This window comes from Cyanistes caeruleus, chromosome 4, assembly GCF_971803275.1.
Source record: "Cyanistes caeruleus chromosome 4, bCyaCae1.hap1.1, whole genome shotgun sequence".
Classification (NCBI taxonomy): Eukaryota; Metazoa; Chordata; class Aves; order Passeriformes; family Paridae; genus Cyanistes; species Cyanistes caeruleus.
In genome coordinates, this window is record NC_141704.1 from 56,209,757 (window position 1) to 56,281,845 (window position 72,089).

Genomic DNA, 72,089 nt, shown 5'->3' on the forward strand with positions numbered 1-72,089 from the left:
CCTTTCTGGTGTAGTACTATGAATACCATGCAGACAATGGAGATTTGTGCTCTAATAATGATTTCTGAAAACAGACTTCTTGGCTTTGTCCTATTATTTATCTGGCAGTAGAAGAAAGTGTTTTGGCGTCTCAGATCCTTATTTCAGCTTCAATAGAAATAAAATGCACATGGGAGGGTTTGAAGAACCCAAGCCGCTTCCTAAGAATACACTGATTTATGAGGAAGAAAATACTTTAGTAGCTGTGATTTATTTCCCATTTTAGTTATTGTATGTCTGGTGTAGAAAGCAGAAGTACTCATTAAACACTTTTATTTTGTAGGAGCAGCAGTCTAGGGCTGTGTGCCCGTAGCCATGGATCCAGTGACTGCTTTAGATATCCTTGTTTCTCTCTGCTGACTGTAAGGGACCTCAGTAAAAATAGAGACATAAATCTTGCAGATGGCTGAGTTGGACAAGGTGAAGCCTACACTGGCTGGTGATTTCCTAGCAGGGCACTGCCAGCACCCAGACACCCTGAAGAGCCAAACTCGAAATCACAGACGGCCCAGGCTGCTTGGTGTGTCAAAATATTCAGCTTCTTCAAGAGTAGGATTGTAGCTGCTTAGAAAACAGTAACAGAAATAAAATAACTGAGGCATCTCTGCCAGGTAAGAGGAGGACCTGCTACACCAGGAGAGCTCCTGGTGTGCTTAATTCTGAAGAGATGAGTAATTACTTTCCTCTTCAGCAAGGTACTGAAGCACACATTTAGCAGCAACATCAGCATTGGCCAATGCACTTTCAAACAATTTGCATGACGCTGGGTAAGTGGCTTAAGTACTTCGCTAAATCATGGCCACAGGGCAACAGACAATTCCCACTTTACATACCGTGCTGCTAATAGCTTTTCTGATCTCTGTAATGGAGTTCTGAGGGCACAAAACACAATTAAATTAGAAAAAAATAATAACAAAGCCCTTAGTGCTGCAGGTGGTATCTTTACATGATGGAATTCCTGTAAAAGGGCAGCTAATCAGTTTATTTAATTCCAGGAAAAAAAAGATTTTTTCCTGACAAAAGCAAAACTCAGCCCCATAAAACACTCAGGTACAATTTTATCTGGTCACTGTGTGGGAGTACACAAACAGCTGACAGCTGGATCAAATAAGGCACTGCCGCCCTCACTTTGTAAATGGTACTATGGTTATAGAAGAGATTTTATCAAAGGGCAAGGAAAGCATGAGGAGCTAGTTCAATAGATGAGACTTTGTCCCTTGTCCCTTTATCCCAGGTTAACCATTCATCATCAGATGAAGAAGATACACTGACCTTGCTGGAGCCCATGAGCACATTGCCATTGATTGCAGCACTACCATGGCATAAAGTTGGATCTCATCAATGTTTCTGAGCAAAAAATGACATGAGGATTATTGACAGACTATCATAGGCAAAGCAGATCTCTATCTTACTATCGCTATATGACTCAAATTCTAATCTCTGTAATGTAGATGTTTGTTAGGAAAGAAGGAGAATAGATTTTAACAAACTGGAAAAGCACATCACTATGTAAATTTTGCTAAATTTGAACTAGTTACAAAGGTACATTACTATGTTGGTTTTGTTATGAAGTTATTTTTGGCCCTCTTAATATTGTCATTGGTATTAACACTGAAGATACTACAGACAGGAGTTTGTAAGTAAGGTCATAAAAGGTGTGCCTGAGCTACACTAAATATCCTCTCAGTCAGAAAAGACTGAACACCATTACAACCAGGTGAAGACAATGCAAATTGAGCAAAGCCCCTGCTCTATTCGGGATACACCCCAACAAGGGTGTGAAAAATCATTTAAAGTAAGCCTGACGACATTCACTGAAGTATAAAGCTGTGTGTGTTCTTCCTGGCGCTTGCCTTCAATACTCAGTTTTAAGTTATTTTCAGTACTGGATCAGTTTTTCTTTGTAAATCTGTGAAGCTGGGCAGCAGCTCATCCTCCCAGGCAGCCGGGTCAGCTGTTGGTCAGAGGAGCTTTTCTTATCTTCCCCTTCCCTGCCGTCCCCTGGGCTGGGCCTGCTGCAGGTTCTGAGCAAAATGTTGCTGTGATGCCACTGCTGGGGAAAGGAAAACACACATGGTAAACTGCTGGGAGCTTAAATCACTGCCAAAGCAAAATCCAGATCCAGGCGTTTATTTTTCAAGGCTTTTCATTAGGGTTTATTTTTGTGTTAACCATCCAGAAAATAAATCTTTGGAGTAACCAATCAATCATTTCCCTGTTGTATTTAGCCCAGATGGGAGAGGACATGTCTTTATTCTTCATTTCTGTTTGATCCAACTTGCTCTTTCCTTGAAAAGCCCACCTTAAAAAGTCAAGAAGTAATGAGTGGTTGGGCCTGTTATGACTGTGCCTCCCATCTGTCACCGTGGTTAATTTTGTGTGACAGTCTAGTTATTTGACCAGCCTCTGCATGGGTAACAATATCAGTGAGAAACTTAAAATTGGGGTTCTCAGACGGTGCAAGTGTTATTGCATCATGTGTTTATTGCCTAACATGTTTTCAGGGGTTTTTTGACAGTACTACCGATAATTTTCACGGCAAAGGGATCTTAGTTGTTGGTCTCCCCATTAGAGCTGCACAGACACCACTGAGAGTAAAACAGAGGCTTTTGAGGGGTTTGGGAACTCCCCAGGGGAGCTGTTATTTCTGTAATCACTTAATGCCATGTCTGAAAATATTCAAACTAAAACCTCCAGTGCTCTGTGTCTCAATGCCAAGCTGGCTCACCCCTTTCTACAGCAGTTTAAAGATTTTTCAGCCTTATAGAGCCTTGTTTGGGTACAGAAAACCTACGTGATACTCAGTCCCATGCCTTGAATCAGTATTTGTTTTGGAAAGTTTATCTGGAGATTAGATGCTGTTTTGAAGTAGTTTTTAAGAGCTGCTCAGGGCCTGCAGTGCTCAGAATAATCTGGAGGGAGTGGGATTAATGGGCTGAGCACAGGAGAAGCATTCAGTCACAAAGTAACACAAATCATCATCTGAGCAGTGGTTGTGCATAGAGTAATATGTCTGCACAGGTGATCTGGCTTTCAAGCCTTGTAGATTTAATCTTCAATTCTAGCTTATATTTAAAATGTCAGCTGAATTTTATTGGTGTGCGGGAAACATTTAATCTTACTCTTTTATCACTGAGAACACATTGCTGGTGATTTAGGGCTTAGTTACCTTGTAAGAATTGCTTTATGTTGCTGAAGATTATTGGCCATATTCAGTCAGCCTGAATTCCACCTTACCCTCTAAATCTAGTGTTTCTGACAGGCTGGATCTTGAAAGCTCCTAATTCAATCCCTCTCACTGTGAATTACTTTGTCCATAGAAGTAGGTAAAATATAGGCTTTCAAAATATTCTCATTTCTTCTTTAAAACCAGAAAAAGATAGAGAGAGAAGGACAGTATAAATATGTTTCATGTAATCTGTGCGTCCACCATGAAAAATTGTGTCCATGTAGTGGTGCAAAGAAATCACTTGTGGATCTCCAAAATAAGCTTTTTTTAAGAGGAGTGGGAGGGTTATGACAGATGAAAGCACAAGTTTCTGTTCCAGACCTCTAGAGATTACCAAGAAAATATGACAACAATTAGTTTCTTGCAGTATGGGGAAAAATGAGTTTCTGCTCATCCAGCTCTTCTAAAGAAAGGTTTCTGGGAGTTGTGGTCCATCAGAGCTGATCAGTAATGCAGGGTTGGTTTGAAAGTCACTGTGCAGAGGAATTTGTATGCATGGAGCAGACAGAGGCAGCATCAGCCACACTGAGTGGCTCTTACTCTGATGTGGCTCTCAGAGACACTGTCCATTTCTGGAAACAGAAGCAGAACTTTACAGTGGTACCAAGACACCTGAAAACAAAAAGACTTTGTTGCTACTAGAAAGCATGGTATAGACAGGATTTAAGTTTCCTACATCACTTGCATATCGCTATATAAATTCAGTTGCAACCAAATTTCTTTGCAGTACTGAAAAATCACACATGAAACCCACTAATCCTAATTTTCTAGTATGCTTTAGATGAGCTTGTGTTAGTAATGGAGACCTTTAGTTTGTTGGATGTTTTTAAAGAAAATTTTGTATTGCATAGATAAGTCTGGAAAAAACACAAGAAGACAGGCTGCTAGATGTCAAATGAGGAGAAGCAGTAGGTGTCTGAGTCATCTTCCAGAGTTCGTCCTCATGTAACCTCAGAAATGCTTCTAGTTTTCTAAGAAAAAGGCTGAGAAGATGTCACTGCTCAGTTTGAGGAAGATATTTTTAAATCCCAAACAAAATACTTTGTTACTTCCACGAAAAGTCCTGAAAAATGCAAAAAAAAATTTTCATTTAAAACGATGTATGATCCAGTTTTAAAATTAGATACACACTGGAAAAACTTCACTGAAGGGAAAAGCATCACAAGATTCATTACAGGGACATAGTGGGACATGGACTTGGACCTTCTCTGAGTGCTTGGCCATCCTTCCACCTCCCTCCCCATGGCTTGTTTCAATCGCTAAGGGCAATCGGGTGGAATTGGAACTACATAACTTATTTAAGCTTCTTTCTTTCCCAAACACGTGGGCTAGGCTGTAGGAAGAATGGCAGCAAATGATTTTCCTCTTCCTGGCAAACAGTGCAGGAGAGCTTTTGCTTGAAGTGTCACTTCTGGCTTATCTCTTGTGGACCTTGGAGGCTGATAGAAAAGACAGAATTTTGTCTCAAGAACATACCAGTCCACAGAGAAAACATACTTCAGCAGGTACTTGAGGAGAAATAAGGATTTTCTGGTGAATGTATCTTGCTTCTGCCTCTTTTTAGTGGCCAGATTACAGAGCATCATTTTCTGTTAGCTACGATTGCTTTAGGTGCCTAACTGAAAACCTGGCGCTGTAGCAAACCTGAGGAATTGAGAAGACTGCACGTTTCTTCCTTTTACATCTAGGGAAGGAAGAAACAAAAAGGCAAGGTCATGAATGTAAGAAATGCGGGGGAGCATAAGACAAGTTTTAAATAAAGGTAGATTCTTATTCTCAAATCCGTGAAAAGGAAACAATTGGATTCAACAGGTACCTTGGTGTGCAGCATGGTTTAACCCAAAATGAATTAGTCCAGAACTGAAGGCTTCCAGAGACAAATACCACTTTTGCAGAGATTAAAACCTGTCCACTTAGCAGAAATAATGATGGGTTTAGAGCCTGGGAGCCATGTCCTTTGCCAAAGCACTGTGAATAGGACTTGTTATGTAAAAGATATTTTTCATCATCACTCTTCCTACTGGCAGTGAACTCTCCCTACTTTGATTTCCTGTTTGACATTGATCAGACAAATAAGTTGGAGCTCAACAGGTACAGCACAGAAGGATATATTTAATGAGGAGATAGCAAAAGATACTACCAGGGCTGTATCAGCTTAAAGAGGTAAATTTTAGTGTACACTTAATGCTGAGATGTGTACCAAATGATTTTTAATACTTCCTTCTCCCCAGGCGTGAGTAATTTCAACCACAGTTTATCAGGAGCCCACTTCCTTTGCTGTGAATTTCACAGTGCAAAAGATAACAGGTTATTCCCTCCTGCTGCCTTCTGGCAATTACCTTTACTTATTTGGGATCACTGAAATAAGTTTCATGTGAGTCACAGTTGTTTAATTGGTATACTGCAGTGGGATAAACCAGCTCAAATGGATACCTTTTTTTTTCTGGGCAGGCAAGGAAAGCAAAGACTTAAAATCCACTGAAGTTGGAGGGATGCTGCCCATTGATTCCAGTGCCTGCTGAAGTAAAAAAACCTATGGAACTTACACAGCCAATATGGGGGTTTCTGCAGACCTCACTAGGTACCTGCCTGCATCTGTAAGTGTCAGATACTGTTATATATGTGTTTGTCAGTGAACTGCCCAAAATAACATGGGAAAAGCACAGGGTACCAAATCTCAGTTCCTTAAAAATATCTTAAAAAATATCTTCTTTAATACCTGCAGATGTCAATACATGTGTACTGATACAGCCAGGCATTAAAGATATTTAAAAAAAAATAAAAAACATCTTGATTTAAGCAGTAGTTGGACATGAGGTACCATGAAGTTTTTTGGTGATTGAAGATTCACAATATCATGCAATTTTTCAGGCACAGAAGCTTTGCATTGCCTTAGAAACAGGTAGCTCTCAATTGCTTCCAGCCAATTAAATGACTTCTTAATTTGCAGTTGGTTTCCGTTGTTGGGTTGATGGAATGATTTGAAATCAGCTTTGTGACTACACAGCTGAATGTGAAAGCAGTTGATATCACTCTATGGATATGTCTGATTAAAGAATTTGAGATGAGTTCTCCTTTGGCTGTAATCAGAACAATATGAAATCTGTTGCTGAGTGGTGAGAAGGAAAGAGCTGCTCCTGTAGAAATGCTTGATGTGTTTATGCCTGGATGCAAGTTTGTTTGGGAACACATTAGGAGGGAGCCTGCTCAGGTTTTTTTTTTTTTTAAATTATATCAGTTAAACAAAATGCTTTGCCTTCTAGATGTGCATAACTGAGAAAGAAGGTACAGCCAAAACAAGCTGTGTGCTCAGCTCTGTGGGTTAGTGAACATATGTATGTACCTGTATGCTCCATGTACATGCTGTAAATTGATTTTGGGTAGCTGGTTTAGTTCAGTTAGCTCCCTACTGCCATGCTCTTGCCAGCAGAGTGCTGTAAGAGAGTCCCAGCCTGTCCTTTTCTACCCAAACCCATCCACTGCGAGGAAATGTGTGCAGCCCTCACAGTAAGGTGTAGTGGGTAACCCAACAAGGGTAGGAAAGCAGCAGGAATACAAACCATGCCTGGGAGAGCAGGGCTCTGCACTGCCTCTTCTGGCTCCAAGGTACACAAAAGCAGCATTCTGGGAAAAACATCATTAGCACCATTCAGTTAAAAGTTTTCCACAAAATTCAGGGGAAAAAAATAAGGATGAAACAATGGCATTCTGTACAGCAGAGATGGAAAATCACAAACTTAATTCATATTTACAACAAAAATAAATGTCTAATATCTTAGAGTCCTGTCCCAAAGTTGGAATGCAGATCTATCCCACTTGCCAACAAAATACCTGAATGATTAATTAGTGATAAAAGGTAAAACAGAAGCAAGTCCTAGCTCTAAGAGAGTGGTTTCTGTTTGACTAAACTAAAATAAGTTTCACACTATAGCTGTCGTGTTTTGTACAGCTTTAGAAATTACACATATTCTAAATATTTTCCTGGCATTCAAAGACCTTTTTCATACTTGTTTTAAAACTAATTCCAGTTGTTCTGGAATTTAGGGAGAAGTTAAATTTTATTAGATTTATCTCAAATTAAATTGTCACAGCTTCTTGTGAAGCTAATTACTTAGGTACTATATGTTGTAAATTAATTAAATTAGCAGCATATGAAAGAATTTATTAGTTTTTTCCTGAGGTGTGGGTTTGGATATATTGTAGCTATTTTACTGTGTTGAGAACAATAAAATATGCATTGTTTGGGTTTTAAAAAATGTTTTGTGAGCTCAATTACTTGAAAAAATACAAAGCATTTATTGTAGTAAAGCTTCTACCTCTGTTCACATGAAATCATATTTCCAAGCACAGACACTTATCTTATATCACCAATATGCCTTCAATACTGGCCTTAGAAAGCTCTGCACCTCTTTTTAATATAAATTAATTGCCTAATATCCAGGGATGACTTTGAGAGATACTCAGGTATTAGTTTTGCATTCACATCCCAGATTTACTTTCCTAACTTTCTGTGTATTGTTTAAAAATATTGATAGACACTTCTTTTTGCCCTCAAAAATATAGGTATTTATAAGTATATCAGGAAGTTTAAATACTTTTTCTACTGTGTATATTCACAGTTTCACTTTAGTTTTTGAATTTAGTATACTATTGACTTTTAAAAACCAATAAATAAAAAAAGGAATATTTTGGATAGCAAGTGTCCTAAAATAGGAGAGTACAATTTATTACCTAAATAAGCTTAAAATAGACAAATACATAAAATGGCATTCACATTTTTTTGTTTTTTAATTTATATACTTTTGCTCATACCTCAGAAATCCAATTGGACAAAGCCCTTAAGTTCATGTTTAACCTTCAGGGATGCTCTTTAAGTGTATGTATTAGTAATTGACTGCACATTCTATAGGAGCTTCAACCACTTACAGCCACCCTGCAATTTGTTTCATCTAGTTTGTCCATGTGTCTTTATGGAAAGCAAAGTCTGACTGAATGGACAAGACCTGCTGGGAAGGATTAAACCTCTAGGACGTGCCTTGCCAGGACTGATGCCCTGTCACCAGCAAGAGCATGAGTGCAGCAGCTCAGAAGTGGTCCTTTGCTTTTCACAGATGAATTGGGAAACAATTCCAGACTCTCAGTCCTTGCACACTGATCTGGTTAGCATTAATTTACATTGGCATTGTAGACCTTTTGCTAGTCTGAGCTTGGTGTCTAGAGGGATTAATTTTGTATAGGAAACAAACATTTGGTGGAGTCACATATAGCGTGCGGCTCTGCACTTTTACAAAGAGCAGACCTGGAATTTTTCTTCCTGTTCTGTTCAGAGAAAACCAAGACTGTTTCCAGTGCTTACAGTTTCACGGCCTCGCCAAAAGCTTGGTTCAAAAGTCTTTTTTCTTGCTGTGAGTGCAGCCCATCTTTTCTTGTTGACCCTCTGCTTTCTCTGTTCTCACTTTGACTGATGCATACAAGGAAATCTCTTTACTCAGAAAAACCCTTCATGGATCTCTGTTTTGGATTTTGGGCATGGTTGTGTCAGCTAATTACAGTAGGTTCAGCCTTGTGTGAAAATTTTTATAATAGAAACAAAATAGATTTCAAAATGAGGAAAGTGAGGAGGAGGGTTAGGGGAAGGCAGGGTCTGGTCTGACACCCACAAACATCCTACACTGATGCTTGTTTGTCCTGCTTTAAACTGCCTCTGGAGATACTTGGTTCTAGAGGAGAAATCCATTTTTCTTTTAATGGTCAGAACTAAGACTGCCTGTTACACTTACCACTTTCAGTGCTGTTTATTTCAATCTCTTAAGCTACCTCATATTCTATAAACACATTTCTTCATCATTGTTTTTTCTTGTGCACTCATCTCTGTTAATCAACTGCTCCTTATGTAACATAGACTGTAATGAAAATACATGACACAAAGTGCTCCAAGCCACAGATCATGAACCTCTCGTCTTGCACTTTCCAGTCAAGAAGCATTTTGTTTAAATTATGTGCATTGTGTTCATTGTCCCTTCAATTAGAGTAACCAGGTAAGGTAATTGGGCACCTAGCAAATGTGGCAGCTGCAGGCAAATAATCATAGCTCCAGCACCTGCTTCCATGGCAACTGATGTGTTTACACTCACAAAAGTACACATTTTCTTCCTTCTACACAGTAGAGGGGAAAAAGGGATTTAGAGCTACAAGGAAAGAGCTTACAAGGATAAATGTTTAAGCAAGTGTTTGGAAGAAACAGTGCTTGTTGTTTGGTGAGTGAAAATGTAGGGAGTGAAAATAACAATAAGAAGCTGTTATCAGACAACAATTAAACAACATCTTCACCTCCTGAACTCAGCGTGAAGAGGCAACTCTCAGAGGCAGATCTCACTCCCTTTAAAACAAATTCCTCAAGAGAAAGGGGACATAGGAAGGATTCCAGAAGTTAGTGCTTCAGCACTGCTGCTGCAGATGTGACTCCAGTGCTGCTGCAGGTGCACTGTGTTTAGAGAATACTTTGCAATGACTACTTTTTTAGAACTTAAGAAACTGTTCCTTCAAAGACACCATGTGAAAACATATCATTGCTACCAGCTTTGGCTGCCAGTTGGTACCTTTGCTGCATCTACTTGTGTGTTGCCAAGCGGCAGAAAGAGATGTGGGAGGAAGTTTAGGGCCTGAGCCATGTTCATACAGGGAAATTAAGACCTTTTACCTTTCCCTGCCTTCCCAACAACACAGCATCCTCTGCTTCTCCTGCAAGTAGATCCAAAGTAGCCAATACATAAGCACTATTTTCACTTTCCTGCTGACACATATTCTAAATTTAAATAGAAGAGAGGCCTGACCATGCTGGGAATTTATAGAAAAGGTGTGTTTGATCATGTGGGTGGTTTAGGAAAAACAACTATGAAGCAAGCACAGAATGTGCAAGCACAGAATATGTCAGTTACATAGAGATGACACCAAATGAAAATGTTAGATGTGGTACCCCATGTGAAACTAATAAAAGATATTAATATATATCTACCAAAAGAAATTGTTGGAAAACTGGTCAGGGGTAGCAGAGTTGATCTTGCTTAAATTCTCATGTGGAAAACATGGGCATAAGAGAGTCCTAAGCTCTAGAAATATATCTGTCATATTCTTCCAAAAGATGGTGCTCTGAATGAGGGTCTCATAAATAAACAGTAAGAAATGCCAGTCCTATATTCCTTAGACTTCTCTTTTCATTCTGGGAGCTTCTCATTTTAATGAACATTTATTCCTCTGCACTGTGGATTTTGCTTGACTCAGAGCAGATTCCAGTCAGTAGAGTAACATACCTGGAACAAATATTTATAAGCACTTCCTCAAGCATGGGAGTCTGGACTGAAGAAATAAGCAGTTAAGATACTTCTGGCATTCTGTAATGAGCTGTGAATCTTGAAAGGAGAAATTTTAGCAGTGCAGCTGAATTTGAATACATCTGCTCTTCATTACCATGAACTGGTCAAACTTGGAGAATAATGTACATGAGGGTTGGGCCAAATTTGGTGGTTCTGAACCAGGACAGGTGACACATTTCTCTTGACTCATTGTCTGTTTATAGCTGCAGCTTACCCCAAAGTTTTAAAAGAGGCACACCTGTTAGGATTGCAAAGCTCTGCATCTTTACCTGATAAAGCAGGAAGAAATTATATGTCCTCTCCATTTAGCTATCATTTAGCAGGATTATGAGGGAAGGTGTTAATAAGTCTCAGTTTAAGACTGTGATTTACAATTTAAGCATTGAGATTGCGATGAGATCCTCTTCACTTGTATGCAAATTCTCTTTTGCCAGTGGGTCTCTGCTGGGGCATTGGTCTCTCTCTGCAGAGAATTCATTGCCAGATTGTGTTTTAAATGTTCTGATTTATTTTTCAGATAGAAAGTTCTGTTGTGGCTAAAAGGACTACATCAGTAGGATTAAGCACATCAGGATTTAGCTCTGCAGAAATTACCTCTGGCTCTGCCATAGGTAATAGGTCTAGGTGATGTGGTGCATGGTTTTTCTTTCTCTGCCTCTTTTTCAGATTTTCCATATATGAAATGTTACCCATCTACTTAATATTGTTTAGGAATACTACATGCACTGCAAAAGCTTTTAATTTTTTTTTGGTCCAAATTACCTGCAATTTTGAGATTATAATGATATTACCCAAACTGACTTTAAGATTTAATTTCTGTTATCAAAGATGTTTGGCTGCAACCCTTTAGAAGAGCTGTGACAGACTTGCCTCAGTGACTGCTCATAAAATGTCAGTTACATAGAGATGACACCAAATGAAAATGTTAGATGTGGTACCCCATGTGAAGCTAATAAAAGATATTAATATATATCTACCAAAAGACTTCATTGATGTTTTAATCACTTTCTAAATTATTCTTCTGGTACAGATTTAAAAAAAAAAAAATCACTTTGAGCATATTTAGTCATTTCTGCTTACTTCAAATACAGTATTTCAGTGCAGTCTCAGTGTTCCCACTGAGTGCCACTGCACAAAGATGTACAAAAGAATTTTATGATATTAGGAGGACTGAATCCATTACTTTATTTAGGGAAAAACTTATGATGGGCTAATAAAAATCTCATTGTTCCCTAATACAGGAAGGACACCAGAATAATATGAAAAAAGGCCCTAGAAATTATAGACTAATTAGCTCCATCTATTATGTAAATATTTTGCAAATGATATGACTGGGCCAATTTCATTTTGGAATAGAGAAATTGTGGCAAATTTAAAAAGTCTTCCTCCAAAGCTTTCTTGATAAAATCTGTATGTAATTTCTGTGTGAGTTTTATTTTAAAGAAAAGTATTCTAAAGCAAAGTCAAAACAAGCCAACAATGAAAAACGTTGTTGGCAATGTATTTTCTTGTTTTAATTTCATGTTTCAAGTTTCATATCTAAATCATTAGTATGTCACTTTTTGAGGAGTTTTACCTCTGGCCAAATGACTTGTTCTTCAATCTGTTAGCCACTTAAGGTAGCACAAAACAGGCTACAGAAATAAAGGATAGAACATCCATTTGATTTTTGATATCCATTTGGAGACATTTTTTGTGTAAACTAGTAAAACCTGAAGTAAGATTTTTTAAGGAATCAGTCCTTATAAGTGGTATGAGGATCATTGTGTGCCTGTATTTGGGGATTGCAGTTCCCTGCCAGAACATAGATGCAAGCTACTGCTGAAGCATTCTAAACATATACTGAAGCTTCCACAATGTCAAATGAAACATGAAGCAATCAGTGAAGAAAAAATTACAGTGTGGCTTTTTGATCTGAACATAATTTATTGAAATACACAGTGGATTTTGATGAATTTTAAGAATGCCCTTTTTCATGACATGTATCATTTGTGAATCTGTGTTGACACTGAGTGCCAGTGTGGGAGATGAACCCCAGAAGAAAAACCAAAAGCATAAACCCACTAAGGTTTGCACTAATGTCTTCTCAGCTGTAGGATCCAGCCTCCTCTCTGCCAGCCCCAGTTCAGTTACTCTAAGCATATTGGATCAAACAGGACATTTGTGTCATTCCAGACTCAGATTAGCAATACAGACAGCCCAACAAGTGATGCATACCTAATTATGTTGTAATTGAATCATACATCAATATCTTGAGCCATCAGTGCTCTGTGTAATCCCAGTAAACATTATTCTAATCATTTAAATGACAACGGTGAAGATACTATGAAAGCAATAGAATTTCACTTTATGGCTCTGCTCAATGTCCTCACAAACAAATTTTCATTGTAAATGGATCAAGGAAGGGACAGGAGCTCTGCCCTTGCTCAGCACTTGGGTAAGGGTGTGCAAATCCCCTTCTGGCACCAAACTGCTCAGGAAGGCGAGAGGATGTGTACATTTGAGGTAAAGTTAAAGCAAAAAACAACAAACCACTCCATTTTTCTTTCCCCATCCTCCTGAAGCTGCAGTCCAAGCATTTATTTCTGCATTTGTTAGATTCAAAGGTCTTATCAATAGTTTACAAGTATTACTGTAGGTAGGCTGATGGGATCCAAGTTTAATTAAGGACTGTATTTAATTTAGTTTGTTTATCATGACTAAAAAACCAAAAAATGCCTAACAACCAAGAAACTTAAGGCAGCCATTCATCAAACACGTTCCTATTAAAAGTGGCATTTGCCCTACATCTGGAAAAGGCAAAGGACTTTGCAGTACTGAACTGTGGCTTTCTGAGTCGCTGCTGGAAATGACCTTTCCAAAGCCTTGTATCTCTGTTGCATCCTGAAGTTTTCTTCCTTCTCTTACCTTTGAAAGGCTGTTCCCCCTCAGGATAAGTCAGGGTACATCTTCTCTATGGTCAAAAATGTGTGGGCCTATTTCATAGCTCCCCTTTTGACCTTTTCCTGAGAGGTTCCACTGGAACTTTGTATTGTTAGACCTCCATAAGGCTCAGGAGACCAGAAATCAGTGGAAAATGGTTTGTAGAGGAACAGGGAGAGATGGCCAGAGCATTGCAGCTGCATTTGGTTGTCTCCATCCCTGGTGAAGGGAACAGGCAGTCCCAGAATATAGCAGGCTTGCTTTGTCAGAGCCTTCACAGATATTCCCTGAGGATCTCCAGCAGCAGCAGCCCCTCAGGGCACTGGTAGTGAAGTCTTTTTGTCTGTCATTCTGCTGAGAAACCCTAATCAGGGTTCCATATACCACATTTCTAGGGTCATGGATATCCTGTGCTGCTCAGCTAATATTTGGAATCTGCTTTCTGAGAGAAAGTCTCCAGGCTGGCAACAGTGCCACTGCCATTTCCTGATGCACAGGGACCAGCAGGTGCAACTGAGGTTAATTGGCCACCCAGGCACTGTGGTCTTCACACCACATGAAAGAAAGACTAAAAATAGGCACAAGTGGTGTCTAGAGCACAGAAAGGAAAAAAAAAATCAGTTCTACAGAGGAGCTTAAAATATTCTTGGGAATACTTTGAAACTTTTATACTTTGAAGCATCAGAAGGCTCAAGAAAAGCTGTTTCTATCTGAGCTTTTTTCTTTTTTTTTTTTCTTTTTTTTTCTGTCTCACTGGAATGTATCAGCTCAGCTGAGGATAAATTTTAGAAAATGGAGCAATTTCATTTGCTGTCAAAGTGTCCTACATGAAAGATTATATATTTTTTTCACTTTTTTGTAGAAGCAAATATATTTTCCATATTTTGACAGTTGTTAACAAAAAGAAAAAACTCTTAAGATTGTTGTTGTAGAAGTAATGTTAACATTTTTTTATGAGATATTCTGTTTTCAACCTAACATTTGAAAATCCAGCAGGATTGCAAAACTTTCTCTTCACACAACATAGTGTTATATTGATAAAAACATGATAAAAGTATTGGTAACTTTGATGCTCTGGCCAAAATCACTCTCTCATTTGCTCCAGAAGGTAATGATGCTTTGATTCTTAGTAAAAGTGTGTTGACTCTCTGAGTGAGTATTGCCATGGCGGTTACTTGAATATCATCATCCATACTAGCATAAAACAGAAATGATACAGCTGGATCTGCCTGAGGGAATAACAAGAACTGCCCAAAATTTTCCGTGGAGTTCTCTGGTTTATAAAGATGAGACCTCTGAGGTCTCTCTCATTATGATGGTGGTTCAAAATTCTGCAAATCCCCGAATTTGAAGCTGCTTGACTGCTGCAAACCAGTTCACTGTCCCATGTGACTGTTTGGGGGTTCTCAGACCCCTCAGGGAATAAACAAATTACGCTGTTGCCACAGGCACACCCCTGATAGCCAGTGACTCCACAATCAAATCTCATAACTGCAGCTCCCTTCCAGCCCTTGCCACAGAGTCACTGCTGCACTCCTACCTTGGAGGGGAAATTATCCAGAGCCTGTAATAGTCTTCAAGTGTGCAGTAACTCTTGCTGGCATTGGTGGGAGGTAGTAGAGAACACAGCCACCTAAGATGACTTTACTCAAGTCATAGGGATAATTTACGCTGTCAAGAAAAGGACTGTACCCTGCCTGAGGTCAGGTTGACAGGGCAAGAGATCTCCAGCAGCTTAGCTGCTCTTTCAGTCAAGTGTTGCCCACTTGCTTAGTGCCAGCGTTTCAGAGACAGTTCCAGACAAATGCAGATGTCCTGCAGGCAGGTGTTTATTTGAATTTTCATCTCTTCATCTATATAAGATGCTTTGAGTATCTCTGCGGGCTATTAATAGGCGTGGAGATGTCACTTAAACTACAATAAACCAAAACTGTGTGGCTTAAGGAAATGATTGTTTGTGCAGGAAAGGCAAGGACTGATTGGCTTTTGATGCTGGCACCTTCCTTGTGGCTAAAAACTATCCCTAAAAGGAGTAACACATAGATATGAGAAATATAAGAGCCTATTTTTTCTTTGCTTCTACTGTAACTACTGAAAATGTGAGGAAAAATTTTGACCAGCCATCCTGAATTTTCTTCTTGTTAGAGAGACAAAACCATTTAAAAGTATTATTGTTAAAAATGATGTTGCTGTTGTGATGAATAAGAGGAGACACAAAAGGGGTCATTTGGCACCAAATGAGTGTGGAAGCCCTCTCAGACTTGCTTTTCTCAGCTCAGAAAGACCCTCGTGGCTCCAAATCGCTCATAATAAGCGCAGCTACTTTCCTGCTGGTCCCTTGGCTTTTATTATCTGTTACTTCAGCTCTAACAGTTCTTGCCTGCCTTTTATTTTGACAGACTGCTTTGCTTGTACACTAATATTGTATTTCTTTTTGAATTTAATCTGCCAAAATGGAACAAAGCTGTTTTCTTTCTCAAGCCAAGGACATTCGGCCTTTACAAGAAGCTGTATAAGTTACAAACATTTTAGAGATTGTAACTTTGTTATGGGGAAGGGACATAAACCAGTCAGGTTTGAAATATTTGCAGCTGAAGGGAGTGCAGAATGGGTAATCAGCTTTCCACCAGAATTGGATGTAAGATCAAATTATAGAGATGTTAATGGGACCCTTTATGGTGCTAGAAAATTTCCTGCCACTTCCTCAGCCCAGACTTTGCTTTCCTCCATGGCAGACTTCTTCCATCTCTGTGTTCTTTCACATTTCCAAAGTGTGAATGACTTACAGATGGCCCAACAAATTCTAAGCTAAACTACGTCCAGTGCTGCATCGATACATGTTACTCAATGCTTTCCATCCATCACCTTTGAATTTATTGCAGTTTTATCCATCCATTTGGGGCCTGAAGCTTTCTGTCCTTGGCATGTTTCGTAGAGGTTTTCTGGAGAGGTTGATCAAAAACCAATTAGTTCACTTTTATGAATGAAGTATAAAAATGGATTGTTTTTTTTCCAATTATTTTGAATGGCAGTGGTTCTTCAAAAACTAAGATTAGAAATGTGAAATTCAACAAGGTCAAGCTAGAGCAGTTTCTTTCATCTTCACTATGGAAATACATTTGAAATTGTTGATATTCACCTGTTGGTAATCACTTGTTGACAATCTTTGCAAATGCAGAGAGATAACACAATTGTATTACAACTTCATATAATTTTAATTTCTTCATCTTGCTTATTTTATTGATTCATCTTTAAATCTTGCATCTGAGCAATGGCAAAATGAATTTTCCTTTTATAGATACTCCTTTTCCTTGTCATAATAATCTTTACCATAAGAAAAGACCATTGCCTGGAAAGCAAGGAAAAAATGTAACATTCTCAAATATGAATGTAGCATTTCTAAGTGTGATATTTAAATTAAGTCAAAATTTTTCAGAATAAGTGTACTTATCCTTACACTTACAGTTGAAGTTCAGGTTGAAATATATTACTTGCTGAAACTATTTTGGAAACTAAATATACAGATGAGGCAGACTGCACTGACCAAGATCTTGAAAATATAGATATCAGTTCTCCATGATAAGAAAATCATAATAATCATTATTAAAAAATAATAATCATTATTATTGTTGCTAATGAAACACCAAGATTTCATCAAGTCTTCAAAAATTAATTTTGATAACAAAGTCATTTATTATAATATTGTTTAGCATTTCATTATTTCAAAACTATTCAGAACTTCTTAGGAAGATGGAAAACATTGTTTTCCTCTGTTTTGTTTTGATTTTTTTAATTAATAAATGAATCAAGTTGAATTCAACATGGGCAAAAAAATGACCTTGACCAGCAAAATGCATTTAATATCTTTGTCCCTTCTATGTGTTCCACCTCTGGCATTGATTTATAAGGGGAGCTTGCAGAGAGCTGTTGCTAGGGGACAGAGCTTTTGTAGGTCCCCATTAAAGCAATATTCCTGAAGAAGAAAAGTAATTTACATGTTTCAAGGTCTGCCTACCAAAAAAATAAATTAATCAAGCCTAAATAAGTAATAAAAGGGAACAAGTGTAATCTATACAAGTAAAAAACCCTTGTGCCAGGGACAAATAAAGGAGCACAGGACACACACTGATCTGGATGTTACTCCTTTGCAGCCTGGAAGACAGCCTTGGTGATTTTTTATTTTATTAAATTCCTTCCAATTTATACCTCATAACCAAGGTCAGAATATTTAGAATGACTTTTACCTTACACACACACATATATATATATATATATATGTATACATTCACTACTTCCATTTAGCAGAATAACTTTGATGTTAACCAAACCTCCAGTCTCCAGGGTAAAAGCCACAGGAGGAAAGAAAACTGTGGAAACCACATCTTCTTGTTCCACAAGTAGTAAAATGCTTTCAGAATTACTGCCCTGGAGGGGAGTCTGCCCTACTGAGAAGAAGCATCCCTGTGATGGGACTGTGTTTTTATTGCTGTTTATGTCCAGTTCTTTAGTTCCATTTTTTTTTTCCTTTTTTTTTTTTTTAACTGCTCCATGTATAGAAATGCATCTGAAACTTTCTTTTATATTGCATATATATACATTAGAAATCAGACAGAAAAGGAGAAAGATACTGAAAAAAGTGGTCTACAGAGAAAAAGAATAATTTTCTTTCATCAGGAGAAATAGAAATTAATTATTTGCTTTAATCTTTGTGGAAAAGGCAGATTGTGCTGGATACCTTAACATATTAATTTTAACAAGTTGCTCAGAATTCAGGCTGGAGTAGAGAGGAGAAGAGTTCAGGGAATATTTATGTAAAATTGTTACAGTGTTACATTAAAATTCTCAGGATTTGATGAAATTCATCCCAATAAATGAGCCAAAGGAATCTCTGAGTGATTAGTGATACCTCCTGGAAGGTGCAGACAGGAAAGATCCTAGAAAACTAAGAAAAAATGAAACCTTTCATAACTTTTTCTAAAAGGAGCCAAGGAATTATAAATCAAGCAGTCTGGTTTCAGTTCCTGGAAACAATATGAAACAAATTATTCAGGTAAATTTAAGTACCTACAAAATATAAATGTTGTAATATCAGGCAACAAGGAGCAGCCAAGAAAGGATCGAATCAAATTTTTCTGATTACTTTCTTTAAGAATGGTGGCAGTCTATGTAGAAAGGAGAAAGCAGTAAAGATGAAAGAAAGATATAGATGTAAATTAACTGTGATAGTGTTTTTAAAAGTTTTTCCACCATCAGAATCATACAAATTTAGGAAATATGGCATGCATGGATTTGCCTTTGGGTAGCTATAAAAGTAGTTGAAAACTTCATAATCAGTGAAACCACATCAAACATGGAGGACATGCTGAGTAAATCCCCTTAAGCATTTGGTCAAATTCTACTTGATATATTCATGAAAAATGTGAGTAGTGGAATGGAGATTTTGCCTTTTAATGTATGGCTAGTGTAAAGATGAAAAGAGTTTTAAGTATTTTTGGGAAAATGCTAAAAATGCTTGTGGCAGTTTGGAGAGTTGCTCATAAACCTGAAAGGTTGCAGCCAAGTATATATATATAAACCAAAGTTGCACTACTGAGAAAAAAGAAAGCAAATTGAAATTTGAAACAGAATATTTTTTCTTTTAAGTAAAGAGTACAGTGGAAAAAGATATAGTAGGAAAGTACTATTAATTTTAGATTCATGGAGCAGAAGTTTGTACAGAAGACATCTAGTTACACTCCTCACTTAACTCCAGAGAAGCCTTGAAATGTATATTATCTGTTTGGGAAATGCATTTTTAAGGCAAAGATGAAGTAAAGAGGATCCAGCAGTGTGAATGATGGGTTTAGAAAGCACAACCCAGGAGGGACCTGGCTCACTGAGAGGTGGTAGAGGGTGACTTGGTCATATGCAGTTGCAATATCAATGATCACTAAATGCTTTCCAAGGACTGAAGAAATCAATTTGTCTTTCATCATAGACGATGGTGATTTTGGATGAAAAAGCTCAGGAAACTTGGGAAGATGGTGGAGCATAAGGCTGGATAACCTGAAGACACAGAGAATTTGCTGTTGTGAGGAATGGTTATTATGAGGGTACGGGACAAATTACGAGGGGTGGTCAAGGCCTGTGTGATCATGGTTTTGGTGGAGACATTTCTTTAAATGATCCCTGGGGCACTATTTGAGTCTAGAAACTACAAAACAATATCTGAAAAGAAGAGAAGATTCATTGCTATTTATCTGGAAGAACCAATGGAGAAGGAGAGAAAAAATGTCAGTCTAGGGATAAGAATATGAGCTTTTGAGGTGTGGACTCACACTGATTTATGAAGGCACACAATAATCTCTTTTTTATGTTAAACTTGTCAACTTTCAGAACCTATTGGTTCTTGCCACTTCCTGTCATGTAATTATTTTTCAATCTCTAAAAACTGTTGCACAACTAGAGGATATTACGTTTTTATCTTGATTTTTTAAAAGCAAGAATATTTTGAGTTTAAAAAGCTCTGAAGACAATAATTTTGTTACTTTCTTTACAATTTTCCACATTAAATTCTCATGTGGTAGTTTTCTGACATTTAGAATAACTGAATTAATTGGTAGGAGTGAGATCAGGTTCAGAGTGATGGGGTGATGGAGAGGAAAGGGGTAAGACAATTTCCCCTGTATTTGAATACCAGCTCACAAGCTACTGTTTTGTCTGGTCACAAACAAAAACCAGTAATGAGCTGAATGTATTAATTCAATTTATATGATGGAATAATCTCTGGCTGTCAAGTTATGTGTTTTGCAAAAGCCTGAATGTGGATTGTCAAATTGTCCATCCAGGAAGAAAAAAGCTTTTTGCTTACAATGGGCTAATGATTGACAATTTAATTAAACAGCAGGAGAGTTCTGAAGGGGAAATGGGGTATGGAGGCAAGTCTGCACTTCCACACTGAAGTTTACTGCTTTGATTGGAATCTGAAGACACAGCATATTTCATACAGAAGAGGTTTCTCACTCCACACATTCTAAACAGCTCATTGGATGGGTACAGAAAGGGGGGACTCCTCAAATTTGGTCTGAAGCTAAACTGATTAGAGCTTTGCTTCTATACCTGACACTTGACTCCATAAATCTTCGCACCTGTCTTGTCAGTTATAGTTTCTTTTAAAAGCCAATGGTTTTTATTTGCTGTAACTTCATTCATGCTTTGTCTATATAAATTTTCAATGAGTTGGTTGACATCCCACATTTCATCTGTATGGTGTTTCATTTTAAAACCAGGGTCCTGGCCCAGACTTCCTGTGGCCAAAACACAGCGTGTTTCTCTAGGGCATCCAAAGAGTGAGATGCATCTTCCAGATCCTCAGGATAGCTCAGGAGATGGCAATACAAGAGATAAGAAAGAACTCTGGTGACCAGCATGACTAGGAAAGCGTGGCCTTAAACAGGAGTTTTGAGGAAATGAAAATATCTGGAAAATTATTTATCAAATTAATCACTTTGAAGTGTCTCCAGCTTTTTTGCTTCTTTGATAGATTTGTGAAGTGCCAATTTTAAAGGAAGCTTTTTTACCATAGGAAATATCACAAATTCTGTGTCTCTGAGTTCAGGTCAACTCAGTTCACAAAGGTTGTGAAACAATTATCAGACGCTAAATTCTCCTTTACACTGACTTGAAGTGTTTTTAAACCAGTGACCTAGAGAGGACAGTCGTGCTAAGGTGCTGTTGGTTTCTCTTTCAGTGATTTTCCTTCTTGACAAAGAGCAAGGAGCAGAAAAAGTTTGAAATCACTTAATCCAAATATCCTTAGACACAAAGACATTTCATTGTCTTTAAAATGGGCATAATCTTCCTTTTCTTTACAGTTTGAGCTGGGAACATAGAAACACAGTGAACATTAAGCCTTTTTCCAAAACAGCACTTTTTGATCATAAAGGACAATGCAGAGAGTGAAGTTGGTTTCTGTTAAAAACAGGCACATCTCCACATGTCTTGTTAGCACTGATAACTTCCAAATGGCACTGCTGACACTCACAGTCTGGCTGGTTCTCTCTGGTACAGCTGAGAAAGGTGCTGAGAACATCAGGGAGAAGGATCAGTTCTGCACTGGATTCCTTTACTCGAGATTTCTGTTTTAGTATAGAGTTTTAGATCATATTCAGGTACTCTAATGTGTTGTCAAAACATGAAAGCCCTTTTAAGACTAATTTGGATACCATGCATAATAATAATGTAATAAAAATGGAAAAATTCTAAGTGCTGCTGGTGTGATCTGAAAAGCCAGGTTCTTTGTTTTAACTTTTTAATTAGACTGCTTCTTCAAATAAAATAACCCTGAGGAAGAGGGTTATTTTTACTGACTGAAAAGTCAAATTTTCTAGACAATGTCATCAGAGGATTCCATGCAGTGTATTCTCTCTGGACTTTTTAATGAGATACATTAGATTAATGTTTTTATTGCCTTTGTCATCATACAGTCCTTACTGACTACACCCATACTGTAGATATTATTAACATTAGGAAAAAGACACAGTCTACCTTTAGGAACAGAAAGAGAATTTTGCTCCATAGAATTTATGAAAGTTATTTTTATTTTTTTCGCTGTGTACCAGCATTCTCCATTCTTTGTGCATGTTTTTCTCCAGATGTGCTTTCTAAAGCGTGTGACAGGACTGCCCTTCTTTGGATGACTTTTTGCTTGTACTGTCCCTCAGAAACAGTTCCCCAGCATTCATACATTCACAGAAGGGTTAAGGTTGAAGAGGCTTCTAGAGGTCCATCTTCCCCAAATCCCTGCTCAAGCAGAACCACCTAAAGCAGATTGTACAGGACCATATCTTTGAGTATCTCCAAGTGTGGAAACTCTGCAACTTCTCTGAGCAACCTCTGCCAGTGCTCAGCCAGCTTTAGAGTAAAAAAAGCGTTTCCTGATGTTGGGTGGGAACCTGTGTGTTTCAGTTTGTGCCCATTGCTTCTGGTCCTGTCACTGGGCTCCACTGAATTCTGCCTTCTTTGCACCCTCCTCTCCTTTCTGCTATTGGCAAATTTGCTGAGGGTGTGCTCTGTCCTATCATCCAGATCATTAATGAAGATGTTAAATGGGTTGTATTAATTAATAAAGCCTGGGCAACCAAAATGTATAGATTTTCCTGTTAGAAGGGTGCTGCTGTAAGTCTGCTAGGAAAAACTAGCTAGTGATAATTTTGTGTATTTCTTCTTAGGATTCATGAGATGCAATGATGGAGCAGAGGAGACAATTTGCTTTTAATTGAACCCTCCTTTCTCCCAAACCAATTTTGGAGTCTTGTTTGAATTCACTCAGAAATTTGTTGCTCTACACATAAAAAGGAATCTTGGGAATAAAAACTGTTCCAAAATAAAGCTAATTATGCAACACTTTTTAATGAGTTCTTTTTGATGAATAATTGGTGCCTCTTGGGCTAGCTTGTAGGCATTTTGTATTGAGCTAGACCTTGTTCATCGGTCTCATGAATAGTATTGTCTTTTTTTCTTTCCCCCATGAAAATTCCTAGATCCAGCCTTTGTATAATCAGGAAAGAACAAATTGGGACAACAATTGATAGTTAGAAAGTTCTTCCTCTCCTTTCTATAGATCTTTCTTATAAATAGTAGTCTAGATAATTACAGTCTAGACTAAAATATAATCCTATAGTCTAGGACTCATAGATATTGGATTATCCATGGCTAAATATCATGGATTTTTTGCTCTTAACTGGTATAATTGAGAACACCATTGGCTGTACTTAGGTCTTTCTTACCTTCTCTCATTAAAAAAAAATCCTTTATAATATTAGGTTTGGTGATTTTAGAATGGTTTTGTTTTCTTCCCATAAAAAAGTGTGAAATTTGAGTACACTGTATTGAAACAAATAGACAGAAAATAGACACAAAGTTTAAGGAACACATATATTTTTTTAATTTTCTCTTTTAACTGTCATCTCCAAGCTGAGAATCCAAGTTTTCTTCCTAAAGTAAAACTTTGAAGTTAGTCAGTTAAATTTTTTTTCAACAGGACAAGAAGGGACTCTGTGCAACATGCACGTTTGTGTTCAGATAACTGCATAAGTGTGCTTATATCCCTTCTCATGGGTTAGACAATGTGATTGAAGTGCTCCTCCTGTCATTCAATGTTTCACTTTATGACATGAAAAACATTTAAAGGAAAACTCAGAAAAAAAGAAAACCCACTGTAAAGGCAAAGTGTATTTTTTTCCTGTGAGTTTAGTTCCCCAAGATCAAACCTTCTACATTGCATCAGAATTCTGTTTCAAAATATTTGTAAAGTTATTTGTTTGGCAGTTTCTAATTAAAAACCAGTTTGTGGGTTTGTTTCTTTTGGTCAACTTCTTGAAAAAAACCAGTTTCTAAATTATATTTATTTGCTTGGGTTTTTTCTTCCTCCCCCCTTTTCCTTCCCCCACTAAACAGAATGAAATCAGTAAAAATAGTGATTCCTTCTAAAGTAATGTGATTTCTTTTTGGTTCCTGAGCACTCTGATCACACAAAGATTGTCTGGTAAACTTGGAACATTTGTGGTACAGCATTTTGTGACATCAGCTAGGCCAAGAATTTTGAATTTAGAATGTTAAATCAAATTGTTTGAATATGTCAACATAAATTATTGAACCTGGACTGTAATTTAAAAGCAATAATGCAGAATAAGCAAGTCATGATATTTTGTCAAAATAATGGATAGGTTGTTGAAATGGTAAAAATTAGTATTTTGCAACCTTGATTAAAGGATTTTCCCTTGATTTAACTGATTCATCTTCTCATCAATTTTCTTCCAGTTGTTATTCTGACTTGATTAATGAAATTATTTATGTCTGAAGTCCCAACTGTAAACAACCCAAACTCATATTAGGATGGGAAAACTATTTTTTACCAGAAAGGTTTAGATATTACCATCATTTAAATTGCTTAGGGATTTTTTAAGTGAACTTCACCTATTAGCCCTCTGTATTATGAAGTAATTTAACACATGTATGTGGCTCAAGGGGAAGATTTGGTAGGAGCAACATTAAGTCAGTTATTAAAGAAGGTAGTGGGAAATATAATCAGCAAGGTGAAACTGACATAGTAAAACTCTTTTCTAAAATACAAACATCATTTCAAGATTGAATATAATGTGGACAGCTTCTCTTTGGAAGCACAAGTGTCCTCTTCCTTAGCCCAGTGCAAGCAGAACAAGAAAATGATCAAGAGAACTTCAGTCAAAAGAGAAGTATGGACACAATGAAAAGAGTGTGTGATTTTGCAGAGCAAAGGCTAGAAATACATAGCTGACAAGGAAATGTAGTTTGATAGTCAATTATTTGCTTTTATAAAAACAAGAGGTTAACAAGACTATATCTACAATTCAGAAATTAAACTTATGAATTGTAGTTTGATTAGACCAAACTAGCTGAGTGATTTAACGAGGTGAAATAAAGGTATTCCTGGAATTATTGGTTCTTCCTTCTGTGATTTGGGGAAAAAAGAAAGATATTCTTCATAAAAGTCTTTCTCAAAAAATTCCTACAGTACCCTCATTATTTCCAGACGTGATCTTAAGCTCTCATGTCCTTTGCTGCCCTCCCTCTTGTACTTCAGCAAGAGCGATTCTGGTGTAGCTGTGCTCCTTGAATGATAAGAGACATCCACTAAGTCAAAATCAGTGAGCTTCACAGCTTAATCAATATCATATGATTTGAAATTGTAAAGTTCATGACATTTTAAAATATTTTCTGCAGCATTTTGTCATAGCATTAAATAAAATGCATTTAAAAGTGTTTGCTAAAATATGTCTACCTGATAAAACGTTCAGCGGTTTGCTGAAAAGTAAGCTTTTATTTTTTGGACATAATAGAGGGCAGCATGAATTTGTAAATGTCCACCAAGAGACTTAATTACCAAAGGAAATAGAAGATAAATCTGGAATTGCAGATTCAGGAAATAGAAAGGATCTCTGAAGTCTGCAGTAATGGCCATGGAAACAAGCTTTCTCTTCCTATTAAATAAGACTGTCATGAAACTCAACAAATCTGCTCCCTTATAAGCAGCCCCATTTTGGACTACAAGTCACTGAGAACTAAGAGCTTTGGTAGAAACAACAATGGATAAGGCTGTGCCATCCACAGTTCTTTTGGTAATGCTGGAACACTAATGGAAGCAAAACTATGTCAACAAACCTTGGACTAAACAGCACCAAGTACAACTTAGTAGTCAGCCTTTACAGCATCCTTGGATTGCTCACAGCACAGCTGGGTACTATTACCAGTAGCAGCTCCATGTGATAAACGCTTGCTTGTAAATCGATTAACAAAAATTACCTTAAAAGGAAATTAAATAAGTTATTAATTAAAATAGCCCTTGAATAGTACACTGCCACTACAGCTGAGCTGTGTGCAGGTATCCATACAGAATAGTCTTTTCTATTCAAAAGTGTGCTGCCATAGTTGGCCATCCCATGTCCGGGGTGTGTTGTGTCTGCTCGCACCAATTCGGTGTGACAGGGATCTGTAACACAAGAGATGCAGCACTCTTGGATCAGATCACAGAGCAACTGGTTGGGGTCTTCACACTCTGCTGCTTTGCTCAGCTCTTCTTCCTGCTCTGCCTGGCACCAGAACTGATGTTAACACTGCCAAAACTGCTGCTCTGTGCCTTCACAGCTGACGGACAGAACAGAAGCCCTCTGGACTAAGGGGGTTCTCCACAAGCCTGTGCTAACAACTGGCACAGAGCAGGTCAGGACTGGTGCTCTGGATGGGAGTGATGTGTATGTGTCAAAAGGAGAAGGCTCATGGGGTTGGAAGAGGCACTCAAAGGGAATTTGTGAATTCAACTCCAGAACCTGAGGGTTCTGTCATGGGTTGATGATGCCCAACACATCAAACCCCACAGGAAAGTGCACAGTCCAGCAGGATCCACTGGACTATCAAGTTGAGCAGTGTTATCTTCCAAAATGCTTAATGTAGGGAGAAAGTTTCTTTTTTGTTAAAATAATAACAGTTTGCAGTAGGATACAGCCAGTCTATACATACAAAGGATCATCAATTCTTAAATCTGTAATGAATAGCTCATCCAAACACAGTGAAAAGGAAATCTCTGTAAGCAAGACCCCTCAACCTCTCTTTACCTATCTGACAAAATAAAAGTTGAGTACATTGAAGGTCTTCTAACCTTTACCACAAAAATGTATCTGTTAGCATGCATTTGGAAAACTCTTAGTATGTGACATGTTATGATTTTTATCTGTGCATTTTGTTTTGTAAGTCACAAAGGTTTTGAAACACATAGCTGATCTGTCAACTCCAAATGGCTGCTGGCTACTAGGGATGTACAATTCTGCTTGTGTATTAAAATTTTTATTTCCTACTCAAAAGTTTGCTCCATCATTTATGCTACTGAAGTGGCTATTTAGCATCTGGCTCTTGTGTGAGTTAATGATACAAAAAATAGCAGTTGACATTTAAGTAGACATAATATGCACTTATTACCAAGCAAAGAGGCAGAAATGTTTATGTTTGTTAATTATATGGAGCTTCCTTGTCATGTCTTAAAAGATTAATCTCCCTTTAGAAAGGTCCTAAAATATTTCTTATTTTATACCCTATTTGTGAACACTGTAGCTGAGTTGTGATATTTAGTGTCTCAGAGTATAAAGAGTACCATCACATTTGCGTAAACTTTTATTAAAAATGTTTAGAAGTTTTGGCAAATTATCTCAACCTACCATCTACCAAGACTTCAATGATTATCTCCATCTCTCCAGGGCTGGATCTTTTACAGATTTATTAAATAAGCCTGATAAGCCCCATGTTCATAGCTGTTGAATTGCTAGATTAACCTTCATAGTGTCTGCTGTGTCATTGTCACAGTAAGATGAGATTGTGAGAAGATGTGTCCATCCTTGTGCTTTTTACACATTCCCCAGCAACAGAAAATTCAAGCAAGACCACTTAAATGAACATAGTTATTTGAATAAAAAATTAACAATTTTCCTCTAAAATGATTGTTACTCAGCTAACTAAAAATCGACAGACCCAAAGAGTGTGAGCCTCTGGTTCATTTTGAAAAGGATACCAAAGCTCAGAACACTTGTCAGGCTTGAAGGAAAGCAGTGCTGTGATTTTTTCAGGTGCAGTCTGCCCTCATCTTAGAACGCAAACTAAGCATTTGCATACCCAAATATTAATTTTGCAGATGTATTCTTTCTAGGAGTGATAAAGCAAGAAGTGATGAGACACACTTTAAAATGATAATGCATTCCAACAGACATCTTGACACTGGACTGAGTGCAGAAGCACTTGCTTTTCTTGGGGCCTCAAATCTTCATTTATATTTTATTTAATCAGATACACTCAAACTCTGAAGAGGAGATTGACTTGTAATATTATCATCCTCAAAAATACAACATTTCATTACATTAGAGACTACTGTCAGGGAATATGAAAATTTTTCTCCTCTACTAATCCTAGCAGTCCTCCTTCTTCCTCCTTATCTTTCTTGTTCATTTTGAAAGTGACAGGTAACCAAATTATTGCATACTCTTGAAATAAATTCCTCTACATCACTGCATAAACTTCTGTGCTCCATGCATCAATCTTCTACTTGCCTTCCTCTCCTCCTCTGATGCCAGAACTTTTGTGTGTTTAATATTTTCAGTCTCTCATTGAGTTCCTCTCATTCTCTTCTGGGGCACTCATTTTCCCTGTGGCAGATTGGTCTCTGAATTCAATATAGCTTTTAGAAAAGTGGTTCAATCAGGAGTTTTCCTGTGCAACACTCTTGTTCTACCTATCCAGACCTGCTTTTGTGTCTTCACTCTCCCAATCCTATCCTAAAGTATTCCTTTTCCATTCTCTATAGTTAATGGAAATTATTTGAGATTTCTCTAGCTTAAATTGTAATAGGAAATGAAGACTGAGCAGTCACAGGAGTTTTGTTTTACCCCAGGGGCTCATGAACAATGGTGCACCTCTTATTTGGTCAGAAATTAGAGAGGAAGGTGAACCTAACTATTTTTTCATTGCTTTTTTTCCCCTATTTATTTCTTTTAATGTTTGCATCTGCCACAAAAAATCTTGCACTGTGATGCCATGAAAACACCATGAAATTTCAGAACGGATTAGCTGCAGCATCCAGCATTTATCATGGTACAAAGAAATGCCAGACAGTTGAATGTGAAACATTACCTCAGTCAGCCAAAAGGATGGACATTGCTTTGTCCTCTGGAAGCCTTCCATTAAGGTCGTTTGTCTTTGGCTAGCCTGATTCTAGGGGAATATTAAAAACATACTTTGTGTCTGCAGAGACTGATTGCTATGTATGTGGATGACATATGTATTGCTGAAAAATCTAGAGTCACCTTTCCCATAACATTTATGGTGCTGCTAAATTAATATAAGTTAATTTCAAGAGATATGATGAATGATAAACTGCAAGTCATGTGTTGATAAAGGTTGCATCCAGTCTGACTTATGTTTGCTAAAACTGTAATCCAAATTAATGCTACAAATTTGCTTTACCTATTTATAAAATAAATTAGAGGCTAGATGATTAGTGCAAGGTAAATAAGACATAAAGACACAACAGATTTATCAATTCTGTGTCATAGCCAGGGGAGTTTCTGTAGGTTATTAAAGTGACATCTACATATTTAATTAAATACATGTCATTAATTAAATATCTGCCATTAATGAGTGCTTCAGTTAGTTTTGTGTGTGTGCTGTATTCATAAAGAGGACCTTTTTTTCCTTGGGAAATCCATGAATTACAAGAAAAAACCCTTGTTGTTTCCCCTCCCCTGAAAGTTATAACACAACCCTCTGAGTAAAAAATTATTTTTCTGTTTCTCTCTCAATGATGTGTTACTGATCATAAAAATATGTGGTCAAGGGATGTTAGAACATATCATTTCATTGTAGTAACTGTGAAAAATGAATGCAGTATTAATAAGATAGACACAACTTCATGCAGATTTTGTTTGCAACAGATGAAAAAATGTCTTCATATTTCAAAGAACAGCAAGCCACACACCCTGTTAGTTGAACTATTAAGAATTATGGGTTCAACAAACACTTTTTTTTTTTGTCTTGCATGCAGGTCTTCTTGTCATGTGCATTTTTCTCAACTTGGCTTGGATCCTCCATAATAAAACCGTCTACAAAAAGAAATTCCTGTATACACTTTCTCTAGAACTGTAGCAGCTACTTCCCCATGCCTTGTCACACTTCTGCCAAAAGATTTTTAAGCTTATTCAGGTTTTCCACAAGTTGGCTAAATTTGTGCATTTGATTAAACATTTGGTCCAGAAAAGTTAAAAAGTGCCAACAGCTGAACAATACTAAGCAGCATTAACATATAAACAGTCTTCATTGGGTTATATTAAGTTTTAGTGATGTGTTTGGCTAGAATATTTGCTTCATAATAGGATTTTTAGTCTTTATAAGGGTGCTTCCAAAATTTATCACTTGTTCTGGCAATCAAACCATAAGTAGATTATTGTGGTTTAATTACAGCTAGTCACTATGTCATGATTAACCCTTTCTAGGGGTTTCTGTTCAATGTTAGTATGTGTTGCCTTTAAGTTATCCTTAATAACTCAAACACTTTTACTTATTGGAATTACATTGGAGCAGGATACTTAACACAGAGGATGAATTATTCAGTATCAGTATTCTAAAATTTTTCAAGAATTTCTACAAATTCTAATAAAACTTCTCAGCTGATAGTCAGCTGACACATCACAACCTAGCAAATGATTCTTGGCAAGTTTTGAGACAGAAAAGAGAAAGCTGGATTATCAGTGGTCTCATTTCCAGCTGTTTCCAAAATAGTAATATTTCAGTACTCTATTTTAAGCAGAATTTAATGCACTGAAAACACAGTCATCTGGTTGGTAACTTTTTTAAAAGGGCACCAGTGGGTTTAATCATATGTGAGCTGTAGAGGACAAGGAATCCATAGCATCATCTTGAGTTACCAGACACTGATGGGGTATCAAATATTTGGTAAAGTTGTTGTGTGGGGTACACAAGATGTTCTTCAGGTGGGTGGTGCAGCTGCATTGAGGCTTCTTTTGAGACACAGTCTGTCAAAAGAGAGCTGTTGCCTGAGACAGCTGAGGATCATCCAGTATTTGAAACCTGTCTGATATGTAGGATTTTTCTCCATCAATTTTATAACCTTGACTACTTAAACAATAGCAAAATTTCACTTGAATCAATACAGCACTATGTCCAGAGCACTTTATCCATGTATTTGATTTAACTTCAAAATAAGTGTCTTTCTAGCAGCTGAACATCTGTGGGCATGCAGTCTTGTTACATGTCCCTCACAGGTTGGAAGTTGATGGCCAGATGCAAAGCTTTTTCTATTGCCTTTCCCCATCTCAGAAGATCAGGCTGACAGTACCAAGGGGTGAGAAATTGATTCACCTGCTCCATTTCCAGTGCATTTATCACTAAGAATAACCACTAAAATATAGCTTGTGTCTCAGTATTTTGAAGAACTGAGCATTATATAAGGAGCAATTTCTACCAAGAGTCTCTTCTCGCTATGTACAAAGCAAGCTCTAGGATGGAATCACAAATTTTATATCCTTTTGCTAACAGCTATTAATAATTACAAAGCTTCCCTTTCACAATTTTTACTAGTGAAGTCCCCATTTGAATCTGGATTTTGAAGCCCATTTATTTTGTTTTCTTCATCATTCAGGCTGATCCGGTGGCAGAGAAATATGCTACAATTTTCTTAGTTCGTGGTTGTTTATACAGTACCTGGAAAAGGAGAGAACAAAAATAACTTTGTTTGCTAGTACTGTTTTCATTTATTCCAACTTCTTGATTTGGTTTGTATGTGTGTCTTTGCCATTGACAATTTAAGACCCAATTTGCTTTGAGCAATCTGGTCTAGTAAAAGTTGTTCCTGCCTGGGGAGTCAGACCAGATGACCTTTAAAGGTCCCTTCCCACACAAAACATTCTTATGATTCTGCATTAACAACACTCAGTTTGGGGGTTTCAACTACTTTGTTAGTTAAAAAGAAGCTAAGTTTCTGGAATTGCAAACTGACTACCAGAAGTTAGGCAGGGAAGTTGAAGGGGAAAATAACAACTTGGAAGCATTAAATTTTAAAGGCAATGTATTGGAAGGAGATATAAAAATCACTCAGAGGATGAGGTGTTTGATCAAGAATTCACAATGGAGATAACAATATAATCTGAGAGAGACAGTGCTCCTAGTCTGTGATCTGTTATTTATAATGAGAAAATGTGGTCAGTGTGCAGTCCTCAGTTTCCTAGTAGAAACTACAGTTTCTTTGTTGCACAATAAGGACTAAATTGGGTGTTTTCTCCAAGCTGTGAACAGGGAGCAGCATGTGGCTTGTCTGTTCCAAGAATAAACCCAGAAACTAGACTGTGTTTTGAGATTCTTACTTTTTTTCTGATTTTTTTTTCTTTTTTAAAAAAAGGAGAGACTACAGAGACCACCTTAGCTTCTCATCTTGTAGAAAAAACAGTGTGTTTATTTCTGTGGTATAGTGAATGAGGCTGAAAACAGATGTGCTATTGTCTCTATAATTCTAAAGCCTCCAAAGTGTATGTAATCCTGCCCTGAAGGTGTATCTGGGCATCCAGCTTCTTCAGGTTGGACAGAAGTACAAAGGATAAACAGCTTTTCTCAGAAGGCTTTTGGAGAGAGACAAATCATTATAATTGGGAGAAATATATTTTTATACAGAAGGCAATTTTTCTCCCAAAAATATTTTTTATTGTATTAGTAAGAAACATTGTGACATCTTAAAGACTACTTAGAAGAGTATTTAAAACTTATATTAAGTGCTCTTTTACCTCTCCCTATCAGAAACTGCAGAAGCTGGCCAGTGCAGATATCTTTGCCAGGTATAACTCCTGTCCAGATTTGTTTTCTTCTTTATTTTAAAGATACACAAAACAAACTTTAACAAAGACTTCAATGACTGTTTTCAGATTGGCTTTCATTGAGCATCAAGGCAACAATACTGGAATAATTTTATAGGGAGTTTGGTATGGTACATGCTTCTGGGGTACAAAATTATATATCATAAAATAGAAGCTAATGTTGAAACAAAAATCAGATAATATTAGTGCAAGTTAAAAAGTTAGTGCAAGTTAAGAAGCAGACAAATTGAAATTTAAATGGAAACACTTCCCTCTTCAACAAATACAAAGGAAAAGCTCATGAAGAAATTTTAGATGCCTTACCAGAGAATGTCTCACTTTCCAGAAGTTTATCCTTTCAGTTTCAATGTATTGTGACCTATATGAAGAAAACATTAAGAACAAATAATTTTGTCACTTTTGACATCTAGTTATTACAAGAAAAAGCAGGAAAGGTCTATCTCTGTTTCAGTGTAGCTGCAGTAAAGAACCATGACAAAAAAAGCTTGCATTAGGCTGGGATTTGAAAGCATTAAAGAAGCTGATATGAGTTAAACAGTTATGATGTATTTAAACTAAAAAATGTTAAATCTTTCCCTTTAATTTGTGTTATAGTTGGAGCTATTTACATCCAGCAGTTTCTGTTCCCACCATTTTCTAGAGAAACAGAATACTAAAAAATATGTACATACTTTAATGTTAGATTGAAGATGAAGAAGGAAAGGATGGCAGATGTGATGTTAAAATACTTTCTCTTAGAATGACCCCGATGGATGCATTAGATCTTGTGGTAGATGTAACCCTCCACTTTACATTAAATTAAGTTTTTGCTGTGTACATAATTTCTTTGCTTACCACCACGCTAAATTCTTTGTTTAGTTTTTTTCTTCTGCCTTTCCCTCTTCTTTCTAAAATAATTACATGCTTTTCAAGTGTCTCTCATCCTTTACAATTGTTTAATTTGATTTAGCTCCATATTCCTTCTCTTATTTAATAGACTACCTCTACCTTTCTCTTCCAGTGATTTCCTTCTTTGGCTTCAGTTCAATATATCAGAACAGTTTTTTTCTAGTCAAATTAAAATGACATTAATGAAGGAATGATGGAACATTTTACGAGCAATAGCTTTGCTAACTTTTTGCTTTTGGGGAACTGAAGTTGGAAGAAATGGTGCAAAACAGGGGTATAAACATATATATGAAAAGTTGAGTACTCAGAAGGTACAAATAGCATAGTGTACAAATAGCAAAGGCAATTTTGAGGGCATATCATAATTATAAGTTTGTTAAAATGACTTTGCTTTGAGTCCAAGGCCACTGTTTCAAGCATTGCCATTGGAAGAAACACATTTCCACTCTCAGAACATGTCTTGAGAGCACTTGCTTTATTTTTGCTTTACCAACTGCAGGGACAAGTCACAAGAGAAACTTGCAAACACTAAGACAGACTTGAGATTAAAAAATACCACCAAAATTCCCTCTAACTAGGGCTGCCAAAGGAAATAACAGGTCCTGTTGTCTTCCTGCCTGGTAAGTGAAAACTCCCTGCTGGAAAGATGCAGAAAGGCTAGCAGCTGGTGCCTGGACCTGAATTTGGTCACAGCAGCCAGAGAGAAAGGCAGTACTCCAAGGGAAATTTATTACAGCAAAATTCAATCATGGGACAAAAGAAAGATCACAGGATTTTTTGTGTTTCCAGATGCATATCTGGAGTAGTTTAAAGAGCTGGACATAAGAGGAGAAAGCAAGAAAAGGAATCCATCCTCTGTTTTAACAGACTGAAAATCAATTACTACTTAAAAGCAGAAACTCAATATCATGAAAAAGGTAGAGCAGATAATCAACACAACCAATAAGGTCTGAACACTGCTAGATGAATAAGGGCATTTGCAGATGGGGTGTTGAGTCTTTGATCACAGGAGTTAAAGGTGTGCAGGAGTCATTGTAATCAAGAATTAAAGCATCTCTTCAAAAACAGTTTTGAAAGCTCATTTGGATGCTCTGGACTCAGATGCAGAAGGCACATTACAAATTCAGTTATCAGCAGCCTTACATCAGAACGAGAGGAAACAATGATAAACTCAGAGGATCAATGCAAGAGTCTTCATCCTTTCTGAAGAGGTAGATCAGGGACTGGAGAATTCTCATAATTATGCTTGCATTAATATGCTGTAACAACACTATCCTGTAAAAAGAAAGGGTTGGTTTTTTTTTTTTTTTCTTTAATGGCGAAATTATGCCAACAGTATGTTTTGGTTTTGTAGTAGGCCTGTGAGTCTTCTTTTTGCTAAACAAGATATTAAGAGAAGGTCCTATTTATTGAGTTTAGAACCTAAATAGATGTGAGAACGAGACAATGACAAGATTATTATCTTTCTTTATCAGGTGGTACAAACTGATTAATTGGCTAGTCCACAATTAATAGGCAGTCTGTGCCAGAGTTTTAACACAGGTTCTTTTTCCTTAGTATTAAGACAGTGAGTCTGAAGAGAAACCTAAACACATTGGATAGAAAATATGTTTACATTTTCTTTTCAGAGTTAGATGACTTGGGGAATACCATTCCTAAATCATGATATGGAGCAACCCCAACAATCAACCCTTGATCAAATGCAGAGATTAAACACATTGTATTCACAGGGGAACATTCAGACTTGGTTAAGGGTAAAAACAGTCTGCCTGGGAAGAACTATTGAACACTTGTGCTTTTCAGTCCAGAGAAGCATAAAAGTAATGATAAATGCAAATGTATTTATTGGGACGAAAGGGCTTAAATAAGGAGGTTTTAATTCAATGGCAAAAAGGAAAGAAGAAATAAAAAAACCCAAAAGAATGAAACCTGGAACAGATATCACCTAGTTATGAACTGCACTCAGAAGGGGAGATAGAACATCATGAAAGAGGCTTGGATTTTAGAATATGAGGAACTAAAATTGTGCAAAATCTATTCTACATGAGATGGCAAGGGAAGAGTTAATGAAAGAACAATCAGAAGAAATAGAAAACTGTCTGTAGAAAAGGTCATGGAGGTGGTTGTGGCAGCCACTTTGAGAACTTCTATAAATGTGACAGGACAAGGTCTGTTTATGCAGGACAACATCATGTAGGAGAAAACATATTGCCTGCAAGTTTGCTGTGAATTTGAGCTGAACTAGTATTATTCTTAGTACTTCAAATAGCAAAGAAGTATGCAGTCTGAGAAAAGAGAACAAAAGCCTCTAACTTGATGTCAACTGGGATAACCAAGTAATTGAAACCTGGTTCAGTTAAGTGACTATTAGAATGCTTATTTCATTATAACATTTCAAAGATATTGTGAAGGTTGAAACCCTAAACAAACAGGAGGAATTGCCTACAATGGTACCAGTAATAGAAAGTAAAGGAAAAATTATGCATTTTGATTAGACTGAGTTTCCAACTGGAAGGTGTTAGGCCAAATAGCAGTTTTTCAAAGCAGAGGAATAAAAAATAAAAATTGTAGATTGACTTAATGGAACAAATTCTCATTTTACAGAGGGGAACTCTATTTTTATTTTTACTTAATGCATAACATTCTGCTTCTTAATATTATCTGTTGCCATATAACACATTCAAATCCAATTCAAGTGTTTCCAGTTTATTTGAAACAGTCCTGCATCTACAAGTTGAAGTTTGGCAACAGCTGTTTTGTGGCAAGACAGCTTTCTGAAATTTCAGTCAGTCAGCTGTACTGTGCTTTTTACATCTTCACTTGGTGGTCAGCTTTCTGTCACATTTGTGATTCTTTTTCTAATCCCTGATTGTACAATCCCAGAAAACTCTCTCCAGTTTTCTAAGGCATCTGCTGATGCAGTTAGGCTTCACTCAAGAAAAGCTTAAATCTTCTGTAGAGTTACAGTTCTCAAAAAGAGGTTGCCAATTGTCTGAATGCAGATATGTTTTACTGAGTCTTTTTGGGTCAGCCCCACTTTTAGAATTCATGAGTTCCAGCAGTGTGTTTCTCTAGACACCAGATCTATAGTTTATTGTCTCCATACTGGTCCTGTTTCTGTTTTGTTGGCAGGATGCTGAGAGTGGCTGAAAATCAGACTAAATTAGCTCCTCTACAATAGTGAGGATACATTACTGGGGATGGAGGAAGCACTCTGTATTTCTATCAAATTAATGATTTTTGATACAATAATGTAATTTTTAACTCAGAAAGTGGAAAGCAAGCCATCCACTCAGAGAAGCTCTTCATGCAAGGTATTGACCAGTTATTTATGTCGGTCATTAGCAGCAGGGTACAAGTTCAGTAAACAATTTTGTTAACTGTGCCATTACTGTAGATTTTTCCATAGCCAGGTGCAAAATGCCAAGGTTCATGAGTGACATTTTGTTAGATGGCCTGTTTGCTGATACTTTGCTGCACAGTACAATTTAAGCAAGGATGCAGCAGTATGAGATGTCATTGACTGCTGAGGTCTATAAACTCAGACTCATAGCACATGTACTTATCCAACATCCCTTGTTGGATTTCATACACACTGCTAAACATCTGCCATTACACAATCTGCCAACAGACAAAAGCAAGCTTTTGCTTCTTCAGGGTATAGAAAGTGCATGAAGTCGATCCTACCATAAGTGTAAAAAGTAGTGTATTTTAAATGGTTGAGAGTGTGACTTGTGAAAGTTTACAAGTGAAGAGACATTTTTGTCTTGCAACCTATAACCATATATTGCCCTTTTGTAGAATGAGGAAATGCTGCTCTGTGATGCACTAAGTAGTTAATCACTGCTTCCAATCGATTTTCATAACATTTCTCTAATGCCTTGAATCTCAGATCTTCCTTCTGCATGTTCTGCATGCCAAGATGGTGGTGATTTATAAAAAAATACAGCTCATATGAGTGTGAAGTCAATTGAAGATCACTCCCTAACTGTCCTACTATGGCAGTACAGAATGCCAGATTTAATTCCTTGGCACGAACTGCTGCTAGAAAAATCCAGTGCTGTTTGCGATGCCAGACATAGCCACAACACAGTTTGCGTTAGAGATATGAGCATTGATCTTTCAGAAGATTTACTGTCTGCCCTTGTTTTAACTTTATGTGTGCTCTGCTCTGCTAGACTGAGAAACTCAGTGCCAACTTAGATGTTTCTTTCCCATTGTTACCCGTGGAATGAAAACAACAGGACTCAGAGAAAGTTTGGATGCCTGCTTTACAATAAGCAGCCATTCTGGGCCACTTGGCTACAGGATTGATTGGCAGGGCAAGAAAATGAGAAAACAAGAAGCTGTCCTCTTCATCCCCATGTTTCTGTTGTTCAGAGCCCTGAAGGGGGAGAGCACAGAGCTCTGAATGGGAGAAAAGGTACAAAATTATCCATGTTCATTTTCTTGTTGCTTCAGTGATGCCACCTGAGGAACTAATATAATTTCCTTATTCATTTGGATATTGTCATCTATCAAAATAGTCTCTTCATAGTTTACTTTCTGAAACACTGCTGAAAGAAGAAAACACTGAAGGTCAGACTGAAATGGGAATAGATAATGAATAAAGAAGACTTTTTGGAACAACTTAGCTTTCACTGCCAATAATTAAGGATGTTTTCTTCATGAGGCAGCAAATTAAAATGAAGAACTGGATTTTGAGGTGGCAAAAATGAGCAGGGTACTTCCAAACCCTTGAGATACAGTAGAAGAAAAAAATAAGATTTGTATTTTAAATAGTTTAAGTTTAAAATTTTGCAAAAATAATAGCTAACTAATAAGGGGCTACATAGCTTAATTCAAAAGCCATCCGACTGTAGCTTTGGCTCCATCAAGTTTCCTGACACCCACATATACATCCATGCCTTAGACTTTTCTGATTTAGCTTCTCCATGCTCAATTTTTTATTTTTTTTTTTTAGTTAGAAAAAAAGGACAAGTACAATTAATTTTGTATAGCATTTTGAAGACAGAATGCAGCAGAGTTTAATTATTTTTTTATATGGTCTTTGTAAAAATCATACTGAAATGAGTGATACAATTGTCATCTAGAAAGTGGAAAGTCATACTGAATTCAGTCTTGGATTAGAATTCAAATAATATTATTGAAATTCTTCTTTAGACTTACCTTTAAATACTGATTCCTTCTTGGTAACAAAAAATTAGTTCAGAAATTTTTAAGTCTGGAAAAATCCACGTTTTATATTAAGCATAACATGAAGTAAGGTAAATAAGTCTCTTTTGTTTCCCTATGTAATACATTCTTGAGTTATTTTCAGACAATAAAAGTAATTGATTTTTATACAAGAACTAAGGTTTGTTCTTGTGAAACCCAGTAGCAAGAAGGTTTTGAATTGGAAACATTTCCCCTTATCATTTTCGTACTAATAAGAAAGTAGCAAGACGCCATTAATATACATAGTTACAGAGAAATTACAAATAGGTTATATGTGAGGGTGAATTTCAATCAACAGTTTCATCATTGTGATGGATATTCTATTAACAGTCTCATTTTCATCTCACTAGTTTTCCATCAGAAAGAATTGACTGACCCTGCATGTACTTGGTTGTAATGAAGCTTCGTTTATATTTTCGCCACCAAAATACCAGCATGATTAAATTTTAAAATGGGAGGGGAACAAGGTCATTTCTATCAGCAAAGAAAACCTCTAAAAAGAAACCATTTGATCCCACAAAAGTGACTGCAAATATCCTTTCTTTCTCACTTTCTTTGCACAAGCCAAAGGGGGATGCAGCGAGCAGTTGTTCTGCAGGAGCCCCAGGGACGTGTGCCGTGGGTGAGGATGGCCCACTGTGATCTCACAGTGCTGGATTTTGGTGCCACCAGACCCAGCCACAATCGGATTATGATGTCTCATAGCCGTAGAGGTGGTCTGGGAGGGGAAACCTTACCCTGACAAGCTGGGAAGGCTTCCTTCCAGGGGGACCTGAACATTTCCTCCACCTGTCCCCAGGCCAGCCAACAGCTGTGGCCTTTCTCCCTCTGCTTGCTTGACATCCGCATTTGCAGCGCTAATGAGAGGGAGCAGTTCAGCACCCCGAGCAAGCCCTTCTGCCATACAACTTCCAGCGCCTTGCACGTCTCTCTGGGCAGCACATGGCGAGCGGTGCCAAAGAAGGCACGGGGGAAAGCGGCTCTGCTGCAGGGGCAGGGCCGCTGAAGGCAGCAGTGGGCTCGGAGTGCCCCATCTGCCTGGGCGCCGTGAGGAAGCCGGCCTTCGTGGCCTACTGCATGCACCAGTTCTGCTTTAGGTGCATCCGGCACTGGGCCCAGGCCAGGGAGGACTGCCCCGTGTGCCGGCAGTCCCTGGAGCAGGTGCTGCACTCCGTGCGAGGCGACGACGACTACGAGCTGTTTGTGGTGGGCCTGCCCAGCCGCCTGCGCAGGAGGATGGCCATGGACAGGGCCCGCAGCCGCCGCCCGCAGCGCCGCTACAACCTGCGCAGGCGGCCGGCCACCGACCCAGCCGCGGCTGGCCGGAGCGAGCCCGAGGGCACCTGGGGCTCCCAGGGGCAGGGAAGAGCTCCAGGACCCTCCAGCAGGAGGGCTCCAGCCCAACCAGCTCCTGCAAGCCGCGCTTCTCAGCAGCCGTCCCGCAGGACTGGCCCTGCTGCTCCTCCGGACGCGCACAGTGGCACAGAGTAGCTGTGGCCCCTCTACCGCTTTCAATGAACACTTTGGTGAATGGAAAGAAATGGGTGACTGTGGCCTCTCTCTTTCCTCCCCCCGGCCCAAAAATCCGGACTTCTTGACTCGATGAGCAAAGTTGTATATATTAATCTTAATAAATTCAGGTAGTTGTCCTATAAAGAGAAAGGTAAAGCAACATGACTCTGAATAAGCTTCTGAATAAACTATAAAATGTCCATGTTCAATATCAATATCATTAAGAGAAAATAGAGGATGTCAATTCAGACCTTGATTTATATATGTCACAAAAAGAAAACAAACACATATGCTCTTTTGCAGTATATTAGGCCATGTTGTCCTTTTAAAAACTGAATCAGAATGTCAAGGAAAAGCACATTACCACAAAAACAAGGCTGAAAACACGTGTCAGGAAATACACTGTATGTTTGTCTGAATCTGAAAAGCAGATATCATACGTATGATGTCTAATCTGCATTGAATCATTTGATTTCCAGTATGACTCAGATAACCACATGGTATTTCCTTAGTATCAGAATACAGTCTACCAAGAAATTAGAAAATGTCTTTTGTTTTGTATGTTTCCAGTAATAATAACATTGAGCACTGTGTTTGTTAAGTGTAATTAGTGCAGAGTGGAGTTTTATACAGTATTAAGTGGTAATATAATTACAGAGGCAAACTGTCTCCTAACACACAGTTAAGACAAATTTCCTATGCAGAAGAGTTTGTATTATAGTTGATACATATTCATAAGCAGAAAGACTTGATGTCATCTCTCAGCTAAAAACTAAAGGAAAACTAACTGTGAACATCCTTCACAATTACTTTAATTTGCCATGAATCCAAATTGGATATTTGTAGTCTTTTTTTTCCTGATGAATAGCACATGGCCCTTTTAATTCCATGATTGAAGATAGACATCTTTCCATTTTTAATGATTTAAGGTCATTATACATAGTCAAGCTTAAAAGAACTTGTTTTATGAATAATATTGCAAGCATTAAATGAGAGAGACTGGCTAAGCACTTGGAGGATGTATTGCAGTCTAGATCAAATAGATAAACTGCATTAGGGTCAAGAAGTCCGTGGAGCTGTTAGCACCTGGGATAGTATTTAGGGCCAGTATCAAAGATGCTTGTCCTGCTCTCCAGATATTGGCTAACAGATGCTGTTCCTACTGATGGTTCTGTCCCTCTTATCTTCCTCTCATTCTACCTCTTTTTCTTCTCCAAAAATAAAATAAAAGTGAACAAGAAAAATCCAGGTGCTTAACAGATAACTTATGAAAAAAGGGAGAAATGTAGGAGGCAAATTAATAATAATAACATGGGAGAGTAACTCCAGATTTTTCTACCAGGACATCTGTTTTCAGAACACAACACAAACATAGGCTGGTTCAAGGGGTGGCAGTGAAAATGAGCAGAAAAAATTCCCTAAGATGCAATTCAGAGAGCAGGCGTACTGGCAAATTTATCCTTGGGTTTTTGGAGTATATACACACAATGAATATGTGTGATCAGTGTATGACAGACCCATCTATGTTACAGTAGGAATAGATAGAAAATTTGGTTGTAGACATGACTAAATATATTTCTTAGGAGGACAAACACAAAATATAGATCTCTCTTGCAGTTTGGGAAGCTAGTCCCTGAAGACAGCAGCTTGAAGGTAGGCAATTTTCTACATTTAAATTCATACAACACTTCAAAGGTAATAATAATGCTTAGATTTGTAAGACTCCTTTCTTCATGACACCTTGGCCAGAGAATTTTATTCTGCAGGCATATGAGCTGAATTACACATAGCAAATGTTTGAAGATTCCTTATGTCATGATAGAACTGGCAAAGCAGTAACAGAAATTGATTTTACATGTTTGGCTATTCAGATCAAAAATGCTTCTGCAATCATCTGGCTAAAGAAGAAAAGCATTAGCAGAAGATGTACCTGCCAACCACAGTTATTCAGCACTGAGTCAGATCTGTCAGACTCTGCATTGGATCAGGAAACCTTATTCTTATGTTTTACTTTGGTTTTTAAGACTACAGATGATGTCATTACACCACTTAACTTGATTGTATGTGGTCCATTTTATAGGCTGATTCAAGGACAGGTAAATCTAAACCCAAGAGCAGGTTCTCAGGCTAAGACACAAATGGAGGTCCTTTTAAAAGCAATTTACTTCTTCTTAGTGAAAACACGGTAGGTAAAATTTAGAAACAAAATAAAGCTAAATAAATTAAAAGGTACTCAAAAACCAGTAAAATATTTACAATCAGTAAAAGTAATAAAGGGGATCTTCACAGATCTCACAGAAAAGGTTGTGGAAATATAGTCATGCAAAGAAGTAAAATCAAACAGTAATAACTGAGTTCATTAAAATTAACACAAATAATATTGTGAAAAGCTTTAATATGGCATCTTCTGTTCTTCCTTCAGTCTTTCCGCTACATCCAATGCAGCAATTCCTGCACATGCACATTTCCCTATCTGTTCATCAGCAGCTCTGCCTTTGGGACACATATTCCATGGTTAGATCAGTGTTATAGCTCAGCACTGCACGGCTTGATGCACAACCTGTTTGTGACCCACGCCATGAAGTCTTTGAGCTGGCACATGACACACACATAACACACAAGAGCCCCAAGAGCTACTGAGAGCTCTTAAAATCTTTCTCCAGAGAGCTAAGTGTTACTTCTCATCAACTCTGTGAGCACAGACTTCTAGGACAGCTATAATAAAATTAAAGCAGAAACTTGTTCTTTTAAATGAGATAAAATTTAGGTCCAAATTAATCCTGCATCCTAATAATAATTATCAAGAGCTAAGGTAAAATGGTTCTGGGCCAAAACTCTGCTAAATTACAGCAGCAGAATACACCTGTCTGCTTCTTGCTTAGAAAGCTGCAAATGTCTAAAGACTTTACTGTCTTTTATTGTTTATATCATCAAAACTGTGATGTCTGGCACCAAAGGCTGCCATGTTGCAAAAACAAAAGGTCAACATAGTAGTTAACAAAATAGAAAACAAAAATAAATGTGGTGCATTAATCCTGTTAGGAGGAGGGTTGGGGAGGAAAATTGTGTTTCATAACTGATTTAGCTAGGAGAGAAAGAAGAGGAAGCCTCCAGAAAGAGCCAAGAGCTGTGTTTGGTGCCCTGTGGGAAATAAGGGAGCCCAGAGAGCTGGCCAGCAGTGCAAGAATGCAGGCACATCCTTTGGAACTCAGTCCATGGGCTGGAGGACAACCATGAAAGTATTTTGAACAACCTAAACTATAGAGAATGAAGAGAAATAAGAGGAAGCTTTTTCTCACAGACAATATGAATTATCAACAGTTAGGTGGGAAGCAAAGAGTAGAAATAATAGTTCAGTTGTCCTAATATAGAGAAATTACCATGGGGAAAATTTCTCTTACACCACTGTTCTTCAGCATCCCCCTGAAAAATCCAGGAAGTCAAGACATGCTAAGATATCAAAGTTTGCTAGCGATATAATATTATTCACACTTGTCAAAACTAAATTGACTACAAAAAATTGCAGAAGGCTTTTGACTGAGACATAAAGCATCTAATGAAATTTCTATTCAATAAATGCAAAATTGTGCACACAGGGAAAATACAGTCCTAACTTTATACACAAACAGATCATGATAAGCTTGAAATGAAATATTTCCAGTAGATAATTCTCTGAAATCCAAGTAAACAGTTGCAGAAAACTAGAGTCTTTCTGCTGGATCTTAGGGACAAGGACCAGCCTTCAAGAATTAAGAAATTTATCCATTAAACCTGTGCTAAAGATGACTTACAAAATTCACTTTTATATGCATTTTAATTGATGACAAACCTAGTAAAAAGTCATCTGAAATCACATTTCATGATCTGGGTAAATGTTCGAGTAGTTTAAAGTCATTTCTGTGTTGCTTGGGAAATTAAGGATAAGTACCAAGGAAAAAACTTCATTTCAGTCTGACCTGATAACCCGAGTCAAGGTGAACCCTGAGGACTCATGACAAGTTTTGATTCCAAAAAAACAATGAGATTGAGTGGGCTCCATACTGGGACATATGGTAGGGAAAAAACTGATGGAAGCTTATTGACTCTGTGCCTCTGACAAGGCATGCTAGCTAGAGATGCATCTTAAATTCTACCCCATCAATTCTTTCACACAGAACAGTATAAATGTAAATATATGACCATAATAATTCACTTGGGAAAAAGGAGGTCTGTTTTCTCAAGAAACCTCCTCATGTTACAAGCACAACATACACAAACACAGTTTGATTGCCCAAAGCGCAGTCATCTCTTCTTCCATGTGCAGCGTAGGGGGATCCTCCTGTGTGTACAAACTTTGCCCTTGCTCTCTCCCAAACACTGAACAGAAGCTTGGAGTGCTGGAATTCTACCTGCATTACTCTTGGCAGGAAGAACTAGAGTGAAACTTCTGTCCAGCAAGCATAAGTTTTTGCCTAGAGAGGTAAAAAATATAAAATAAACGAATTTACAAAAGCCATGCAGATTTTGACAGTACCAACAGCTTCCAGACTTAAATGTTTTTGCGTTCATACAAATATCATTTTGGCTAAAAATAGACTAGCAAAACAAATAATTTAAACAGATCTCAGAATCTGAATCTCCATGACATGATCATCCTATAACAGCATCCCATGGAAGAGCAGTCAATTCAGAATAAACCTATTCAGTCCACTCTTGTGCCAAGTGTGTGCCCAGTTTTGGCTAACACAGCTAAGGACTTCCTTTGGGGAGTGATCCCAGATACACTTCTTTTAGCTAAGGAGAAATATGGACCCCGGTCACAGGTGGATATCCTGGGCATTATATGGCAAAAATAAGTTAGGTACAGTCTGTTTTTGAGAAAAGCTACTAAAAACTCTAAAACTACTCCTAAAAGCAGGTACTACAGCATTTTGGGGGAGGTATTGAACTGTGCTCAGCAGTCAGAGAATCAGCAGGAGATAGACACTGAATTAACACTTGAGCAGGATCCATTAACACAGCAAGTGAGCTTCCCATGCAACTGGTCCTTGGATTGGGAAAGGACACAAAACACCACTGCCAGCACTATCTTGCTGCCCACTTCCCTTGCCTCTGCTGAGTGGATCCCATGTTCTGGCCTTCACCTGAACCAGGCTTTGATGTTTTCCAATAGCTGGTTGGGCGAGTGGGGAGGATGGGGGGTGACATCAGAGTTGAGAGTCATTAAGGAATATTGAAAAACTGTTTTTTTTTTGCTGGAGCTGACCAAAATTTCTGAAAAAGTGAGAGGCAGCTGAAAGTTGGGCTCAAGCACTTATAAACATAAGTAGCTACAGTCACAGGTAGGTAACCACAGTATTAAATGGAAAAACATAAAGAGGAAATATTTACTTACCTTAAAGCAGAATTAGCAAGCAGGCCAAACATCAATCCAAATACCACTCAGAAAAAGCTAGAAGCTAAACCAGGCTATCCACTGCAAACATTGATAGAAATGTTATGTCTTGCCTTTGTATTTGGAAAGAAGAGAAAGCATAAATGCAAACTCTTGATAGCCTGTGACAGCCTGACCCCATCAAAGCCAGGTAACACATACAGCAGTTGTACTTCAGGCAGAGCATTTAGGTCTATTGAAACCTGTGTTCAAAACACAGGCCATTACATGCCTGTGGATCACAGAGGTTTTTTTTTGTCAAGCTATAACTGATCTGTCTATGAGTGCATGAATCTAAAACATTCCCTTGCAGGGAAAGACAGGTGTGGGTTTGGGGGAGATCCAGAAGATGGCTGTAAACCAGCAAGCTTTTAAAGTTCTGTTCTTCACTTTTTGGGAAAAAACATATGGATACCTCGCCTATGTCAGCTGTGCTTTTGTAATTTTACATGCAATATATTTTGCAAACATTTTTTATAATAAAGATATAATATGATGTATTTGAACCCAGTCTTCACCTTTCTGCCCTTAGTTACTGCTTTGCCCCAGGAGACTAAACTTTTATTGCTAGGAATCACTGTACAATCAAAATTTTCCAAATAAAATTTTACCTGGCCTTCCAACAAATGACTTTCTATCCTACACTTCTTCCCACAAATTGGTTCTGGAATATCAGACATCCCCACCAATGAGTTGCTCACGAGAGCTAACAAATACAGTAACGATTCAAGCTCTATAGGATGCTGCACCTATCCCTGGAAGAAATTTTTCAGGATGAGAATACACTGAAAAATATGATTAAGTGTGGCTTTAAAGTGTTATACCTGTTTTATCTACATGATTATTCTTTACTGAACATTGATGGTGACTATTCCTTCACTGCAAGATCCATCTGCAATACCTAAGTCCACCTCTCCCACATTTTAAGGAACATTTTATTGAAAATAAGATAATTCACAGCATCATAATCTGCCATAGAATTGCCAGAGTTCTCCAACTTGTAGTCTTTTTTCTCTAAAGAGAAAAACACCCAACCATTATCTGTTAATCACGGTCATTAGAACTTGTAAAGTTACTACTCAGTTTAAACTTTGCAATTTTGCATTTTCACTACTTAAAAATTATGACTTTTTGTATTGTTTTTGGTGCAAAACCGCTTTCCAATTTCTCAAAGAAATAACATAAGAATTTTATAGTCTAAATAAAGAGCACTTCAAATGCTCTTTAAATGCATCTATAAACTCATTTCTTCATGGACCTGATGCTAAATACACTGTCAAATTCATGTGGGAACAAATTAGAATTTAAGAACAGTAAGTAGAAGCCATAGTGTATAACTACATAATGAAGTAAGAATATTATGCATGTATTTGCTCTTGCTGTCAGACAAGATAGGAACTTACTGACTTCAATTCTGCCTTGGAGTTCACAACCTTATTTTATCTGATTGCAATACCTGGATCATAAGTCATCAAGGATCATAAAATGATTTGGTAGAGAAAAACCCCCACTCTCCTTACACAGGTTGCTGGTGCCTGATATCAATAACAAGAACATTTCCAGCTCCCCATTCTGACCCCTCAGAGGCTGCTCTCCAGCTTCCCTGTCTTACCCAAAATCACCAGAGTGCAAATCACACCCTGTCCTCCTATGGTCCACCATGGCCTTATATCTCAACACAGTAGGAGAGTGTTGAAGGCAATTGCTAAACCCCAAATTTTACTTCTGCATTTAGTTAAAGGGAGTCTGTTTTAGAGCTGGTACAATTAGCATGGGCTCAAATATGGCATTGATGAGGAGCTGGATTAAGCAAGACAGTTGTGAGAGGAGAGTATTTTCATTGACATATGAACATTTTCATGGTTCACATCCTTTTCCCAGAAGGCTATTTTTCAAATTCTCAGAGATTTGGGGATGACCATCACCATGCTATAAAAGCAGCAAATATAAAAATAAGGCCATAATTATATGTATAAACTGTAGTGCACTGCTCCATGGAAACTGTCCATGGTTTCCAAGGCAGCCAAATCAAGAAAAGAACAAGGCTTTAAAAGAGTGAAGTGCAAAGAACAACAGCTAACAGCTTCATGTGTAAGGAGGTAAATTTTGGAAAGTGCTTTAGCCCCGTTGGAAGTCAATGGCAGTTGTGCTCTTAAATCACTGAGGACTTTCTGAAAAGCCCAGCCAGAAGCACTGGGTCTTGATGTGTGTGACTGATTATTCATTGTCCAGCACAGCTGTCCTGTAGCTGCACTTTCATTCTACCCTGTTCATTCTCCTGCTCTGGAGCTGCTCTGCTCTCTTCTCTCTCCCCCAGATGCTATGCTTCCAAGGACTGGTATTTCTCCTTATCCTCCTCTCCCCACCCTTCATCTCCCGAGCTTTATATCCATCAAACAGCCCAACAGCTGTATGGCCTTTCCAACAATCAGGGGCGTGATGCCAAAGCAGTGTCCGCTCTCAGGGCCGATCACCAGAGAAGGTTTGGGCTGGCAGGGAGGAGCAGGTGTGATCCATTCCTATCTCACAGGTATTTCAGCCTGAGCTGGCAACAAGAGGAGGGAGAGCCATGCTGATAAGCCCAGCTAACGTGGTCCCTATGGAGGGCTCTGAGGAAGTGAAAAAAGCAGAACTCTTTTTTTTTGCTAAAAGAAACAGTTCAAGAGTGGCTTGTTATTTTGGAACTTGGTCCTAGCAAACTGAGCTCACTTTGGGCATTACATTTTGGGCTTTCCAAGCTCTCAGCCTTTCTATTTACATTAGAAGCAAACAAAACACTCCAGTGTGCCAGTAGAAGCTGCAAGCAGACTAAAAGCCCCTGTATATTTTAGCAAAACAATTGGAAAATGCCAAAGCAATAAGAAGTCTTGAAAAAAGTACAAACACAGAAGTTCAGTATGAAATTAGATCATCTTTGTAATATCAACATGCATTAGGTGAGATTGATAAGATTTTATACTTTAAAACCAGAAAACAACCCCCATAATAAAACAGGTTTTTTGTACACACATGTAGAAGCCTATAAACTATGCAACAGGAATTCTCTTCAAGCCACTCTCTAAGACTTTGGCAATGAAGTATAAAAAATAATGCTAAGCCAATATATAATCAATTATATGAAGTTTTTTTACCCACTTTCTGTGTCTGGAAATTTCCAGGCAGTGAAATCTCCTCTGAGATCAAAATGTATTAAGTCTTTTATGGCAGTTGCCAAAGAAAAGTACAGACCCAATACAACTGAAAGTATTTTGATTATGGATAAGAAAATTTCCCCTTCCACCTTGAACAGAACTGGAGTTTGGTTTTCAGTGTATTTGCCACTCTAGGTGCAGTCTGAAAACAATGAATATAACAATTTTAAAACTAAATGCTCTCAGTATCTATTAAGGAAATAAACATGTCAAGCATTCCTATAATTTAGAGTATAACTAAGATTTAAAACTAGTGATTTATGTAGTTGATTTATAGTGAAGTATTACAGCCATGAAGAGACTTTTTACTGTGGAAGATAAATTTGTATTTATGTTCTGTTCTTCAGCTGAAAATTGATTTCCCTCTTCACAAAGTTTGTGTGAGGACAAAATCCTCCTTCAGGACACTGACCCAGTGAAATCCCCAGGAGAGGTTTTAAGTACAGAGACATCATGCAGATTATATTTCTGTTCTCAGCTATGTGGATCTAAGCATTTAATCACAATTAATGCAGAAAGTAGCTACAATAAAGAGTCTTGACTGGGAATCAGTGTGGGACAATGTCTTCTCTTGTTGCTTTTAGTAGTGAGATTTGTTGCCCCAAGCTCTTATTTCAAAAGGATTCAACCTATTTTCACAGCAGTATTTACTGAAGCTTTTCTGGGGGAAGGACTATGCTTCACACATTTACTTCACTGTTTCTAAGAGGTTTCTGAGGAAAAGTTTTAGAAAAAAAGTCAACAGATACTATTTGGATTTTTATTAATATTAATAATGAAACAACCTGCATCATAACAACCTGTAGTTAAACTCCTTATCTCTAACCCAGGATGACTGTGGCAATGGCTTGCACATCTTTGCAACCTGCTGCAGTTTCAGGTCAAGATGATCTGACAGACACATCCACAGCACCAGTGTGAGGAATTCAGCATGCCTGAAAACTCCCTACACTCTACAGGATCAATGAAACAAACATCGTTTATGTAATAAACTCAGATCATTCCTGTCTTTCACAAGGTAGAAACTTTCAGAGGTTGTGTGTCCATAACAACTCTTGTTGAGTGGGTGTCAGATTTTCTGGGGAGAGAAGGAGGAGAGAAGGGCAGAGATGTGGAGCAAGGCAGGTTCCCTGTGAGGAAATTCTGGAGCTCCATTGCACATGCCAAGTGTTACTGATCCCAGGTGGTGGGCAGCAAAGTCCACAGTACTGGAAACCAACAGAGTTTTGTCTCAAATTTTAGATATGGAACATTGCCCTCCTGCGCTTATCTGAATAAAAGATATTACCAGACCGAGGGCAGGAAAGCATCCAGCCAGCAATGAATGGGAAAAATGGCACTGGGACCACAAGGATGACTTTTCCTCAAGGATGTTGAGTGAGATCAGTCTGCTTACATGATGATCAACCACTGGGCTCCAAGGAGGTTAGGCCTAGGCCACCAGAAAGACGAGGCTATGGGCCACCATCCTAGGGGACCAGCCAAGGGAGACAAAGGAGATGGAGTCATGAGGGAGTGGCCAAAGGAGCCTGGTAAAAAAAGGACACCTTTATCACTTCTAAGCCACTCCAGAACAGGCTGCACTTTTCATACCTCTATGTTTCTTTTGGGATTTGACTAATCACATCCTAAAAGTCTTAACTCATGAATAATACCCAGCCTGGCTTTGTATAAAGGTCATACTCCCTCTTTTCAGACTTTACCCTTAAAGTCTGATAAACTGCAGTGATCAAGTAGAACGTATTTATAAATCTACTTATTATTTAAAGTTATAACTTCTACCAGGCTGTTAGCTCACTTTCTATTTTCAATTCCTTGTTCATCTTCAGACATTATCTTTGAGATGTGATGAATTTGCCTGGCAAAGAAAACAGTTTTGTCTAAATTTTTAATACAGTTATTTTGACCTTTTTCTTCAAGTACAGATAAGGCACTCAGAGTTATCTCTTCTGTCATACATTATCACCTTTTCAGAAAAGTAGTTTTGAGAAGTTATGATAAATGCTTTAGTTTGCATTTTCTTTAAACTGTTGAATATGAGGTGAGGAAATTGGGCACACTGTAAATGTATATTGAACTAATCATGTAGAAGCATCATATAGAAACAAAAATTTGAAAATAGAACATTATCAGCCATTATAAAAGTTAGAGTCACAAAAATCAGAAAATATTGGTGATTTCCAATGTCTCATTTATTTCAGCTCCCTGGCACCTTAGGATCATTTTCTATAGAAACTATGGTTTTTAATGCATCTTTTTTTCCTATTAAATTTAAAAATACATAAGTGGGGAGGTTTCTATAGTTTTGCTCAAAACATACTTATACTCATTTTTCTTCTCAAACTATTTCAAATATTTATCATCTGACTTTTTTCCGTATGTATTGAATTAATTATTTTTTTCACTGCTTCTAGTGCATGTTATCCTTCATTAAATTCCTCTAAGTGCTGTTGGTTCCTCACTCCTTTCACTCTCACTGTGATCAAAGAATTATCTACATTTGAAACAATATATCCACCACAATAAAATCTGATTTTTTTCCCAGCACAGAACATTTTCATGTGTTTCTCTCCCTCTTTGGAAGAACCCAAAACAGATTTAGTGCATGCAAGAGAACAGAAATAGCAGTAATGTGTCCATAGGAAAGCAAAGGGAGTCCAGGGAGGAAACACTTAAATTTACATTTTTTGTGGCGACAGAATAAACCATGTTGGAGATACACACTGAATAAAGAGGCAAACCCTGTTTACATGGTATAATGCAAAATCACGTTGTATCACTATATTAGGAGTAGCTTGGAGCAAGACTCTGTTCCTGTAGCATTTGGGGGTCCCCCAGGACGTCTTTGCTCCTGCCTGCCAACCTGATCTGACCCTGCTTATTCCATGGACCTTCCCCACTGGCAGCATGCCTGCAAGCAGGATGCTGTGAAAAATTAATTACCTGCTGAAAGAATCAGCTTTGGAAACATGACAGATATAATTCACTTGGAAAACAGGTAGACTGCTACTGCAGGGTGCAGTTCCTTGCTCAGGCAGGGCAGGATCTCAGTTTCATTGCCTACCATCATCATTATGAAGTGGAAACCAGGCACTCTGGCTAAGGAATGCATTCTAAAAATAAAAAGTATTTATTTACTATAAATTTCAATGCTCAACAGAATATATTTGTAATTTTGGAGGTATTTGATCTTTGTCAGCATACAAAGTCTACACCAGATAAATATGTTGGGCAGTGCAACACAAGAATGGATGCTTAGACATACTAATGTATTTTTCTAAAGATTGCATACATTATAAAACGTCAGATCTTTCAGTTTCTTAATTTAAAGTTGGATCATTTGCATCCTCAGAGGAATAACTAATTTAGAAAATACTTAAATATTCCATCAGCAAATTAAGACTAATATTTTTTCCATAATTGTCACAATGACAGCTGTCTTGAAGTGTTTTATTGATTTCCCTGTAAATAACTTTGAGCTGTGGAAGAAATACACTGCTTGTAATGTATCTTGGCTTATTAAATAATTACACCATACTGGAATGAGGACTGAATCTGCTGCAACAGATCACAAAGCCTCATTTGGTATGCAGGGTCTTCTTTGGGTCATAAAACCTCACCACATTCTTTGGATAAATCCCCATGGCTTCCAAGGTACCACCTAACTCTAGGGCTATATTGCATTGTGACTGAAGCATTAGTCTCTGGTGTGCATAATCTGGTTGATCCATCACAACACAAGACTGCTCCCAACATAGCTCCTGAGCTTTTTCTCAGAAGCTGCCACCTAAAATGGGCTGTGTATGGAGGGACACGAGGAGAGTAAGGCGTTCCCAACAAAGAATCGACAAACTGCAAGGTCCATGTGCTGCAGCAGAAGCAGATGGCTCATATCTTGCAGAGTTCAACTCCCTGCCAGATGATCCCACTCACAGGAGGGCCCAGATAGTCTGACCCCTGAGGAGACCCATTACTGAAGGTCCTTCAGGTTACCAGGTGAGCCACTAGAACTGAAGGCTCAGCACAGAAGGACCCAGTTCATGGCAACCTTCACAGGTTTCCTGAGAGGAACACAACTTCCTTGTGAAACTACAGTGCTGACTGCATGGTTAACAACTGCTGTGACCCAGGGTGCCCTCAGCAAACATAAATGTAGCTACTAATCTTGGTAGTTTCTACTATTATTACAGAATATTCTGTTTGGTATTTGTCACCCATAACACCAAGAAAGAGTCTGAGATATGTGGCTCAACGCCGCAGGGTGGGCAATGAGCAGTAACTGTGCTGCACTAAGGAGAAGTTCCAGACTCTTGAGAGAACTTGGTATAAATTGTCTTAATATTTTAAAAATGCCCTCAAACTCTTCAGCAACAGGCTTGTCCAAAATTCCCATTTACTACAAGTTATGGCAGCCTGCTGACAGGAAAAAACTGTAGATCCTCAATCACCATATTACAAAAGGAAAAAGAAAAACTCAAGAACAGGCATCACTGTAATGAGCAGCTGCTACTTTGCATGCATTTTTCCTCCTCTACATGATGAATATTATAAGAAAAATAATAAAAAATGTGACTCATAGGAGTGAGTCACAAATGTGTGTCATGGAATGTATGTAATGGCTATGCTGGCCCAGGAAAGACTGATCTTCTGGCTTGCCCTTGCAGTGATACCAAATACGTCCAGTCCTGGAAATTCTGGCTTTGAAACAAATTAGTACATCGAAGTACCAAGTCATGTTAAAACACACACACACACACACACACATATATATATATATATATATATATATAATTTATTTTTTTTTTTTCACTTTAGAGAGAAATAGCTAGTGGGGGAAAAAAATCCTAGAGTGACTGAAGGCGGACACAGGCTGTGATGAAAAACAATGTCAAATTCATATAATATTCAGTCCTGACTTCATTTATTGCTTTTCTGAAATGAGAGTAAGAAAATACTTTTTGTTTGCTGTGTTAATTGTCAACTGTCTTCTGATCTCTTCTGATTCTGTTCAAATACCACTTTCCCTATCTTGTACAGATCTATCCTTACCTTACCCCCATCTTGTGCTTAGGAAGAAAAACTATATTTTTCCTTAGTATAAAAAATCCTGGCAAAAGTAGTTAAAGTGACTAGCAAACCAAAAAATCAGTTTATTGTAGTTAGTATAGTGACCATCCTCCACTCATATTCTTATTTCCATTCCTGCAATGTGTTACCCTGAACACAGACCAATTGAATTTCAGAATATTTTTCTTCTGAAGCTCATGGGACAATTTGTGCTTTATTTTTATGGACTGACTCAGAATACAGCTCAGCAAAGTAAGGACAAAATCCTGTGGTGTTGAATTCATGCAACAAGTTAATTAGATGAAATTATTATGATTGTTATTCCACTGTCTTAGAGATAATACTGTTTTTTTAAAAAAACTACCTGATGTGGTCAATGCTACTGCATTTACCAGCAGAAATTTGGTCTACCCGAGTAATATTCTAGCACATTTTAATTCACTCACCTGTTTCAAATCTGCATTAGTTCCCCTTGCTGAACACAGACTCAGACACTGCTGCTCCCACCATAGTCAGAGGAGGTAAATACAGACCACAAGTTAAACAGGAAAGGGCACAAATTATATTGGCCCAAGGACAGCTACAAAAGCCATGAAAATGGGGAAAGTGATCTGTTTTTTATATGCAATGCCTAAAAACATTTCTTATTTTCCTATTTTCCTTGGACACTTGAGGGAGTCAAAGATTTTCGTACAAACTTTTGTTGTCTGAACAGTAAAGATTTTTTAAAATAATTTTTACTTTTCAGTTCGTTCCCTCAAGGTTCACCAACATCATTGCTGTGACTGCCATCAGCTGTGTTAATGAGAATTTCTATTAGCACTGGAAAGCTGTGCTCAGCAGCCCTGTCTGTCAGCCACTGGCATTGCTCTTGCTTGGATACCCACTGCCTGGAACTTACACCTGTCTGATCTCACTAGTTCAACACAGCCCCCAGTTTGGGCTAGACCTTTAATGCATTCAGCTTAGAGCAGCTTTGCATCTCCAGTGCCAGGTTTGTCTCATTACTCGTTAATTGAATCTCCTTTGCCATAATATATGACATAACAGCTATAGCAAATCTCAAACCTCAGCACACACAGGCCTGCTTAATGAATACAGAGTAAACTAAATTGCTTTTTTGTGTTTAATCTCCATCAGGAAGTTTTTGGTCCTGTGATCTGAAGGCAGCTTCCCTGTTGACTTAACTCCCAATTAGTTGTGAGGCACCTCATCCTTTCACTTAACCTTGCTAAATATGAAAGCCCTTATGTGCCTCTTTTTCCCCCCTGCAGAGCAGAAATTCCTTTGAACTTGAACACACTGTTGCAGGAACAAAGGCAAAGAGCAGTCGTGTTTCTCCTCTCAGGCACTTTTATGTACATACCTCTACTCTTTTCCCTGACACCTGATACTGGAATCACATCCAGAGGTCAGGATGAAGAAAGCCTTGGAGGAGACTCAGTTATCTAGTGCCAAATGGTTTTTCATGATACCAAAGCCTCCACTGTCAATTAGTAATTTAAAAAAATCTGCTTTTCACTTTGCTCAGTTGTAACTCTCAAAACAGAGGGCTTGACTTCAGCTATATTCCTGCAGCTTTTTTAGCAAACTGTAAGATTTGTGTTTTCACATTTGTCCTGGAACTTTTGAAAACAAGAAAATATTTTGCATAATGTACTGGAATAGAAGCATAATCTGTACTTTTTGCTCTGAATTGAAACATTCAGAATGACAAACCATTCTGCTCATCTTTAAACATGTTCTACTTTGTGTTACTCTTCCCTCCTTTACTCTCATACATACTTGGATGAGGAAGAATTCACTAAAATAACATTTGATAGGCAGGGGTAAACCCTAGATTGGGTTTTATGAGAGATTGATAAAGAGGATAGATTTTAAAATCCTCTCAGTATAAATATAAAATATTTTTAGTTTCAGAGAATACACATGGGGGATTAATTCCATCTTGTGCAACTATGTTTTCAGCAGAACCTTAGTATTGTGGAGCACCAGGTGTTGACATTAAATCTACAAAATCTATATTCAGCCAGTGAAAGACATCTCAAACTGATAAATTTTACAACCACTTACTCAAAAATTAAGTACAAAAAGTTATATGGTCTTTAATTTCAAAGATTTATCCTGGTTAAGAACAATCCCTGTCTGTATGTCTCCATTCAAAAGTACATGCAATATTACATGCAAAAATACCCAAATTAATTAAAAGATAAGGAAAAAATGAGTATCTGTCGAAGAATGATATTAAAAAACCCAGCTAGACTAGTCTGGCAGAGGAAAGAAAAGGAGAGAAAAGGGCTTTCTCTATCACTGGGATGGCCAGGATGTAGGGTCTGGTCAGTGGAGGTCCTCACAGTCCTGCAGGATCCCACGACCAAGTGGCTGTCCTTCCTCAGGCAGCACATTTATTCAGTTTGGCAGAATGCAGGACAAGGAGCATCATTGACTTAATACAGAGGTGTGAAGTTGAGGCAGAAAGACCCACAGATACATTCCATCTTATCCAGATTAAAATGTAGATGCAGGTAAATGCTATTCCTTTTCTTGTCTGGGCAATTACTCCCTGCAAGTGGTGACATGTTGGCCATTTATGAAACAAAGAGCAAAACCCTGTGTTCCCTGGCATGACCCCACTCCCCCTCCCAATAAGAATTCAGATGCCATCTGTCAGCTTCTGTTGCCACAAGGTTGGACAAGTCCATGGTAAAGGAATAGGGGAAAGAAAACAGAAACTAGAACATCACCTCCTACCTCTGTGTCTGCACAGCCTGAACTGTCAGCAGTGGTTATCTGTACTTTACCAAGGAAAGGGCTAGCTCAATAGGAGATTAAAAGGTTAAATGATCAGCTTAAATAAAGAGAATGAAACAATCATTTTTTTAACCTGAAAAAGCATTGAGTTTCAAGTGTTGCAAGCCATGTACAGAAACCCTAGTATTTTAAATGAAAGAAGTGAAAATTTAGCAAGTACACTTGTTCTTGACTGTTTTCCAAGACATCTCAGCTGTTGCAGTGAATTTAAAATGTGAAAGGAATCAAATATATGAGAATAGATCTTTCATAAGTCATTATTTTCTTCTTTAAATAATGAACAAAACTCCAACTTATTCTGGGAAAATGTCCCATTTTTCATACAACTTTTAGGTGCTGTTTCCCAGCTATATCTCCCAGCACAATGGCTTCCAGCTTTTCAGATTCAAGCACTCAGCTTTAATTTAGATATATCTGGACCATGCATGTTCTGGGTGTACAAGCGAAAAAAGAGAAGACTCGAGAAAATGAGGCACTTGAACAAGCTCCCTTCATTTGCAGGCTTGTCTGGGATATTCTCTGCTTCAGGGACTGACTGCTGCTCTATTTGGATGGACACATAAAATATGTGTTGGGAAAAGTAGACTACATAAGTTTGTATCTTTCATTGATGAAGTGATAAATTACAGAATCATAGAATCACTAGGTTGGAAGAGACCTTCAAGATCATTGAATTGAGCCCAAGCTTAATACCTCAACTAAACCATGGCCATATCTAGTCTTTTTTTTAAACACATCCAGGGATAGTGATTAATGAAGTCTGAAGTGAAATGGTTTAATTTATTAATTTATTTTTTCATTCCACATTTTCCAAAGGATGAAGTGAGCACCACAATGATCGAGAAACCTTTTCCACCACGGTAAACTCAAACAACTGCTGTGCAGAAGCAAAAGTTAAATCATAAGGGGATACAAAACACAAGGTGAAAAAACTAGATTTTATACATACTGCCAGAGAAATGCTCTCCAAATAAAATAATGTAGCATAAAAAATACTTAGTTTTTAATATGCCTGGGGTTCAGGCTATGTACATTGTCCAGCATGAAAGTTTATTGAAAACAAATCTTGTTTAAGTCAAGGAAACGCTCTGAAATTTCTCTGTGAAGGGATAATAAAAACTGTGCATGTATTGTACCCTAGGGGCAGTCTCAAACTTCATCCCCAGATTGGTTGTAGAAAATGTCCTTCCTGCTTTACTAAACTAAATTCAACAAGCCCAAAAGGTATTTAGATGTGAGGTCATGATAGATCATGGGTTTGTGTTTAAACTAATTGAAAAAACCCAAACCCAAAGCTAACCAACCAAAAAACAAACAAACAAACAAACAAAACCCCCTCTAAAAACCAACAAAAAACCATACTCTTTAGAATTTAATTCAGAAATTAAATTTTACAGTGTTAAAAATATGTATTTTTTTTTGAACAAAGAAAAGCTTAATTCCAAGATAATTGGTGCTCTACAATCTCATTTTATGTCCTTGTTATTGTATTTATTAAAACAGATGGCATCCCATTTATATATATATACACAGAAAACACTAAACACTAATAGGAATTTAACTGATTACAGTAATATTCCTACTCTCTTGTATCTCGGCAAAACTATTTTTCTCTTTCATTGCTTCAGCATCTTTTCATGGTTGCTGCAGTAACAAAGTAATTTTCTGATAAATTAATCAGGAAAAGTGCACTACAGAGAACATGTATAGCTCTAAACCTGTCAGACTCTCACAATTGTAAGGCAGTTATTCTCCTGGGGAAAAAAGGGAAAATTACATAATGTAATTGCACAGAGTGAAAGATAAGTTATCATAATTTTATGCTACCAAAACCAACTTTCTTAGATGTGCTCAGCATGGGGAGATGCTCCCTTATGGACAACATAGATCATCTCAAGCTGTATGAGCCACAGTGTCAACTAGGCTGACAAATCAAGACTTCTGGCACACTTGAACCACTAAAGATTATGGATGAAGGAAAAGTTTTATGCTGACATTCATCTCCCAAGGTGTAGTGAACATTTTGCTAAGCAGAATTAAGCGTCACAGTCTCAATGCAGTTATTTCAGGGGTACTCAAAACCTATAGCATAATTGAAATTGTAATCACTGTAGTTAAGCTTAAAACTTATCCTGTAAAACATGAAACCTACAATACCTGAAACCGGTGTCAAATCCTGGATAGTAGGAATAAGAAACTGAATTTTAAACATTTTATATGAACTTTCCTTTACTTATTAAAGGAAATATAGGATGTGATGAAGATTGCTCAAAATACTGATTTTTAAACTGATTTCTGCTGCTTCTTCTTCTTCTCTTGATACCATGAGAGGTTCCTAAAATGTCATTCAGAGTAAATATAAAATAAGTAGTTTTGATTTGCTTAATAAAGAAATACCTACAGCATTATCCCTTATTTTGGCATTCTACACAGCTTAGCTGTGTATAAATCTGGTCTTTGTAATTTTTTACATATGACTGTTTGATTTTCAATTTTTAATTATGACCCAAAACTTTTAAAAGAAAATATTTGTTTAGGATCTGCTATTCTTAAAAGAAAGACCTCCAGTGTAATTCAAGGCAAGAACTATTTCTCTCAATGGACAATATGGATGTAAATCTTGAAAAGGCTGAGACTCTACTAATGTAGTGGAAATAAATTATTGCACTGAATTTTTTGTCTGCCAAAAAGAGAAGGTGGCGTAAGACGTAAGTTTGTCACCATACTATGGGAACACTGATTTCATAACATGAAAAAGAAAGAAACAAGAAATTGAGATAGCTGTAGTCAGGTCACAAGTTCTCTCCCAGATGTAAAAGGACCTTTCTGGTAGTTGTCTGCATGAGACCAAAAGTTTATGATGAATCTGCATGCACGGAAGATTGGCATCGCATCTGAGCTGATGAGCCAGCTTTTGACATGGTCTTTAGCAGAATATAATGAAATGTGCCTTAAATTAGGAAAAGCCACTAGGTGCCTTGTAGATTTACTCAAGAGGAATAGAATTTTCCAGTCAGAGGGAAAAAAATGGTTGTCCCAAATGCTTATTCTGATTGGATAATTTCACAAGGTCTTCTATTCATATTTCATACTGGTTTTGTGTTTATCCCCAAAGGCATATTTTTTCCATACAAACTGAGACAGAAAGCTTGTCAAAAGTGCATGTCTAAGTGGAAAAGCAGATATTAAAATCTCTGACATGACTTCCTTTATGCCAGTGTCACATTAGTTCTAGACTTCTGCTCCCTGTGAATTGGTTTGTATAGATTCAACAAATTATTAGTTGGAGGAACGCAGATATTTTGTATTAAATTGTGATTTAATACCAAGTCCTTGCCTCAGAAAGATTACTACTGCATTTTGCTTCCTCATTAAACAAAAGTGTCAAATAGTCACAATGAAGATTGTTGCATATTTTTGAATTCTCATCTGTGTGGTCAATGTGCATAATTTATTCAGTTTCTTTTAGAAAACACCATGCTGCAGAGTTAGACACCAGATGGAAACTGTATCAAAGAGCTGTTCACTAGTCAATGACCATCTGAAATTTCCAAGAGGTTGAGAAGAGGTGGGACTTCAATCTTGCATCAATTGCATGGTCAGGATTTGGATTCTGGCAAAGATTTTGCTTTGTCTTTGGGAGATGTTCAATGCAATAGAAGTGTGGATGCTCCACATCCATCTGTGTGGGCATGCTTTCATGGAAAAATCATCTGAAATACCAGTGTGGCAACTGGGCTTCATTACCAGGATATATTGACACTAGGCATTTAACACTGATGAAAACCTTTCTGACAATTATCCTCAAAGAACATGAGGATTCATACCAGGAATAGGGCTGGTGTTATGTACAGAGTGTCTTGTGCTTAACATGTGTTAGCTTTAATATGACCTCATCATTCCACATTAGCTGCTCTCCACCAGAAATAACATTCCTGAAAGAACAGAAAGAAGAATGAGTCATTGAATAGTAATTTCAAGAAATACACACCTGTCAGTGTTTGAGGAAGGTTTTGGATGCAAGTATGAATATTTGACTTGCAATGTGGATTTTCAAGACTGATCCATTAACAACTTCTGCATATTCTGATGTACTGTTTTGACACTTGTACCGAGCTCGTCAAAAGGCGCTCACTCACCTCTTCCATCAGTGTCTATGAGACACAATGTTCCAAATGTATCTTATAAATAAAGTATCATCTAAGTGCTGTTCAGATTTGCAAGTCATTAAATGTTTTTGGAGCTCTTCAACACAGAGGCATCAGCTTCTCACCTGCAGCAGAGTTTAGTGGGAGATGAGCTACCAGCTACGTCCTGCTTATCTGATTTGAAGGAAAGATGAGGAGGAATGTAATCAAGAACTGCTCTTGCCACTCCTGCCTACTCCAGCAGACTGATTTACTTCAGTCTTGCAGAGGATTAGCCCTTTTGCAAGCCATATTTTATGAATCTCTAAAATTAGGAAACTGAGTGGGAATTCTGAGTATTAGCAGAAAGTCTCTAGACATCGTGTTTGTGGAGTAAAGCTCAAAATTGTGAATCAAAAACCTCCTTAAAGCTCATAAACCAAAAGCAGCTTGGCTCAATAAATAGCTTTTCACTGCCTGAGATTAGCAGTACATGTTAGAAAATAATAAAAGATACCAGCTATGTTATTGGGGACCACTCCTCTGTGAGAAACACATTTTTATTTCAGTCCTGCTTCTACTCATATCTCCCAGTTTGTGTTAATGTCATTTTGAGAAAAAAACATTATCAGAGAGACTGTTTCTGTGGTTGATAATTGTGTGTGGCAGATATCAGATCCCGACCTGTATTTAGGTCAGTTTTGGAAATACAACTGGTCTGTAAGGGCTGCTGCACTCCAGTGGTGAAAAAAATTACTTCTCTCTTATTAAAGGAATAATTAACCAAATGTGACAAGGAAGGGGCTGGGTGATAAAAACCTCTGGAATTCTCCTATGAGCTACAAGACCATGATTCTGAGATATGCTCTAACTTTTTGTTATTAAAGGTAGGATTCATTTGAGTGTCACTTTTCAGACAACAGTGACATGCTCAGTGGAAATCTATGTTTAAAATAAGACAAATGTAAGAGAAATGCAAGCATCCTTTTCCAATACCCATAAGTTCTGTTAATACTTGTGCCAGCATAAAAATAACTTCAAATATCATCCACAAACACTTTCTCTGTTATAGACTCAGTAGGAACCAAATGGTCCCAGAAATTACCTCTGGGTAGAATATGAAATTTTGTATAATCTTGAATAGAATCTTGGCTTATTTTTCATTATAAACTATAATAAACTGCACTCTGCTTAGCTAAACTGAAATCATGAGTTCGCCATCCAAATTTAGAAAAAATGAAGGTTAAGAAGGTTAATTAAGTTATCAAGTTAGCAAATAGAAATGTCTGTAAAATATAATTAATGTTGCAGAGCATTTGTATTTTGAGCAATTTCATATTCCCCATTAAATATGACTATAGAAAAATATTACCACATCTGCATGGATGGATACTGAGTGATATAATTAAAATTCAGCAATGCACATTTCCATCATTAAGTTTTGATCTATTCAGCTTGACTCCTTCCTTCACATAAGGAATTGAGTATTTAATTAGTATGTGGTTTTGATCTTTTATGATAACTTCATTCAAGATGGAATCACTGTATATCTAAAACAATGTCCTGGAAATCCCAACAAAGAGGAAAAAACAGTGTCATGCCAAATCTTTCCATGGCAATCAGAAGTATTGGGATGAACTTCTGAAGGAACAGAGAAAGGAAAACATGAACAGTGACATGGTTATGTCAGCACTCCTAGCATTTTAGAACAGACTGAGAAGAAACAAAGAAGAAATTACTGTAGCACATCTTTCAACCTGCTTTGCTGTCTGTGCATGGTCATGCAGAGCATTTGCTCATTGTGGTAGAAATCTAGGCAATACACCTTCAGAATACCAAACTGTTCCAATAATATTGTGTAAAAAGTTCGTTTGCTTCCTTTCTTTCTCTCCTCTTGGATGTCTTCTGAAGTAAAAGTGCTTCAAAGCACTGGAACATTAAAGATTTTGCAGCAAGTTTATTTAAAAATATGACAATATGTTCTTCAGCGCTTAAATATTCACAAGCTCAGGTTTCTAACAAACAGCTATTTTTGCAGAACTTACTTTGTGATTGAGAAGTCCCATATACTTAGAAAACAAACCTGCAAGTGAACAGGTGTAGCACATCACAATATGATATGCAATAACTTCAAATAAAGAGAGGGACCTACACATTGCAGCTACTGAGTGGGAGTAATGAGGAGGGAAAAGAAAAATAAATTTGTAGCCTCTATTTTTTCTTGTATTTATTATTATCATCACAGTTTTTGATTCTGTACTGATTTAAGGCATGTTCATTGCCCCTCTGCAACCAACATTCATTAAATGTTTATTAAATACACCATATAAATGAAATACACAGATTCTGTAGTACTTTAGTATCTTCTATAAGATCTCTTAATTCTAACTATCAGGATGAGTAGTCCTGGGTCCAGGACTTGTTTTTAAACTCTTGTCTTCTACCCTATATTCTTGGTGATTCTGGGGGATTGAGGATATGGGACATGCATGGAATTAATTCTATTTACTTTGTCCTGTAACCTAAGCAAAAATATCTTGATATTTTTTAAGACTTGAAACTGACATTTCTATAGAAGCCAATCCCAGTAACCAAATTCACTAATTTGGCTATAGCATATTCACACTGAAGAACATTACTGAAAGCCAGGAGAAGAAGGCCATTTGTTTGTTGTTTTAACTGAGCAACAACCTCTCAACCTCGGTTGTCTCTAAGGTTTCAGGGAATCAGAGCAGAAAACCAGTCAAACACCAAATTTGTTTCCTAGGTGGCTAATTTTCATTCAGCTTGAGAAGCAGCCTGGATATAAAAGACAGCTATTCTTTAGTCAATAAAGTAGTGAGAAGAATCTCAAGAGAAAGATCAGAAAGAATTATCCCCTATTGCCAAGAAATAAAATCAAATGTGTGTTGTGCTCTGTTTTTTGGAGTTGCAAGTGGTATCTCAAAAGAGCAACCTCTCTCTCAAAGAAAGGCTCCCTTCATGTTTCCAGAATTTGTTGATTTCTTCTTTCTTCAAAATAAATTGCTGTCTTTGAATGTCCAACACAAGAGTTTGAATATTGCACTACTAGAAGACTATGCCTTTAAGTCTTCTAAAGCTACACTAGAATGTCAGAATAACATTTATGAAAAAATATATGATAGGTTTTATTTTTGATTGTAGTTAACTTTTGACCTTCTGATGCTTAAAAGAAATCTAGAAGAAAACACAGAAACCACTATAAATATAAAAAAACTACCAATGAGCCTAATTTTTCCTTCCAGCCCTTCTCCTTCACTCAGGAAAACAAGTGGAAATCTAACCTAGTGTATGTACTTCCCTGAGCATGCTGTGCTGCTGGTTTGATTCACTTGCTTCAGAGCTTTCAGGCTGGGGTGATCAGCCTACTTACTGAATTCTGGCATGACCCATTTTGGTTTTGAAAACCCCAGTGCACACTTATTATGAAAACTATAATGCACATCCAAAAAATACAACTGGAGGCATTTAACATTACATTTTTTGTTCAGATGTGTCAACATCTTTAGTTACTGTGCTTCTGCTAGCATCATGGAGCAGTTTTAGAGCAGGAGAACTGGGTGACTTTTGGATGACAGTAAACCAGGAAACTGCTTCAGGTTTGAAGTTTTCTACAATTACTGACTCAGGGTCTGGGAATAGACCAGAGCTAATCTGAAGTAATACTCCATAGCCCATACCGCATGGGACACTGGATTCTCCTACTCAGAGTCTCTCCTAAGGCACCCTGCTGGTTGTTAACACACGTTTGGTCATTTTAGGGCTCTTGCTCCCACAGAAATCTGGAATCACACCATGATTTCTCCCCATGCACCCCAGCTCTGTGTCAGCTCAGCAGTGCTGGTCAGAGCTCCAGGAGGAAACTGCTTGTGGCACCACCTGGTTTTTTTGGCAAACAAAACTACAACCCACCAAGAACAGTGATACTGAGGAAAGTCCAGGATATATTCATTACCTGTGAAGAAATGGAAAGAAAAAAGACTGGAAAAAGTGTGCTGCTGAGCCTAGAGTGAAGCAAAGCAAAGCAGGGAAACTCTGACAGTCTTAAATACCCGAAAAGAAGACTGCTGAGAATATCTAATAGAGATTTTTTCTTTTCTCTGTGTCCATTTTGCATTGGACAAGAAGAATCTGCCAATTTCTGGAAAGGGAGTTTTAGGATAAACACTAGAATAACTCTGTAATTGCAAGGATAGTGAAGCGTTGGAGAAAATTGCTTGAAGAAATAATGAAATCCTACCTTGGAATCTTTGAAAAATAGGCTAGATAGATACCTGGCAGGTATGGCTAGTCACATTGTGGGGAAAGGTGATGGGCAAGACAGCTCTGAAGCTGCTGTCACCCTGTCTGACATATCAGAAAGACTTCATTTTATGAGAGTGAATAATTTGGTACCCACTGAGATTTCTGAGGTCATAGAGAATGAGAAAATGGATAGTGAATGGATAAGGTGTGGCCATTTGTGTGACAAATCTTTAGGAGCTCTTTACTTATGATGAAGACAATGGGAGGCTTACCTGTTACTGAGAGCAAGAAGGACTCTTTGGTTCAGCCAGAGTTTATTTGTGTGCATGGTCATAACCTCATGAAACCAGCAAGTCCCAAAAGCAGTGATTGAAAAAGGAGTGGTACAAGTGATGCCCTTCACATGTTATTCTGGGAAACTGAGAAGCTAAAGGCAACATCCCTGACATCCCAATAGAATACATGGCAGGGGGAGAACCTGGGCTTGGTTTGGGCGTCTTCATTCTGCCAGACCATGCTGCATTTCCACTTTATGCTTTTGATTTTTTCAGATGCTTTCCTGTTATATAACTGCACTTTGTGCATCCAGGACCTGAAGTTAATAACTCTTAAACAATCTCCACATGAACATTGCTGGGTATTTACTTATTTATGCTGTTGCTGGTCTCCTGTAGAGGCACAAACTACTTCAGTGCATACAGAAGAGAATATTCCAAGTGGGAGGTGGTAAAAGCAGGAAAAGAGAATGCATTTATGAATGAATTAAGCAGTCTAAATTATTTACTACAATATATTACCTGAATGCCTCTATCATGCTATTCGTGACTATCTGTAATTGTTGCCATCTTGGCTGTGACTGGGGTCTGAACCTTCACAGCTCAAAATGTGAACTTCTGCACCTCAAGAAGAAAGCAAAGCATGAAACCAGAATCTAAGGACAAGCAATTTCCATGGATCAGGGGCAGAATGCATTACAGCATAATTGATGTGTAACTGGAACTGAGCAAATGATGGATGTCTCAGCGACTCAACAAAAAAACCCAGAAGGATGTTATACTGACTATTTGAAGAGTGAAACCTTCCCTAAAATTTCATTTCACAGGATGTGGATAGATTCCTTTTTTAAAAAAAAATTGGAAACAGAAAGTTTTTGGTGTATTTCAGATATTCAATTATTTATCTTTTTATTTAATACAACACTGTTTAATTGTTTTCATTTAATTCATTTTTTTAAAGTAAAGAAATAAGTTTAATCACCTTAATGTCAGAATGACCAAAATGAAACTGAAATATCACACTATTTTCATAGAATTTCACTGATATTATTCAGAGGTAAATCATTTCTGGTCTATTTTAAAATTAGAAACAGATGATGTGCATAACCAATAATTCATTTTTTCCCTTGAAATTAAATATTTTTAGAGGAATAGCTGCAATTCTGTGGCTTACACATACTGGTTTATCTTATCATACTATACAGTGATCCAAACCATCGTCTCTAACATATAATTGCACATCATTTGTCATTGCCTAAAATGCCTAGTCATTTGCTTATTTCATTCTTAATCTACTGAGTTTTTAATGTTATATATTCCATTATTTTTTGCTGCTTATTTATTTTATGTATCAGAGAAAGAGAGTAATATGGCCAAAGTCAGACTGTCTCTAGTCCTTCCAGAAGGTCATGGTATCATTCTGTGGAGAAGACATCACACACAGCTCTAGCATACCTAAATACTGTGCACACAAGGACAATCACAGCAAGAGAAAACAAGATAGAACTGTGGACTTTCTTCACAGTGTGCATATAAAGAGAACTAACAAGCGGATAGAGGAAAATGAAACAGTGTGCAGGAGCTTTGAGAATATTCCAGGTAGCCAGTCATCAGAGAAGCACAGAGTTGAACACATATTTATGACATACCTTCAGTCACAGTCCTTGGATAGCAAGTGAATATGTAATATTGATTGTACCTCAAAAGATCTATAAGTATTAACACAGAACAGCATTCCTTATTAGGAGTTTTCCCTTGTTTCCTGTAGATCTCAGTGAATTTTGGGGTGCTGGTTACTAGTGAGGGCAGAATTCAATTCAATTGCTTGTGTATAAGAAAGTGCTCACTTGCAGATCAAGCAGTATAAAATTATACATATTTATTCCAGAAATAATTGAATAATAGACTCCAAAACCAAATACCATTCAGGAAACATGGGGAAATTGCAAGTATTCTAGGGATTTTAGCTATTACAGAGTTATATTAAAGCTGTTAAAATTGTTAGTACTTATCAAGAGACAATGGAAGAATATATAGCCACATTATAGGAAAAATTAGTGTCTGCAGTATAATTTCTCCCCTCTATGTGTATATGGATTGCAAACACAAAGTTGATAAAAAGCCTTTAAATTATTTTATTGTTAAGCAAGAAGGCAGACAAAATAAAACCTTTTTTTTTGCAGCTATTAGAATAATCTTCTAAAGAAAGCAGTGAAATGTTCTAGTTCTGCCTGTATAATGTTTAATTAACTCTCTTACAATCATCAAGACACTCCTGGCATGACAAATCCATAACCATCAGAAAATTGTCTACTTGTTTCAGTTGCACATGCACATACGTGTGTGCATATGAAAAGATGTCTATTTTCATATATAGAGACATCTATACTTGTGTATAATACATGAGCTCATTGAGAGGCTTCATCCATCACATGCAGGGCTCAAAAATGCACAGGATGCAGTGTCAGAGGCAAGCAGCTGGCACTGATCCCACTGAATAGGTTATCAGAGTACACCAAATATTTTTTCCTCTGGTGCCAGTGCAGGGTAAGGCTCTCACATGCTGTTTCTCATTGACTGCATCTCACAGACCTCATTTATAGACTTGGGACTTCTCTTACCTGGTTTACTGAAGTGAGGTAACACAAATATAGGATGTCCTGCTGAGAGAAGAAAATATGTATTTCAAAGCCTGGTCTCTAAAAAACCTGCTGATTAGTGCTAAAGAAATCAATTTAACTCAAGGAAACTTCATAAAAGCCTATTGACTCTGCAGAAAAGAAGTGTGTTATTCCATGGGGAAGTAAATGAAAGAAGAAAGTATCTATGCAGACAGCTTCTACAAGGTTTTCCTTCCCTAAAGGATCCTTCTGTGTGTAAATTAAACCACTCTGCTTGAAAGAGGTTGACACAAAGAGAGAGTTGTTTAAAAAACTGACTTGCTATTATGCATGTATCTCTGGGTCATGTGTTTAAAATGTTTATTTTATATAAGGTGCATATAATATTTATTTAATTTATTACACAAATAGTCAAGGAGCCTACTGCAATATTGCTGTCTGACTTAAAAACTAGGGATCTCTTGAAGAAAGTTTGCCACTTTAAATGGAAAACAACAGAAAATAACTGACAAGTCTTCAAAGAACATCAAAACCCCATCCAAAATAAAAAATGTAAAGAATATATATATAAAATATATATATATATAAATATATAAATATATAAATATATAAACATATAAATATATAAATATATATATATATATATAAAAATATATATACTTTTTAAATGCCTAAACACTTGGACACAAATATTTTTTTATTGTTTTTTTTTTCCCTTGTGTGATTTAATTTTTGTATTTTGTAATTTTTTTGCTTCTATCTTAGAAAAGCTGCTGATTTGTCCAAGGGAAAATATAGATACTTGGTGCCATCATGTATCCACCTTTTTTTGATTTCCAGGTTTTTTGGAAAACATAGGCAATCAAGCTTTATTGCTGCCAGGAAGCTTTTCTTGGTGTCATCCTGCAAAGTATCACTGACTTCAGCTGTCTTTGCATATTTGTTCTGCCAGAGAGTCTGGTCAAATAATTGCCAAATGGAGGTCTAAGAAAGCAAGAATCCAAGGATCCACATTTGAGCAGTCCATATCTAGAAATCACTGCCTAATAAAACTTGGACTTTGGTGTTGTTGAAATTTTTCAAAATTTCTGTCCCTGTGGTTAGGAAAGTAAAAGAACAACTCAGGACATGTTTGCTAAAAACTTTATCAACTTCTTAAGAAAATGACTGTTTCTCATGAAACCTCTGGCACACAAAAATCAGAACTTTGAAAACAGAAAGTACAGCTGGTATCAAAGCAATGAAAGAAATTTTCTATCTGACAATTCAGATTTCAACACCTATGTCTCCATGTTTTGGAAGCTGCAGCTTTGGGTTCTCTTGTGTTGAACTGCAGCTTCTGTCACTCCTTTTGTCTTTAGGCAAGCATTTAGTCTTTCAACAAGCTTTTTTGTTTATTGATTTATATCCTAATAAAATAATGTAAAACATCCTGGAACTATAATTTATATATATGTTCCTTTGAGGTTCAAATTCTCCTTAGGCTTTGCAGAGAAAGCTGAATGCATTCTGGGATGAATCTGGGGCTTTCTTTTGTCTTCCTGCAAAGATCAGATAAATTTTTATTTTTCCCATTTATGTGAGACAAGAAATTTAATTTAAAGACATAAATAAAGGACTAAGGTAAGAAAGATGAGTCTGCCAGCATAAACTTTCTGTGTAAGGATGTCCACCTCCAATGGAAGACTTTTAGGTTCTTCATCCTGGAACCAAGTAACTGAGAAGATATTTAGAGATCCCAGTAACTGAGAGGAATTAGAAGTGACTGTAAAAAGACAGGAGATGAGTGAAGTCCATGTCTGGTGGTTTCCAGACTGGCTAAGTAAAGGTTTGTGTGACCATAAGGATTAGCACTCCCAAACTGTTAATAAATAAATGAACATTGGTAAATAACTTTTCCTCAGGCTTTTCTTCCCATTCCTCTCAGTCACTTGTCAGCTTCCAGTCTTGTCAGAGGATTATGGAAATTCATGTCAATTAGAGCTATTCTTGTCTGAAGTTAAGCATTATTTATAATGCACCCAAACTGCTAATTATGCAGTTAATTTTCAGATCAGTTGTTTACTAAATGAATTGTTTGACCTCTAGCAAAGACATTTTCTGCAGAGCTGTCAAATGAAAACATTTTAGCTAAAATACATAGTATGTGGTCTTCAGCTTTGTGCATTAGATTCTGCCGTGACTTCTGGCCAAATGTTCACTGTAGTCAGTGGATTTGAGTTGGCCATGGAATACATCTCAGTTTTATGACATTGTTTATAAATGAAAATGAAAAGCTCAACCCCGAACTCCAGGATTATTTGTAGCCACACAACAATCTAACAATAAAACTGACAACACAGAAGAAACTGAAGCCATGAAACTGGTGCTGAGTTTTCACCATTACCATTTAATTTGAAATGAAAATAGTAATAAGCAGAAAATAAAGGAATAGACAGCAAACCAGCAGGGAAGGATGTTAAAATGTTTCTCATCAATCTGCTAGAAGGGCAAGACTGGACTGGAACTGCTATGACTCAAAATTTTATTAAAAAAATTATTGCTAGTATTTTTCTCTAGAGAAGAGGAGAAATAGAAACAATTTATGATAGATGTAGAACAGCACTGACTTCAAATTATAGTTTTAGGAAGGGTCCTCGTGAGGGTCATCTGCTGCCTGTGATAAACCTCTGTTGCTCATAAGCAAGTCTCCTCTTCCCTTTCAAATTTTGTTTTGGAAAGTTACCCATGTTCTTCATTGAACGACTCAGGTTGCTGGTGAGCTTGGCACGGTGTTGCAGAGTCCCAGGAGGGGAGAGGACTCTTCTGTGCCGTGGCTCCCTCAGGTCTGGCAGGGAGACAGCTGTTGAGGAGAGGTACAAAGGACCTCTTTCCATGCAGGAATTTCGTTCATCTTTCACATCATGAAAGCTCTCCTATACAACATAGTTGCATTTCACCTGTCCATTCTTCTATGCTCTTTATTTTCCACCTCCTCCCAGTGTCAATTCGTATAATTTTTTCTTACTGGTTTTTTGATCTCTTCATTCCTCATTGATTATCATAATTGTTATTCACAGTGAAAGCTCTCCCGTGTTATCACAGTACAAAGGGCTGACCTTTTATTTATAAGGATAGAAGCAAACCTATGCAAAAGTCAAACACCTTTTCCACTTGAAGGAGGATCAGTTAACATCTGGAAGCACAGATTCTTCATGTTATGATAAAGTGTTTACAGTGGAGATGGGAAAGACAGACAGGACCTCAATGCCAACACACCCCCTTTGTACCATTCAGAAGCAGCAAAGGGCCCAGGTTTGCCTGCTAAGCAGAACTGTCTCAATTAAAGAGAAGTTCATCACAGATAAAACCTGTAGCTGCAGTCTCCATCCTCCAAATACCTACCAGGGAGAAAGGCACTCAAGAAGAGGCCAGAGTTTGTGAGGAAAATATACCTTATCTGCACCACTGCTTCTGGCTGCTTTAACATCACTGTGGAGCAAACTAAGATGAACAGAATTTACTCCCAGAATTTTACACTTGAACAGCACTTGGATGCACTGAAGGATTTTCTTTGACACAGATGGCAATGCATTGCTCCCAAATCCACACGGTGCTGGCTTAGCCCACCACTGGCAGTGACTGGCTTTTTCTGAGACACGGGCCTTCATGTAAACACAAAACTTTGGTTTTGCATAGATCAGCCCTCTGCAGAACTTCAGAAGTTAAATTCATTCAAGATTTCTTCTTACCTTTTCCAGTGAAGCCAATTACTTGGTTGTGTGAACAGTCAATTAGCTGATGCTTGTTCTTTCTCTTTCTGTATCTGCCGATCACCTTTTTGAAGGTACACAGTGGGAAACGAGCCATGATGACACTGTAATAAACAAAAGTGCCAAATGTGCCTCTAATGAGTTACACCTCCAGTGCTGAATGCACGGGGCTCACACTTCCAGTTTTCTTAGCACGATTTAACAATGACAGAAGCAGAACTAACAACCTCCTTCTATCCTGATTGACAACTCTTCATTTATAGGACAAAATGCATCAGGGCAACCACACTACAATACTTTTTCTCTCTTTATTCTTTGTCTTTGTGTCTATTAACCCAGCATTTTATATTTGGAATTCAGGAGCACGAGAGAGACACACAGAAATCTGAAGTCTAATTAATTTCAAGTGAACAAGGAACAAATACTATAACCTCCTTTTAGAGGCTTT

At 37.5% G+C, this 72,089-nt stretch overlaps 1 long non-coding RNA gene across 2 annotated transcripts; it reads right to left on the bottom strand.

Annotated features, from left to right (window-relative positions):
* Positions 1 to 40,552: 40,552 nt before the first annotated feature.
* On the bottom strand, positions 40,553 to 47,900 carry LOC147653656 (uncharacterized). 2 transcript variants are annotated; one of them, XR_015285648.1, is made up of 4 exons: positions 46,935 to 47,900; positions 46,143 to 46,286; positions 45,493 to 45,573; positions 40,553 to 44,569 (listed from the first exon to the last, which is right to left on the bottom strand). It is a non-coding gene; the product is annotated as an uncharacterized LOC147653656 (long non-coding RNA). The 2 variants fall into 2 exon arrangements; XR_015285647.1 differs by lacking the exons at positions 46,143 to 46,286; positions 46,935 to 47,900 and having other exon boundaries at positions 45,493 to 45,672.
* Positions 47,901 to 72,089: the final 24,189 nt, after the last annotated feature.